Source organism: Sphaeramia orbicularis, chromosome 10 (genome assembly GCF_902148855.1).
Source record: "Sphaeramia orbicularis chromosome 10, fSphaOr1.1, whole genome shotgun sequence".
Classification (NCBI taxonomy): Eukaryota; Metazoa; Chordata; class Actinopteri; order Kurtiformes; family Apogonidae; genus Sphaeramia; species Sphaeramia orbicularis.
In genome coordinates, this window is record NC_043966.1 from 14575386 (window position 1) to 14645477 (window position 70092).

At 37.3% G+C, this 70092-nt stretch overlaps 1 protein-coding gene across 2 annotated transcripts; it reads right to left on the reverse strand.

Annotated features, from left to right (window-relative positions):
* Nucleotides 1-31349: 31349 nt before the first annotated feature.
* Nucleotides 31350-48086, reverse strand: fgf24 (fibroblast growth factor 24). 2 transcript variants are annotated; one of them, XM_030146050.1, is made up of 5 exons: nucleotides 45562-48086; nucleotides 45340-45376; nucleotides 40962-41130; nucleotides 35950-36056; nucleotides 31350-32876 (listed from the first exon to the last, which is right to left on the reverse strand). In XM_030146050.1, exons 1-5 carry the CDS (start codon nucleotides 45591-45593, stop codon nucleotides 32598-32600), a joined length of 624 nt encoding a protein of 207 aa, XP_030001910.1. In that variant the 5' UTR covers nucleotides 45594-48086; the 3' UTR covers nucleotides 31350-32597. The 2 variants fall into 2 exon arrangements, with proteins under 2 accessions (XP_030001910.1, XP_030001909.1); XM_030146049.1 differs by having other exon boundaries at nucleotides 40953-41130; nucleotides 45562-48084.
* Nucleotides 48087-70092: the final 22006 nt, after the last annotated feature.

The window sequence follows — 70092 nt, forward strand, 5'->3', positions numbered from 1 at the left end:
AAAAAAAAAAATTATTAGACCATCAAAAGTCATCAGAAACAATGGTTATGCAATCAAGTACTAACTCCTGTGTGTATCATGTGACTAAAACAGACAGAAAAGAAAACATGGAATGCCTAAAAGTACTGTTTTTTTTTCAGTACAGTGCTATAGATATTGATGTAAGAATTGAAGTGATTTTGGTTATTATCAAGAAAATCATGGAAAATGGATAGATATCAGCTGTGAAATTAAACTCTTATGAGCTATTTTTGTTGTTATTATTATATTTGTCCAAACAAATGTACCTTTAGTTGTACCAGGCATTAAAATAGACAAGAAATTGAAGAAAACAAGGGTAGTTTAATCATTTCTTCCATGATATAGGGGTGACACAGTGCTGCAGTGGGTCGCACTGTCGGCTCACAGCAAGAAGGTCTGGAGTTCGATTCCAACACCAGGAACCTTTCTGAGTGGAGTTTGTATGTTCTCTCTGGGTACTCCTTCCTCCTCCCACCATCTAAAGACATGCACTAGTAAGTTAAATGCTTTATCTAAATTGCCCATGGGTGTGAATGTGTGAGTGATTGGCTGTTCATCTCTATATATGTCCAGACCGTTATTGAGAATCTCACCCAACTTCTAAATAATAATATTGATCATTTCTTTCCTGCTACTTTTTCTTGTAGTTGGAGAACAACAATTTCCTCTGGAATTAATAAAGTATTTTGAGTCTGAACCTGAATGTAATGGAGCACATGTATGAAGCTGTATAAAATGTATATATTGAAGTAAAATACCAGTTCCTAAAATGTGTCTTTAACCCTGTAAAGCCTGAACCATTAAATCCTTGACAGAAAAGTCCAGTTCTTTGAAACTGGAGCCTTTATTGGTCCTTCTGAACAACCTTTTTTTTTTTTTTTTAATATCATTTTCCATGTATGAGTTTCAATTTTGTATCATATTTGATACACCGGGTCTCGATGCTGAAATATCATTATTTTTGAACAAATAAAAACATAATATAACACAAATATGTCTAAAAAGTTGGTAATTCCTTTTCAAAATTGGCAAAGTTCTTCCTCCTTCCTCATTAACCCTTTCATGTGTTAATTGTAAGAACCTCTGTCAAGATTTTTTTCTTCAGTGTTTTTATTCCTCCTTAGGCATGAAATAAACAATGCGATCCAGTTTTTTTTTCTGTGGAGTTGCAAAAATATCCATGCATTTAATTTTTGAAGTAAAGAGACGTGTTTAAAACCCAATATCAGAGAGGGATATGAAAACAATGAAATAAAAACATGTTTAAGGCTGCTAATCTGATGTCTTCTCACATTTTAACATATTCTAATGCTATTAATTCCTCACTTCATCGAGATACTGTGCAAAAAAAAACATTCTTGTCTAACAAATAACAATTGATTTACACTCAAACATGTTAGTTCAGATCAAGTTAATCAAGAACAGCAAAGTTACAGTAATGGTATGAATGTCAGGATAAGAGATGATGCGTAAGTGTCCACTGTGTTGGCTGATATGGAACTAAAACAACTAAACCTATTAATATACAAGAGAACAGCTGGAGAATAACTGTCCACTGGAGTGACTTATGCATGAAAGGGTTAATGAGAATCTTGTAGTGCCACTGGAAAGGCCTCTGGTGAACGAATTCCTCCCCCTGGTGGATGATCTGTGTATTGCATGTATCTAATTGTATACATCAGGTTTAAAAAAAAAAAAAAAAAATCACACTGAACATGTAGAGGGCTTCAAAACTCATGTATCAAATACATTTGGTGTTACCGGGTTAAGTATAGTGCTTGTAAAAACCCAGGTACAGACCGTTACAAAAGAAAAAAAAATACTCCACAAAACTAAGGGCAGACACTTTTCACCTCTGCCACAACTGTTTCCTTTCCAATGTGACCATGTTTCCTAAAATCTATCTCATTCCAACAGTGTAAAACAGGCCTCCAAGCAGGTTTTCCATGTCAGCTCACTGTGGGATCTGTCAGAGTACAATCTATATATGAAAACAATTAACACAGACACACCTAATACTTTTACACAATGAATGTGTCATCTAAATACATGATACACCTTGGTGTGATTATGTCATTCAAACCTAATTCCACGCTGTTACACATACCAATCCAGCAGCAGAACACTGAAGACCAGCTCTACAATATGCCATTAATTTTGGATCAGAGCATTCTGCTTATCAAAATATTTTGCTCCGACTTTCATCAAAATACTTCAGTAACCTTGGATTCTGTCAAAACATTTTGGGTGCACGGAGTTTACCTGCCGGTGTCTTATTCCATCAGATAGATTTCTGAAATATTCCAACGTCACAGATCAGTGGGTGTTTCGTTAAACAAAGGCGGGTTTGATTCTCAGCAGAGCTCGGGTTCTCCACCTCCTCAGCATTGCATAAAGCATGAGCTCGGACTTGGCCTGCTCTGTCTGTAACGGCGCTCCATGAGAACATGACTGAGCAATGTTGAAGCCACGACCCCACATCACCCATCAGAACTACTACCACACCTCATTCTCTACATTTATTTCTCTTTTCATCATTTTTCCTCATTAACTGTGCATTAGAGTTGAATTAAAAGCTGAAATTATGTAAGATCTTCATCATTAGCAGATTCAGTCATATTTTCAACAGCACTATTAACCCATAAAGACCCAGTGCTACTTTTGTGGCAGTAACAAAAATGCATTTTTCTCTCTATTTAACCTTTCTTAAGTGTTTTATCACCATTTATTATAATATTATCCTCTGTATTTTGTATTATTTAAGTAAAAATTAGGTATTTTCCCATATTTAATTTAGTGGTCATGTAGATGTTCATAAAAGCTCAGATTAAAGTTAATTGTCATAATATCAGAAAAAGAGAAAAATGAAAAAGAAAAAAAAAAACTGACTTTTTCAACATTTATCATTAATGGAACATAAACCAAGTATCTTCATCCACTGTCATGGATCCAACTCCATGGGTTTTACTGGTGAATCAATGTGGTCCCACACCACCCATCAGAACTACTACCACTCCTCATTCTCTACATTAATTTCTCTTCATCCTTTTTCCTCTTTAACTGTGCATTGGAGTTGGATTTAAAGCTGAAATGACATACTAAGATCTTCATCATTAGCAGATTCAGTCATATTTTCAACAGCGCTATTAACCCATAATGACCCAGTGCTACTTTTGTGGCAGTAATAAAAATGCATTTTTCTCTAAATTTAACCTTTCTTAAGTGATTTATCACCATTTATTAAAATATTATCCTCTTTATTTTGCTTTTTTCCCCCAGAAAAATCAGGTAATTTCCTGTATTTAATTCACTGATCATGTAGATGTTCATTACATCTCACATTAAAGTTGAGGGTTATTATATCAGAAACAGAGAAAACTGAAGAAAAAGTGACTTTTGCGGTACAATATATCATTAACTGAATATAAAACAAGTGTTTCCATCCACTGTCATTGATCCAACTCCATGGGTTTTACTGGTGAATCACTGTTGTAGAAGATGACCGTGTTTCCATGGTAACACAGAGCCTCTGAATGTCCAAATGGGTCATATCTGATGGCCATGAAAAGATGACAGAGTACATTTTACACCAATTATTTACATGGATTGATAGGATTAGTGGTGCAGAAGTTATTAAACAGTTTAGATCAGTAGATGGTTTTTATCACCAGTGGCTGTGTGGGTCTTTAGGAGTGAAACTATCAAACAATAAATACAGAATTTAGTCCCACTGTTATCACCTGCGAAAAAAGAGCAGGATGAAGTTTCATTTATAATCTCATGCCCCCTTACTCCATCCTTCACCTACTCACTAACCGTAACCTATGTCAGATTCCCTTAGTAACTCAAAAATCCTCACATATCAGACTGAATTCTGACTCTGCAGAAAACACAAAATTGCTGTACGTATCAAGTTAAAAAGATAAACAGACAGGACAGACAGGTAAAAGAATTAACTCTTTTTCGATCTGTCTGACAAATAAGAAAAATTAATCTTTATAAGTTCTAGTAGACAGTATGAACCTAATCGGACAACCAAAAAAAGTACAAAAAAAAAAGAAAACTATGGAAAATAGTTGGATATCAGCTCTTAAATTAAACTCTTAGGAGCTTTTTCTGTTGATATCATTATATCTGTCCAAACAAATGTACCTTTAGTTGTACCAGGCATTAAAATGAACAAGAAATTGAAGAAAACAAAGGTGGTCTAATAATTTTTTCCACGACTGTATTTTTTCTAAGGGCTGTGTTGAAACCTATGCTCTTAGTTTTAACGGTACAGTACGGTCGGAGCTGAGGAGTGAAGTACTCAGATGTAATAGTAGTTGAAGTGCTATTGTTTTAGCGTCTGTCTGGCTATCAACTCTCTCCCATACCTGCTAAGACTTGCAGTCCTGTTGGTCCTGTACGTACAGTTTGTACCAAAACAGCGGCCTTGATACTGAGGTTTTATCCTCTTTGTTCAGTGTTATTCTTACTTTTCCCTTTACATCCTCTCTTATCCTCCATGTCCTTTAGTTAATCACACATCAAAAGGTTACTTAGCTCCATCACAGCAAATCAAATCATATAAAAATATCACTGCTGTCACTAGTAGTTAAGAGTGACAATGCTCTCATCCAAGCTTTTTGCATATTTTTAGTGGAGCGTAGCCAAGCAAAGTAGTTTTAGTGATATGAGTTAATATTGTTTTCAATCATCCACACGCTAAAGTTTCTTAATTGTCACCCACATGTGGAGGAAGGACAGACAGATTAGTTGGGAAATTCAACAACGTACATAAAAAAAACAAACAAACAACATCTGAACATGTGAAGTGTCAGCCGCTGTCACCTGCTGATGCTCAAGAGTGAAGATAATATTCTATATGAGCAAATATGTTCTGCATTATACGGAAGCGGCTTAGGGCCACTGGGGAAAAAAATAATTAAGGTACAATATATTTTTTGGTTATTATTCTGAGAAAAAAGTTTAGAATTCTGACTTTTTTCCCAGAATAATAATAAAAATATTGGACTTTTTTTTTTTTCAATGGCCCTAATCCTCTTCCATAGGATTAAAACCTACCTTTAGTAAAATAAATAAATAAATAAATAAATAAAGTTATATCAGCAAAAGGTTTTAAAGCCTCCAAAGCAAATGTGCAGTAAAATGATCCCAGTCAGTTTTTGACTAGAATGTATGATATTTTTGAAATAAATCTGTAAATTGAAAAACAATGTGGCGCTGTTTAAATTGCAAGACCATAATGTTGAAATAACAGCCTATTTTCATACTTTTTTTAAAAATAAAAAAGTAACAAAAAAGTTCATTTGACATGTTAAACATGTAAATATCACCGAAATCTAATGTTGAATATACATGTTTAAAATGTTAAAGCTACATGTGACTCCGTAAATATGTTTATGGTTTGATGTGTTTTTTTTACGATATTGTTCTGGTAACCACAGTTGCCAGTTTTTTTTTCCCATAAAAACAACCAGATTTTTTTTTATTTTTACAGTGCATATACGCAATCAGTGAATTAAACATAGGAAAACTTTACACTAAATTTACACTGAAAAAACTTAAACTAAAGAGGATAATATTGCAATAAATGGTGATAAATCACTTAAGAAAGGTTAAAAATAGAGCTAAATTAATTTGGGAACTGCCACAAAAGTAGCACTGGGTCTTTATGGGTTAAGGATGGGTTGTTTATGCTTCTTCATACTCCTTTTCAACCATGCAAAATGCAGACTTGTACGTACTTGAAGATAGATTCTGTTCATTTAAATGTTATTTTGTTCTTGTCTGTTTTGCTTTGTTTTGTTTTGTTTCTTTGCATGTTTGAAATCGATAGATAGATAGATAGATAGATAGATAGATAGATAGATAGATAGATAGATAGATAGATAGATAGATAGATAGATAGATAGATAGATAGATAGATAGATAGATAGATAGATAGATAAAAAGGAAATGTTACATACTCTTCCCTCAAAGTGTCTTCAAATTCTCCCCAAGCCCCAGCATTAGTGGCTTCAGATCCCCTCAGATGGAAGTCTCGTCCCTGCAGACATCCCCTCCCACTGCCACACTTAGTGACAGACCGATCATTGTCTCTCCGTCACTACAGCAGCCGAGGATTCTTTGGGGATTGAATAAACGCAGGTGAGTTAGTGCTTTGACAGGGACGTGAACTATTCCTATATTGTATAAACATTACATCACCCTTCCTATAAGCGCTAACTGGCAATTGTCCACAAGACTGCCCCCTCCTGTAGTCGATAAACTGAATGAAACATCACTGGCAACACACAGACATTACTATCACACACAGTCAAAGTTCTGTTTTTTTTTTTTCTTGGCACATTCCACTTATTTTGTTTCTCCCCAACTCATCCATGAAATCTGATAAAATAACCAGACTTAAGCACTTAAAACGTAACTGAATATATTCCTCCTTTTGGTGAACGCACACAATATGTCCCTTCTTCACACAGAGCGCTGCTAAGTGTAAACTATACATTTACAGGAGGAGCTGTGGGAAAAGACGAGACGCAGACAAAGACCACATTCAAAACAAAGGGTCACAACGCTCTGCATTGCAACACAAAGATATGTTTCTATAACATTTTCCTTCCACAGACGGAAATAGTTGTCACAGGCGCACATCTGCAATGCTTTTGTGACACAGTCAAGTGATACTTTGAAAACAATGTCATGGCTGTGCTTATATTTACACCAAGGAATCTGTGAGAAAGTATTTAACAAGCATTCTCATGATAAGAGCTTTTATTCACTATCTATCTATCTATCTATCTATCTATCTATCTATCTATCTATCTATCTATCTATCTATCTATCTATCTATCTATCTATCTATCTATCTATCTATCTATCTATCTAATGCATTACAATCTTTAAAGGGGTCATATTTAGCTAAACCCACTTTTATTAGTCTTTGGTTCATTTATTTGTGTATTTGGACCCTAATTGTTCATACAGTTTGAATTTGAACCCTCCAGGTGCTGCAAAGCTATCTTTATATTCATTTTGGCAAAAATCGAGTGGATTTCTACAAACCGTTTTAATTCCTGCTTAATTTGTTACATTTTATAACTAGTTACATCACGACATTTGCACATACAAGGTCAAGACTTCCGATCAACATTTCTCCGAGTACGACATTATTGTTTATCAGCAGCAGCGGTTGTAGTAAAAACTGAAAATATGTCCAAACTTCGAACCGATTACCTAAAATGTTCAGTTGTTGGTTGAACGGGACAGAGCAGCACAGCCAACAACCTGGAGGGGGTGGGGCATGAAGTGGCTCATTTGCATTTAAAGGGCCAGCGCTCAAAACGACCTTTCTGGTGTCATTACTCAGAAATAGGGTTGAAGATGGACCTGTGGAGTTGAATTAATGAAGAATTCAGACCCAAGCAGAGCATTTACAGTTTATGTAGACCACAGGGAAATGTTTTAAAATGCATAATTCCTTTTAAAAAAGCAAAATATCACTCCTTTATTGGCAGCTAGGGGTTTACAGATTATAGACTACAACCAACTAAATGTCACTCCTCTCCCTCACCCTCTCCAAATGTAAGATAATGTACAGTGTCTATTAGTTCATAACTAAAACGCAAAATAACCTCCCTAGTGCCAGCCTACAGGAACATAGCAGTGCAACATGATGGAAGCTCTCAATTCACCTCTCAACTCATAATTTGTAGTTACAGATGATAATGAACCTCTGAAAAAATACATTTTAAATTCTGTATTCCTTTTCTGTATTTAAATCTCCTGCCACATTAAAACCACAACTCACCTCTGTTTTCTGTACAGTTTGTGTTGTCAGTAGTTGCACTAAAGATCTGTTTGGGTCACATCTGTATTATGATATCATCGAGTTTTCATCTTCAAACTAACACTCATAGACCCTTATTTTGACAGTTTGTCAAAATGACCCTGTGTCTTATAATCTTCATGTGCTGTGTCAGCTGATAGTTTACATTATAGCTCTGTTAGCTTAGCTCCGTTAGCTTAGCTCTGTTTTTAGACAGAAAACAGTCACAGTAAAACCACAAATCACCTCTGTTTTCTGTACAGTTTGTGTTGTCAATAGCTGCACTAAAGATCTGTTTGGAAGCGTCCAAACAAGGTCAGTCTGAACTGTGGATCAACAAACAACAACTTAGCAAAGAAAATAAGATCATGTAATACATTTATTCCTTCATAAGCCTCATAATCAAACTCACCCATGTAGAAGAAATGCTGCCATTTAAGCATCAAACTCCATTCTTTTCACTCAGAGTTGTGTCCAGTGGAGAAAACAACATCAGTGCTTCTTAAAAGTTGTTTCTTTATGGTTCTCATCCCATCTGGTCACTTTCTAATACTTTGGTGGAAGGCCTAGTGGTGTTAGTTTTCCTCACCATGGAAGACTCTGAGTGACTCATTAATGCCTCGTGTGGTCACATAAATCCATCAGACCCTCAATGTGAACACATTCAGAGCATATCTCTACAGTAGAATACAATGGCATCTTTGGCAGAATTTCAGAGCTCTTTATTCTGAACACTAATGACAAATGTAGGTCATTTTTAAATATTTTTTAACCCATGAGGTCCCAGTGCTACTTTTGTGTCAGTTCCCAAATGAATTTTTCTCTATTTAATCTTTGTGAAGTGATTTTCACCATTTATTATGGTGAAATCCTTTGCATGTTGCATTTTTCACTGTAAAAATGTATTTTCCTACATATAATTTCCTATATTACGTTCATGAAAACTCAGTCAATTCAAAGGTTATTAGATCAAAACAGCGAAAACTGAAGAAAAAGTGACTTCTTCAGCAAACATATCATTGACTGAGCATAAAACAAGCACCCCCAAACATAGTCATTTGTTAAACTCCATGGGTTTTACTGGTGAATCAGTGTTGTAGAATGATGTGTATGATGGTGTTTCCACATTTACTATGGAGTCTCTGAACATCCAAATGGGTCATATCTAATAACCATGAAAAGATGACAAACTGGATTTTACACCAATTATTTACATGTATTTATCAGATTAGTGCATCAACAGTTATTTAACATTTTCTATCAGTAAATTATTTTGGTTGCCAGGTCTTTATGGGTTAAAATAATGACTTCTACACATGACCAGCACCCAAAGCTACTGTGAAAATTCAAGCCTTTCCCTGCATCTCTCTCTTCTCTGTCCTAAATAAAGTCAATGCAAGGTTGTTTTATAACTCTATGAAAAACTGAAACCTAAAGGGAGCTGCAGTTGCTTCAGTGATGAGCCAACATAAGCAGAGTTCTACCTGACAGTTGGTCATTACAGCTCTCAGTCATCTGTTTTTATATCCCGACTGATTGACTAAAATCCTTTATAAAGACTATATTTCGTCAAATCTAAAAACAGAGCCAAGAGCGTATTCACGGGTCTAATTTGATCTCAGGCCAGTTGAATTACATTACATTGAAAGGTAATTATGGGATGTTTGCACAGTGATACTGAAACAAAAACACTGCCCACTGAAGCTTTAATGTGTAATAACACTTAATGATACCTAATTAATACACCTTAGGATCATTTGACTATATAGCCTACATATATAAGTTATTTTCACACAGCTACCTTCATGGAGCTCAGCCTCGTCACCGGGGAAAACATTTGCATTTTCTCCAGCATTATTAGAGTTTTAATCTTGACTTAGGTTCCCTCCAGCGGTCCTTTAAATAGGCTGTGGTTGACAAGTGAGGAGCTAAACAGCAAAGTGGTGGATTATCAATGAAAAATGTTGCTCCCTTAAAAGTTCAAACTATACGATATAATTTGTTTTTTTTGTTAAGATTAGTCATATATGTGCAGTAATGATGTGCATGATTCCATTTAAGTGATGTTTGATGTCATTGCCATTTGTCTTTCTTCTCTCTGCCTACATTCATTTTTTCTGCACATCTTGGTCAGATCATCCTGTACTGATCTGATGGATCAACAGGAGCTGCTGTAATCTGATCAGAGGTAATCTCCAGATGATCTGTAAGGTCATACATCACAGCCATATGAAAACAATTTCAGTTTTGAACTCCTTCGACTTCTTGGACGACAGCGAACTCTGTGCAAACAAATACCCTCTGAAGAGCAATTCGTCACTATCTGTGCAACCTATACATGACAAAGCAGCAAATTACCTTTGAATTGCTTGTTGTGGGTGAAATCCCAGCTTCAGGGAAGAGATTTTCACCTTCTCCCTCAAAGCAATGAATCATAAAAATGTGACAAATATGGTTTGACATTGCTTTTTGGGGCTGATTAATGAGTGTAGCTATAGTCACGGTGGAAAGTCCCACACAGACAGGTTGGAAGATTTCTGTTTAGCGCTGGAGCAGTGAAGAAAAGCCTCTTCATGTGTGTCCTGGCGTTAAGCTCACTTTGGCTGGCTGATATGCAGACAGGCTGCTCCCCTCACATGAACCTGAAAATTCACTTTAAAGCTTGATGATGTCTTTCTGACAACCTCAGCTATGTGCGTACAACACAGTGCATTTAGGACATTTGGCAATTTTTCTACTGACCATTTTTTAGTAGTAGATGTCACACTTAGATCATAAAAAAGAGCATTATCAGTAGAAGAGGATATGCACTGCAACAGCACAAGTAAAGGATTATTTCAGTGTTTTTCAACCTTGGGGTCGGGACCCCACATGGGGTCGCCTGAAAATTCTAGTAATTGATTAAAAAAAAAAAAAAAACATCTTACATATAAAATATATAGAGAGTTGACAGAGACAATCACAATACATATAAGACACGACAAACTGTGAAGCTGAAACAGAAGCACTGTGGTTCTGTTTATCTTTCAGATGTTCATTGTGGTCAGTTTCAGATGCTGCAGCTCTTTCATAATTCATAGTTTGAGTTCTTGTTTGTTCAGTATTAATTGTCAGCCTTGTAAATCCAAGCTGGACTGACTCTACATATCCTGACCAAGGAAAATAAAGTTCTCACTTTGTGCAGTAATCTACACCTGGCTTTACTGCCTCCACCCATAACAATATCCATTATATTGACTAAATGTGTCTAAAATTAACATTTATTAGCAACATAGTATAGCAAACTAGTACATGATCAAAAACAAATTAATTTTAACAAAAAAATGTCTGGGGTCACCAGAAATTTGTGACGTTAAAATGGGGTCACAAGCCAAAAAAGGTTGGAAATCACTGGATTATTTGAATTTAGTGCATGGAATATGAAATGTATTAAAGTTGCATTTTATATCACAATGCTAGAATCAAAATTGACAAATACAAGATACAAGGCAAGTGATTTTTTTAAAGGGGCTGTATGTTGTATTTCTAAAATACCTAAGATATATATATATATATATATATATATATATATATATATATATATATATATATATATATATATATATATATATATATATATATCAAGAGAATGCCAAGAGTGTTGTCATCAGAGCTAAGGGTGGCTACTTTGAAGAAACTAGAATATAAGATATGTTTTCAGTTATTTCACACTTTTTTGTTAAGTACATAATCCCACATGTGTTCATTCATAGTTCTGATGCCTTCAGTGAGAATCTACAATGTAAATAGTCATGAAAATAAAGAAAATGCAAAGAATGAGAAGGTGTGTCCAAACTTTTGGCCTGTACTGTATATATAAAAGAAAATACCTGTAAATTATGATTAAAGTGTTCAGAGTAAAGACTCCTGAAGTTATGCCAAAAATTGTACTTGACTGAGATATGATGTAACTATATTTCCACCACTGAGGATTAATATGACCACTAGAGGGAGTAGTGAGTCACTCTATTGGTCTTCCATGACGAGGAAAACTGACACCACAGGGCCTTTGACCAAAACATCATAGAGTGACCAAAGGAAAGATGAACTTAATAAAACCTGTGGAAACATTTTGTTCGTGCATTTGCGATAAACAACAACCATTGAATATTCATACATCTCCACTGGTGGACGTGTACAAATTTCTCATTTCATCCTGACAAATGAAGGCGTGAATGCTTTGCACCAAGAATCTGGATTAATTTATAACTGAACAACCATGCAAATTAGCAAATTTGTAAACCTACAAGTCTGATGGTTTGACTTTTTTTTTGCAGGAAAAACACAGATGTATTAATAACACTGATTACAACAGCATTGAATTTAGTGTACATGTTGTCTTATTCGGACACGTTATGGAAGTCTGCTACACCTCTGATTACCTACTATGACTAATGAAAACATCTGTGGTTTATAAAAAGGAATATTTTTCAGTTGCATAAGCTTCAATTAAAGAGCATAAGAGGAAGGACGAATAATCTCAGTGGCAATAAATGTAAGTATAGTAGTTGTAATAGTAGTAATTTCAACACATGCGAGACTGGAATTTAGAAAAGTGCTGTTTCTAAGTGTAGATGTCCAGTACTCATACACTTGGACAATCTGAGGAGTGCCTTTTTTTTCTTTTTCTGGGAAGATAAGGACATAAACTCAACAAGTTTGGAGACAATTGAAACATTTTCTACCACTTCCTCTAGAACAAGAACATGGAAGAAGATGGACAGAACAATGAGCTAAACTGAAGTGATAGGCTGAACCTCATTCTTTGTCAAACTGTTTTTCCTTGTGTAATTTGTGATAGAAGGTAATATTTGAGTACTTCTATGTCATGCTTTTTAAAACTATCCCACTACATGTCAGAGTTAAAAGCCAAAAGAGTCAGAAAGTGACCAGATGGGATGAGAAACAACTTTTAGAGTCAAAGAAAGTGACAAAGTGATAAAAGCTAGAAGGACTGTTGTTGTTTTCATCACTGGACACAGCTCGAAATGAAAAGAACGGAGTTTGATGCTGAAATGGCAGCGTTTCTTCTACACGGGTGAGTTTAATTATGAAGCTTATCTTACATTTTAAAAGGGAAGTGGACTCTGTGTGTTTCTGTGTGTGTGTGTGTGTGTGTGTATGTGTGTGTGTTTCTCAGGCATCACACAAAATCTGGAAAGAGCTGACTGCTGCAGTTTTGCATACTTATGTATTTTTGGTCAAGGAACAGACTAGCAAAAACAGTAAGTTGATAGGACCAATATTTTGGGTGATATTAGCAATTTTGGAAAACAATAGCCTTACAATCGCCTTGCTATGGCCAGAATCCTGTTGCCTACACTTAGAACAATGGGGTAATATTACACTTTGGCAGTGACTGCTGGACAAATGTGGTACAGCATACGTGAATACAGAACAGATATCCATGCTGGGGGACCGGGATGTGACCCCTTAGGGTCGGGATGTGGATTTTAAAAACATCCACCCTTTTCGCACCCCACCCTCGATATTGACAATGATGAAGTCCAGTAGGTGGAAGATCTTTTCCCAAAAGTCAGCTCTCCTCAGTATAAAAACTACCACATCTAGAACCCGTGGTTCCCCGTGGGTCAAAGCGTTAGTGAAGGTATAAAGTTATTTCCTCCACCAAGGAACAGCAGAGGTTATGTTTTCATCGGGGTTTGTCTGTCTGTCTGTTAGCAAGATAACTCAAAAAGTTATGGACGGATTTTGATAAAATTTTCAGGAAATATTAGTAATGGCACAAGGAAGAAATGATTACATTTTGGTGGTTACGGGGGGGGGGGGGGGGGGGGGGGGCTGATCCACTTTGGCAGAGGTCTGTGCTTTTCTAGTTATGGGATGTTATTATTACCTCTGCTAAGTGTAACGGTGGAGGTTATGTTTTCATCAGGGTCTGTCTGTCTGTCTGTCTGTTTGTCTGTCTGTTTGTCTGTCTGTCTGTTAGCAAGATAACTCAAAAAGTTATGGATGGATTTTGATGACGTTTTCAGGAAATGATACTGGCACAATGAACAAATGATTACATTTTGGTGGTGTTAGGGGCGGGGTCTGATATGCCTTGGCGGAGGTCTGCGCTCTCCGAGTGCTTTTCTAGTCTTTGCTAAGTTGTTGTTTGTTGAGCCTCGGTTCAGACTAAACTATGACAGTTCTGATCTTGTTTGGACGATTCCAAAAAGGTCTTTAGTGCATCTACTGACAACACAAACTGTACAGGAAACAGAGGTGGTTAGTGGTTTTACTGTGGCTGTTTTCAGTCTAAAAACAGAGCTAAGCTAACAGAGCTATGATGTAAACTATCAGCTGATGCAGCACATGAAGAATATAAAACACTGTTATTTTGACCGATTGTCCGAAAAAATGTCTATGAGTTTTAGTTTAAAAATGAAAACTTAATGATACCATAATATAGATGTGTGTAAACAATGAGCTTTATACTTTATTCAGTGGACGATCCAGTCTGTGGATACGTAGCACTGATTTGTTGGAGGTTTTGGTCGTCATATGTGAGTTGTGGTACAAGACTTCCCTCAACTGTTGAGAGTTTGGAATATTGTTAAAAATCAAGAAAAGGACCTGAATATGTCTTCTGCTACAGTCAATATAAGTGAATCAGGACTGATAAAAGTAGTTCCCACTAAGCCTATAACTGCAGATACAACTATTATTATTGAAAAGCAGGAAGTAGAGAAGTAGTAGTAGAAGGATGAAAGGGATAAACAGCATCGTAGGTGGATATTAGGGTGAAATTAGCGGTGGTTTCAGAGGTTAAACTGGCAGTTGCTTCAAAGCTGAGCCACACAAGGAAAAATAATTGTAATGTTTTTCGATGTTATACAGCTGAAGAGTTACAACGGCTAAGTATGAAATCATCATCTTCAACTATAAAAACTCTTTGGTATTTCTGGTGTCGGCGCCTGTGATAGTAACCATGACTTCATACAGAGCTGTTTGGAAACAAGCTCTCCATATTCACTAAAGTCTCATAGGTTTATTTTATTTGTCACCTGTAGCAACATGTTCGTCTGTGTTTTATTTAGACGTGCATTCCAACTGGACTACATTTAGAGAAAGGTTTATCATACCTGTCATACTTTCAGAGCCATTTTCCTCCCTTATGAAGCCTAATATGCTCAGTCAGACCACACAAACCACGCAGCTTATTATACAACATCCAACACAAGTGATTGGTCACTGATGCGTTCCAGCCGTGCCGGCAATTCCCACAATGGACCGGATAGCTGTGCTTTATCAAAAATATATCTGGTTGCTACGGTAACTGGTGGCAACAAAGAGAAAAAGAAGAGAATGTACAACTCTATTGAGAAAAAAACCCCATAAATAATGCAGTAAATCCAGCGTATTTGCAATTCTAAAGTTTGCGTGACAGCATTTCTATGCAAATACAGTCATTTAAAACCCAGGGAAGTCATAGCTCACATTACTTTGACTGTTATGCATTTTTTAAGGTTGGCGGAAACACATATTTTCATCAGAACTGATACATCATCATTCCTGTAAAGGCACAAACAATGTCAGCATTCAGCGTTTTTTTTTTTTTTTTTTTTTTATAATAAATTAAACAGCATTTTGAGGAGCAAAAATTACACTCTGCAGCAAAGCAGTGGGAAGACGTGTGAATTTTAAGAGTCAGCCATTAGTCCGTCAACAGCTACAGCATCCTGGGAGGTGCGTTGATTTCAGAGTCTGTGAAAGGAAGCATAAAACATCTGCTGAAGAAAATATCTCCAGTGTTTTGTACATTTTTAAAGTTTTTATGACTTTTAAAATAACAGAGTTGTATTTATTTCAAAACCCCTGTCTGTCAATAAGAAAACTACGCATTCTTTTCATACTTTTCTTTCGTTGTGGTTTTCATCCCACAGCTGCAAACAGCAGTAATAACTCTTGTCTCAGACTGTGTGATTTCAGTATTGCATTGCATTGTGATTTCAGCATTGTTTGGGAATTTCCCTAAAGAAGCCTAATATCGCAGATTATTATTTAGCCACATAACAGCATAAAGGCTTTGACTTTACAAAATGAAGAGACAATTTTTCAGATGATTCAGCTGTTACAATAATAAACATTGACATTCCTTTCTTTATCTTGTGCTCTAGAGTTTCACATACCCTGCAGAAATGAAAAAGGTGTGTTTTTTTTTTCCGTGTGTGGTACATACAATTTATTACACAAAAATATTTGTTACATCACTGAGATCAGACATTACTTTTCCTCATTATTGGTTGCCTAACGTGTGATTATACACTGCAGAAATGTTTATTTTTTCATGTTTTTTGGTATTTTAACCCAGAAAGTCAGCACTGGGTTAGAACAACATTTATCAAAATTCACATATTTGGTGCAATTCTAAACATTCACTGAACTTTTGCCAACTAACACCAGCTGTTAACTTGTAAAGCTTTTAGTTTTAATTTTCTGAGCAGTGTAGCGTGTAATAAATTACACTAATGCATGTGATTGAAATTAATCCCTGTTGTCCCTAATCATTCAGTAGAAAAGATTTCACTAATCCTAATTTAAAATGGGTTTAAGAAAGCGGCTTTTTAACGGGATTAAGTGCAGTTAATTAAAGCATGTTCCTGCTTCATTTCATTCCCTCTGCTGGAGAATTGGCCGGTTAATAAAATCTATCACTTGTAATTCTGCAGAGCTAGTCCAGCTCACAGACACTGGAAAAGAAAGTGCTGATGAGATGTTGCATGTGCATTGAGGATGATAGATAAGACCGGGATGCATTTACACAGTAGGGAAACTGTGCAAAAATAAGTTGTGTTTGTCTCCAAACTTGTGCTGCTGTCTCTCACCTCCCTACAAAAAAGGAGACTAAAATAGAAGTATAAGAATGAGGTATGGGATGGACATAACAACTGACATTTACAAAATGGAGATAATAACTGTATTGGTTCAGCGTAGATTAGAAGTTTTTGCTTCATATTGGGAAAATGGGTTCAATTTCTGATAATCCAGAGGCCTGATTTTATTTTATGTAAATGAACATTCATCGCTACACTGTCACCCCCAAATGTTCATTGTTCTAGATGTGTGGGTTTTTTTTGTTTTTTTTTTGTTTTTTTGTTGTTTGTTTGTTTTCTTCATGCTCTATCTATTATTTTATTTCAACCTTTCTGACCATTGACGGTTGAGGAAAGTATACATTAGAGATACAGACTTGTGAAAATGAGCCTTCAATACAAATACAAATGAAAGTGCAATGTACATGTGAAAAAGTATAACTACCTAAGAAATGCATGTCAATGGAAAATTATAAACAGCAATAAATCAATAATCATAAAAAAAAAAGAATGAGGTATAAAACATGACTTTGCATCTGTTGAATGCTGAAACATGTTGAAGAACCATTAATTTCATTTGTGTAACTGACATTTCGCTACAATAAACAGCAAATAATATTATTAAGAGCACTGAGTTCAAAATTGGAGTAGTTATAAATTGCATCTGATGTTGTGCTTTAAACAAAAGCACAACGTCATTTATATCATATTGTAGGTGAAATAAAGACAAAATATTAAGCAGTGTTGTGCAGAGGGTGCATTCTAACCTGTTTTTAATCATATGAAACAACAATTCAACCCTGAGATAAAGAGTAGCCCCATCAACAAAATGTATTTTGGAGTAATAATTATCACAACTGAATAATAGAAGTCTTATAAATACAAACAAAATGAGAGTCAATCTTGGCATGACCTGCTAAACTCATATTTCTTCCAAATGGGAGTAGTGGTTATCCTGTAAGACGGTGAGGCTGCATGATGGTGTTCACCTTTATTTGTTAATTAATATGTGATAGAGCACATCATCAGATGTTATAGCTTGGCCACAGTTCATAAAATATACACTGCTGCCTATAAAGTTGGAATAACTTTGTTTTCAGACACATTCCCCTTTTCATCCTTTCATAAGGTGAAATGATTACATACTTAGTCCTAGTTACACTCTATCTGTTAAGAATAAATATAAGATAAGATAAGATAAGATAAGATATGCCTTTATTTGTCCCACAAGGGGATAAATCACACTAGTAGCTTTTCCATTGACCTTCAAATTGCGCAAATATAACGCATAAAAATTTACCTAATGGCAAAACAACAATTTCGCCAAAAGTCTCATTTTTTATTACAAGTTTTTGTGCTGGCAAGAGGTGGTTTTTCGTGTGTAGTGCCAATGGTATATCACGCAAAACTCCAATGGAAAGACCTTTTTTCACAACTAGACTCAAGTGAATTAAAAAAAACGTATGTTGACATACGTTACAACAAGCAAAAAAGAAGAAGAAACATGTCGCGGTATGCGTGGACACACCAGGAAACCCAATCATTTTTTAATTTAGTATGAGATAGAGGGGTAATATATAATAATAATGAATATATCTGTAAATCAACACCATATTTACGTTCGTCACCATGTTTATGGAATGACAGCTCGCGATAATAAATAAACAAATCATTGCATTTGTGATTTAATGGAAAAACAACATTACGCACCTCTATTTTTTCGACATTTAGTAAATATCGGCAAAGTTTTGCGCAGATGTCGAATGGAAAAGCGACTACTATCACAATCATCTCATGAGAAGAGGCAAAAATATTTCTTTCCAACCTTAGGGGAAACAGTGTAGTAATGATTAGTCTGTAAATCCAACACAATGAGCTTTAAGAAACTAGATGGACTATTGGGACTCTTTCGCATGATAAAAGTGAGCACAGCTGTAAAAATGATGCAGCTTTTGATTAAAATGAAAGGCTTCACATTGATCTGACACTTTCTTCTACTGCTACATTCAAAAAATGTTGCATTAGTGTGCATACGTAAATCACACAACACAAAAATCCATCTGTTGGTGGAGTTACATCTGAGTGCTATTGGCAGTGTGTGTTTCTGTGATCGGTGGTGTTGATACTTTTCAGTCTGAGGTAACTCTAGCTGCTCATATCTCTGTTTCATCCTCACTGAGTCTCCAGGGAGTGTACTGGAAAACAAAGGCTGCAGGGTTTGTGGGGTACACTTAGGACTGGTTCAGTTTACTGTAAACACACTGGCAGGGGCATGGCAGGGGTCACGTATGAGTACTTATGTGTGGGTGTGGAGGCTTTTGTCATGGTGCTTTCACAGAGATAAGTTGCACTTGTGAACGGTGAATAAAAAAGATGGAGTTGGCTTTTTTTTTGCCACATGCATGTAGTAACAAAGACCTCAAAAACGCATACCTCCTTTCTTCAGTATTTGGAATTTTTAGCACTAAACTCCTTAGGATGTGTATAAAACCAACACCTTCCCTATCATATTCATTATTTAATATTTAACTTTCGCAGATCCAGAGGACGTAGGTTAATTGTTGGCGAGCTAACAGGGCATCAGCTCCGAGAAGATTTATTTAGTGTTTGCCATTTGTCACCTTGACCCTCAGTCGTTCTACAAACACTATGAGGTAAAGACCCTGATGAGACCGTGTGTGTGTTCTTGTACCTTTTCCGACACACAGGTCAAGCGGTCAACTAGGTGCTGAGGGAACAATTTTTCACAGGCTTTGATTTGCCTGTGAGTAAGTTGGCAAGTATGCTTTCAAAGTCCAGTAGTCTGCGGTCCCAGCAGACCACCACAAAGGAGCTAATCCCCTCTATCACAGCCAGCGCAAACACATTAGCCACACAACATCAACACTGCACTCAAGAGCCCCATTGACAAATCCTCCCCGCTTTCTCAATGAAATTCGGACGGTGAGCCGCAATGTTCTTTTCCCAGTAAAATGAAGAGATCACATGTTGAAATTTAAGATGGTTTGAAGTTAAATAAAGCTGCTGCATGAAAATGACAGTTACTAAATAAGTTACTTTATACAGTCGTGGAAATTTTTTTTAAAACCAATTCTGTTTTTTGCAGTTTCTTGCTCATTTTAATGCCTGGTACAACTAAAGGTACATTTGTTTGGACAAATATATTGATAACAACAAAAATAGCTCATAAGAGTTTAATTTAAGAGCTGATATCTATCCATTTTCCATGACAGTGGGTGTGGTTTTACATTCAGTTAATGATATATTTTGGTGAAAAAGTCACCTTCCACCTGTTTTGATGAAATAACCTTTAAATCTACTCTGAGCTTTTATCCACATCTATATGATCAGAAAATTAAATATCAGAAAATACCTGAATTTCACAAAAAAAAAAAAAAAAAAAAAAAAAAAAGCTAAATGCAGAGGAAAATTGTGATAAATCACTGAGAAAATTTTATTTGGAAGTCTCCACAAAACTAGTTCTAGATATTTAAGGGTTAATACAGTCGTGGAAAACTTGATTAAACCACCCTTGTTTTCTTCAATTTCTTGCTCATTTTAATGCCTGGTACAACTAAAGGTACCGTTGCTTGGACAAACATAATGATAACAGCAAAAATAGCTCATAAGAGTTTAATTTCAGAGCTGATATCTATCTATCTATTTTCCATGGTTTTCTTGATAATAACCAAAATTACTTCAGTTCTTACATCAGTAGCTATGGCATGGTACTGCCAAAACAGTGCTTTTAGGCATTCCATGTTTTCTTTCTATTTTATACAGTTGTGGAAAAAAAATTTTGGACCACCCTTGTTTTTTTCAATTTCTTATTCTTTTTAATGCCTGTTACAATTAAAGGTACATTTGTTTGGACAAATATATTGATAACAACAAAAATAACTCATAAGAGTTTAATTTAAGAGCTGATATCTAGACATTTTCCATGACAGTGGGTGTGGTTTTACATTCAGTTAATGGTATATTTTGGTGAAAAAGTCACCTTCCACCTGTTTTGATGAAACAACCTTTAAATCTACTCTGAGCTTTTATCCACATCTATATGATCAGAAAATTAAATATCAGAAAATACCTGAATTTCACAAAAAAAAAAAAGAACGAAATGCAGAGGATAATTGTGATAAATCACTGAGAAAAATTTATTTGGAAGTCTCCACAAAACTAGTTCTAGATATTTAAGGGTTAATACAGTCGTGGAAAACTTTATTAGACCACCCTTGTTTTCTTCAATTTCTTGCTCATTTTAATGCCTGGTACAACTAAAGGTACATTTGTTTGGACAAATATATTGATAACAACAAAAATAGCTCATAAGAATTTAATTTAAGAGCTGATATCTATCCATTTTCCATGACAGTGGGTGTGGTTTTACATTCAGTTAATGGCATATTTTGGTGAAAAAGTCACCTTCCACCTGTTTTGATGAAATAGCCTTTGAATCTATGCCGTCCTTTTATCCGCATCTACATGATCAGAAAAATAAATATCAGAAAATATCTGAATTTCGCAAAAAAAAAAAAAAAAAAAAAAAAAAAAAAAACGACATGCAGAGGATAATTGTGATAAATCACTGAGAAAAATTTATTTGGAAGTCTCCACAAAACTAGTTCTAGATATTTAAGGGTCAATACAGTCGTGGAAAACTTTATTAGACCACCCTTGTTTTCTTCAATTTCTTGCTCATTTTAATGCCTGGTACAACTAAAGGTACATTTGTTTGGACAAATATAATGATAACAACAAAAATAGCTCATAATAGTTTAATTTCAGAGCTGATATCTATCCATTTTTCATATTTTCTATGACATTGTACTGACAAAAACAGTGCTTTTAGGCATTCCATGTTTTTTTTTTTCTCTGTTTTAGTCACATGACACACACAAGAGTTCATTCTTGTTTGCATAACTATTGTTTTTGATGACTTTTGATGGTCTAATAATTTTTTCCGCGACTGTATGTTATGAATCCTGTTGGTTTGTGTTTGAACCAAGCTTCTTTCTCATTTTCAGGGTAACTAAAATCGGTCTTTTTTCATTTCTCAATGCTATTTAGTTGCTAGATTTCCTAACTGGCTGCACATTTACAGATTTATTCAGCCTCAGGTTTGAAGGTAGACAATAACTGACACATTAGAGCATGAACTTGACCGGTTAAGAAGGAGGAGGAGGAGGAGGAGGAGGAGGAGGAGGGGAGGCTGACAAAAAGTGTCTTAAAGGTTAAAATCATGGAGTGTGAATATGTTATTGTGCTACTGAAGTAAATAATTTAAGGGCAGATTGAGCAGGTGTTGATACCAAGGCCCAATTGGAACTGACACTTGTATTCTGTTGTATTAAAGTTGCACCTGAATGCAGTTCGAGTTACTTTTGAGATGTAATTACTACAGAACTTATTTACCCTGATAAAAAAAATAATGTAATTGTCTTAATCAAAGTCATTTTTCATCAATTTATAATCACTATTAAAAGAAATGTCTTAACCCTTAGGGCTCTGAACCTATTTTGGCTATGAATACTTCTAATTTTGTCTTTACATATCACATAAAAAATGTTAACCATACCCATTTTTAGTGTATTTTTCCTACACAACTTCACCTTTATGATCTTAAAACAATTTTTTTGTTTAATTTAACCTACTTTATTAACATATTGGTCCCAAAAACAGACAAAAATCATTTTAACCCATAAAGACCCAAACCTCCACCAGCAACTAAAATTATCAACTGATCTAAACTGTTTAATACCTGTTGATCCATTAATCCTATCAATACATGTAAATAATTGGTGTAAAATGCAGTTTGTCGTCTTTTCATGGTCATCAGATATGACCCATTTGGACGTTCAGAGGCTCCGTAGTTACCATGGAAACACCATCATTTTCTACAACATTGATTCACCAGTGAAACCCATGGAGTTGGATCGATGACAGTGGATGGAGACACTTTTTTTATGTTCAGTTAATGATAGATTTGCTGGAAAAGTCGATATTTCTTGAGGGTTTTTTTTTTTTTTTTTTTTCTGTTTTTGATAAAAGAACCTCCAACTTTATAGAGGTTTTATGAACATTTACATGATCAGCTGGAAAATACCTGATTTTCATTGAAAAACTGCAAAATACATGGGATAATATAATAATGAATGCTGATAAATCACTTAAGAGAAGTTAAATATAGAGAAAAAAAATAGTATGGAGCTGCCACAGAAGAAGCACTGGGTCTTTATGAGTTAAAAAAATCATCAAAATCATCTAATCTGAATCTAAAATAAAAACCACAAACATGCTCAATGAACTGTTATGGAACTTGAAAAAGTACAACATAGTTTAAATGCAAACATATAAAAGTAGAACTGATTATTTTCATACCATCAGTTTAAAACGACCATATCTCTGCTTCTACGTGATCTATCAACGCCAAACAAAAACTAGGAGAGGGTTTCAAATCTACACTTTTGACATGATCATAGACCCTGGAGGGTTAAACTAGGTCCCAGAGCCATGAACTTACACTACTATACCCAAACTTTATTAAACATATTCAGGATACTTTAAACTAAACGGTGAAGTCATTCTTATCTGATGACATGAACGCCTGCTCTGACCTGGTCACACATGGCAGACTCAGCTCACATAGAGCGATGTGCACTGATATGTGATATGATTGGCAGACGAGAGATGAAGACGCGGATGAGAGAATCAGTCAAAATTGTGTAGACACAGAGACAAAGACGTGTAAGTCATCCTACCTGTGACGGTGTTTCACTCAGATTTGTCTTGACTGTTGGTCTCGACTGCTTCGTCCAGAAATCTGCCATAAGAAAAGATTCCTGCACAGACAAAAGATGCAAAGAAACAAGAGTGAATGTTTTGTTTTATATACTTCCTTTTTTTTTTTTTTTTTTTCGTTTTTTTAAACCAAAAATAACATATTCAGAATAAAGCAATTTGTTACGAGAGCATTTTTAACTGTAACTCTACTTTTAATTCAAGTGTTTTCTGTCACTATAACACTAAATATATCTGTGTTGAAGTTATGTGATCCAGCCTGTCTGTCTGTGTGTATGTCTGTTAGTGTGTGTGACTGTTATTGTGTGTGTGTTTGTCTAAGTGTGTTTGTCTGCATGATCACGTTAAAACTCCTCCACCGATTTTCATGAAACTTGGTGTGAGGACAAACGTCAACTGACACCAGCTGATGAATCAGAACCTTTGTTACCACGATACCAGTCCGATACACTAATTACTGGGACAGACACAAAGGAGGAAAACACAGGTCATAATTTGTGGTTTGCTTGTGGTTTAATAATATTGTTGAACAAGAACAACAGTGGACTCTTGGCCTTGGCAGAGTTCTGCGTTCTCTGGGTGACCTTCTAATTTTGTATGATTACATAACGCTGTTTCATGTAACAAGTTACTCCTCGCACAAACCTAAGATTCCAGACAGATTCAGACAACAAGATCCTCCCTTTTCCTCATTTGTTTGTTGCTGAACATTTCCCCAGAGCGACCAATCGGACGTCAGTGTCAGGGGTATTTCACTCCGCCTCTCTCTGCAACACCGTTGGCACCACACCTGGCAATCAGGCCACTGAAAAGTAGAACGCTAACGTAGCTGCACGCGGTGTGAACACACAATTAGAGGGGAGCTCTCGAGAGGACGTCATCCCGGGCACAATGGGGAGTGGGCAGCGGGCCCTCGGGCCCCTGTGGGGGTTGCGGGATCCGACTAAGAGCCCCGTGGACTCCCAGCTGTTCTATGCAACATGCTGAACAGTAGGGGGTCGCCCTGTGTTTGTTTAAAACTAACAGGAGTCCCATTAAAGCCCTGACTCCCCTCATTTAGGACTGCCATGGGGACACAAAGGACAGCCCTGGGAAGCGGCACGTTGCAAGGGACACCAATTATTGAGGAAAGGACACAGGCCAGCTTGTTCGTGCTCAGGGACATGTCAACTCGTTGGACGACCCCCTCCGTCAAACCCATTGACCAGAGCGCACAGAGAGGCATCTTAATTGGTGTTGGGCAAACAGATTTTGTCACAAAGTTGCAAAGGAAGCTAAGTAGCTGAATGTTCACATTGTCCAACCCCTGACCTGAGCTTTAGGGGGCCGTTCCGAGACATCATTATGCTCCATTACTTTGAGTAATCGTCTCAGACTCGTCCTATACCGCAGCGGGGAATCCAGGACAGCAATTAAAAGCAATATTCTGGCAATAGTGACAGCGTAAATAAAAAGTGAGCCCTTTTCTCTGTGTACAATGATATGATAGTGGCGAGGGGTAATATTTGGCACAGGAAGTAGCCAGGAGGGTCTTTGAGCCGCATCAAGCCGAGGGGTCATCTTAGTCTGTTTCTTAGCTCCAACCTGTCCCCCCCTCTTCCTCTTCAGCTCCATCCCTTCCCTGGACCCCCGAGCCCCCGCACTTCCCTCCCTCTCTGGCTCTTTCATTCTGTTTTAAAAGGGATTCTGTTAGAGGGAATCACTTGACATCATTAGTTTTGGAGAGCGGCCACCATGGCAGGGTTGCTTGTCTTGGCTCATGAAAACATATGTCAGATTAGCAGTAGAGGACCTGTGCTTCGACCTCAGGTGAAAGGTCTGCATGGGTTTTTTTCTTCTTTTTTGTTTTGTTTTGCTTTTGTTTCCTGCTGTTCCTCCTCTTCACTGTCCTGCTGCAGGCTAAACAATTATCCCAAATAATTTTTAGCATCTGTTAATTTATCAGTTTTGACAAATCTGATAATATATATATATATATTTTTTTTTTTTTTTTTTTTGTCAACAGGCCTGTGCTTTGTGTTGAGCCTTTTTGTGCAGACTCAGGGCTTTTCATGGCTGTTTTCAGAGAACATTTCAACTGCAGCTCAATGACACCTTCCTCCTGTGAACATCACCTGTCCGACTTGAGCATAATATAAACCATGTGGACTAAAATGACAGTAAATATAATAGAATGAACACTAAATATAACAAATACCTTTAATGTGTTATATGTTAAGAAATAGAAACTGTTGTAGAAGTTGTATAAACAGCCTTGTCTCGTTAAACGTGCTATTCCTACACCATCCCATGAGATCACGTTGGTATAAAACACAAATAAATTAATTAAGACTGTTCAAGTCAAGCTTTCAGAGGGATGGTTAGATAATATTAATGGGTTTTATTTCCACATCATATCATCAGCACCATCGTATATCACTTTGCATTAATTTTTTGCCCATTAGTCTGTCAATAAAGACTTGAATCAGAGCTGAAGTTTCATTTTAAATATTATTTGCAGGTGCTGAAGGTGAAAAAAGGCAACATATGAAAATATGAAAATGAAATATAAAAATATATACTAAAAATACACTTTTTTAAATGTCTGAATTTATGTGCTTTGGTATTTTGCTTCTACATTTACCATTAAAATGTTAGAATAAGCCTACGTGTTGAGGGACGTTATAAATACTTTTACAAGTTACTCAAATCATTTGACTTTAATTAAACATAAACATACATAATAAATAAACATAATAAAAGCCTTGAACTATATTGACTTTGGCTCTTAAACAAACAGTACATGTACCATTTACAAAACACTTCTCTGGCTTCACCACAAGGATCATAATATTAATATATATATATATAATATATTATATCAAATGAAACTCCCAAATTCATTTGTAAATAAGTAGTTTAATATTATTGCTTTGTTTCTATTTTTTTGTTGGTGAATTTGGCATAAGGGGTGTAAAAATACTATTCAAATGACGTGCTATTGCAAAATCAAGTGTCTGATTAGTCACAGTTGTACATAAAATAAACCTCTTCTAATCCTCTATCGCTTTTCTCATTTTTCATGTGTGATATTTTGCAAACAAGACCATGAAAAGTTCTATAGTGAAAGATTCATGACATCCAGGTGGCTCTGATCATTACCACCCTGAGATTAAAGAGGGCGATAAAGTACGAGATGAACGGGAAGATAATGAGAAAGGAGAGGGAACTAAATGATTTACGCATATGAAAGTTTCTACTTAAGTCCTTTTCTGCTATTGTGCAACCACGGACCTGCAGCTCCAGTCGCCATTTAATAAACTAAACACACGTGCTGATTTATTTGACGTAAAAAGAGCTAAAAATTTGACACGAATGCAATTCAAGAAAGGTGTTTATGATTTAACACAGTCAAAAAAGGTATAATTCATCCATAATTGTATCATTCTGCTAATACGTGTTGTTGTATTGGATCATTTTGTGTCCTAATATTTTCCTTCCTGGAAAAAAAGGCGTCACAACTTAAAAATTTGGCCCTGATAGAATCAAGCAGCTTCTGCCCATTGGTGGGAAAGTGCTGATTAATTGTGTCGTAGGCCTGTGAGAAAGTACGCCCAGCGCTAAGCACTAATTATGGGCCCTGCCTGCCTGGGAGAAAAGGGGGCAAAACTCTCAACAAAGGCTCATCTCATATCTCAAGACAATGAGGAGCCTAAAGAATAGGAGAGAGAAGAAGTTAATGAGCTGTGTCACCTGGCATCTGTTGATGCTGGGACGAGGCCGGACCGCTCATGGTGTGTGTTCGTACTTATGTGTGTGATTGAGCACATTTGAGGAAAAAAAAAAAAAGACTACGTTTATTATGCGTTATATGACGGACTCAACGGCTCACATTTCAACTGTATGACCCTCTCCCCTCCCTGACATTATTACAGCACAGAAAATAGAAGTAATGATAAAAAAAAAAAAAAAAAAAAGCTGCGTTTCTGCATTTCACCTGTTAATTGAATCTTCTCTATGACCTCATCTCTACTATGATACTATAGTGATGAATTCTCCCTCATATCTGTTTCCTGGTTGGTATATTTTTACAGTTCTCATCACTTGCTAGAATTTTAAGATACTAATTTTGAGCAACTGCTACTATATGAGTCATTCATGTACATAATCTTAATGAATATGACTGCATAATGAAACCACATTTACGCACATTTCTGACCTTTGGATTTACATTTACATAATTATATCATCATTTTATTCTGCATCAACACTGGCACTGTGTGAGGAATAATTATTGTACAGCTGAATTAGACTCTAAGTTGCTGAAATGAGTATATTTTCACCTGTAACCCTTTTGATTTTGCCGTGTATTAACATATTGCACATATGTAACTACCTGAAGGTTTATAAAATGTCAATGTAATGTACAAATGCAAATACCATTTAAATTTTAAGTTGTAAGAATGTTTAATTTTAACTCTCTATTTATATAAATATTTATTATCTTTATATTTTCACTCTCACTTGTGTTTTTTTTTTTTTTTCTACCTGTCTTTCTCTTGCACTGGTGTGTTGAATGTTGCTGCTGTCTACTGTGAAATTTCCTAATAATGGGATCAATAAAATCTTATCTTATCTTATCTTATCTTATCTTATCTTATCTTACATATGTTAAATCTGTAATGCTCAGGATAAATAAAATGCACCTTAATGTTTTTATATAATTTATTGAACAATTTATAGAAATATGTCTAAACCAAACTGTTATTGCGTCTGGTTTATGGTTTAATCTGAAAACTGTCCATCTGAAGTATGTGTTACTGGCAATTTACAATAATTCTTTCTTTTATTTATTTATTTTTTAAAATATATATCACAGCAGCGCTTTAAAACACCTCAGAGACGACAGAATGGAAAATGTAAAAGACAGATGCAATTTACAATCACAGAAGACAATATTCATCATTTAATTTTAGGATTTATGATATGTAATTTTAATCTTAAACTGTTTATATGCTGTATGTTTATATATATAGTATTTAAGTCATACCACCTACACTGCATTTATTATATGACCTCTTAAAACACAAAAAATTATAATGTGAATGATTTATTTGTTTAATCTTTTGTTTATAGTGTTTTTCTCTCGGTTCATTTAATTTTTTCCCCCTTGTCTTCTTTGTATCTTCACCATTCATGGAGCTTTTTTGTTTATTTTGTCGCTTTGTCTTTATGCAAACTGACTATTGAGCTAAATCTGGCACATGTGCAGTGACTTGTGTCATTGTGTATTGTCCCCCTATAAATAAACAAATTATAAAGCAGGGGGTTGTCGCGCTGCGGCTCTGACCTTTATTTGTGACCCTTATTCATAACACGTTGACCACATGTTGAACACAGGAGAGGTCTGGCTTTCCAGAAACTGTACGTACAGTAAGCACATTGGTAATCCTGTAAAAACACTGCTCAGCCATGTGTTCAAAAATACTGTGAGAATCACCCTGTGGATTTCGCAGTCATAAAAGGCGACCAGTCAACTGTGGTTTAGCGTTTAGTAAGAGTGAGACGGGCGGCAGCGGCAGCAACAGCAACAGCAGCATTTCTGTTTTGACAGTAAATGACGTGATGTGAAACTACTCTTAATGGCACAAGGTATATTATAGCTTAAATTCTGTTTTGTTTGGCTTGGGAGTTTTGTTTTTCACTGACCTTGAGAGACAATTTCAGTAATATTCACACAGACAAAAGTTGTTTTATGTCTCAAACAGTGCAAATTTCTGTTGACAGGGCTAATTGTTAAGTGTGTGGTTGCTGATCCCATGGCCAAAGAACCACTTTTGGTTGTTCCACTAAAATTTGTATAACTTATACAGAACCACAAGGTTTTTTTTTTTCTGCATTGACACCACTCTAAGGCCATACTGTATCCATTGTGCACAGTTTCAGTGTGCTGGGATTCACTTTCTAATAATAGAATATAAACTACTTGGCAAGCAGGACTGCATTTAAAGATTCCACCTCCTCTGAAAAGGGGCTGGGCTTTTCAAAAAGGACTCTTATGTTTCATTTTGAAGTTATTGGTCCAGTTCCAAGACCATCTAAACTCCAATGATCAAAGGTCGAGTCAGAGAAAAGCCTAGCAGGAGGCTTATGCAAAAATGTCGTCTCCTTATTGCGAATAGGCCGACATGTTGGAAACCATTGGTGCTCGTTTTAATGTCAATATACCCAGACTCAGTTTGGCTGTGCTTGGTCAAGTTTGAAGTATGCGAATGAAAAAAAAAAAAAAAAAAAAAAAAAGAAAGAAAGAAAAGGTTTGCATTGCATTGATTAAATTTTCGATGATTTTAACAACGCTGAAATAAAAAGTTAAAGCTGAAAGAGTTGGTTTGTTTGAAAGGTTGACTTGTTTCTGTCTGACATTTTAATAAATAACACTGTCTGTGGTGGCTTCTTGTTTCAGTAGTCTCATTATTCTTAAACAAACCAGAGACTAAGCAGTCGACAGAGACAAAGACAAGATGAAGGGACATAAAACATTCTGTGAAATCCTGCAGTCATCCCGGCTTCTTCTTTCCCTCTTCACAGACAAGTGAGATCTTCAGCGCTGATTCATTATGTTAATGGTGCATCACTGGGTCACACATCAAGCAGTTTGTTTCCACCTTTAAAAGCAGTCCAGACGTCCAAATCCCATGACGGAACGGGTGGGGGGGGGGACTTGTTGGATCTGTTGGAGGTAACTACCGGAGTGCAGTAAAAGAGGGGGGGGGGGGCTGATAGCATCGCGAGGAATTTAAACAAAAGTATTTTTTTCTCCCTCAAAGCCGCCATCTTTCAGTCTGACGGTTGCTGTAAACATCATTCCTGCACACAGCATTATAAGACATGCTACTCCACATTCCTTCAGCGCTTTTAAAAGATGGAAAAATGGCTAAAATACTGTATGTTTATTGGTCTGGTTAACAGAGCACTTACATCAAAGTAATTTGTGTTTTTAAGCACTTGAATCTTTAAAAAAAGCTATGAATCAGATCATGAAAAATGACCCAGTTTTAGCATTGTCACCTTTGTGCCACTTATAGTAATGATGCAATAATCTTTCCTTTGGTAAAAACACCTTGTTTTTGATTGAAAAGGTACACAGAAAATCTCAGTAGATGAAATTATGTAATGTTATCAGTGTTTAAAAATGCAAAATGTGAACTCTCACTGCCCTGCACTTCGGTACAAAAAGGCTTCAGGGAGATGTTGCAATAAGACTTTCTCAATTTTAAAACCACTGACCCTAAAAGCAGTCCTCACACTTTGGGTTTGTATATAAAAATGCATACCTTGGCAGTATGCGGAGAAGGGAATGTACTCTATGTCTAACCAATCGCTACCTGCAGCATTACTCTTTTAGGCAGTATGAGATTCAATGTGGACATCATAAAATTCCAGTCTAAACCAAATCATCGGTGCAATAACGACATAAAATAGATCTTCCTTTTTTTTAAAATATAATCCTCATTTTATTAACAGAGGCCAAATAAAACTCATCACATTTTATTTACAAAGGGAGGCAATAAATATCTTAATAATAGTCATAAAATTATTTTTGCTTACATTTGTTTAAAAAAAATCATAAATGTGTCATGTTGTTAGTAGCAACTCATACAAAAACCTGCAAGCAGACAGGTGAATACATACTACTGGTGAGAAGAGACTGGAGTTTGTCGTCAGAGAGAGAGAGAGAGAGAGAGAGTGAGAGAGCGAATGGCAGAAGCTCAGACTTTTTCCCTTTAGGATTCAGACACATATCTTGATTAAAGGCCGCTGAAAAGTTCCCTGAATCCTGGACATGTTGGTCATCTGGGTTTTTGGAGGTGAGGGAGAAGAAAGGGTTGACAAATGTGGATTTTTAGGAAGTGATCAGAGGTGGATAAGCCACAGCGTTCCTGTCTGTGAATGACTGATCAGGCGAATAAGTACAAGGATAAGCTTTCCCAATAGCATCTTCAAAACATGAGTGAAGAAAGTGAAGATGTAAAGATGAGTTTAGGGGGAAAAAATGTATAGAGAAGAGCTTAGTGATGACAGATAAACAAAAAAAAAAAAGAACAAGGAGGTAGAAGAAGTCTTCATCACCAACCCCAATATATTATGTAGCTCAAACTTTCTTTAGTGGTGCAACAAGAAGATTGAAAACGTGTCCGGTAGTGATTCATTTACCGAAGGGAGGCGAAAAGGGATTAACATCTGTCTCCCAAATATGATGAAGTTGGAAGACAGTGTGGAATTATGAATCACATCAAACTCAGCTGTTATGTTTTTGTTTTGTTTTTTGGAGTGTTTAAACAAGACTAAAGCCACGGCTGCTGCCCGACTAGTCAAAGCATGTCGTGTTTTAGCTGAATCACAAGCTGCATAGAAATGTCAAGGAAATCACAGTACTCGCAGGGTTCAGCGCATTCCATCCACGTAGTGAAGCTGAGGTTGAGAGACGTGTGGAAAAAAAAAAAGAGAAAGAGAAAAGAGAGAGAGAGAGAGAAAGAGAGAGAGAGACCTGTAAAATATTGCACTCAAAGCTACACAGTTATCCCGGCAGGGCAGTGTCACCTGCGACTGCCACCTCTCTCTGTTTCATCTCCATGGTGTCTGATTCCAGTGGAAAGTATGGGATCCGCGTTGTCAGGGGCAACACAAACAAAAACCGACAGGTATTCCAATAAATCTCTAGTTGGCTGATTTTTATAACATTGCGTCAGCTCCTGCTTCAGTCCCCATTGTCAAAAAAACAGAAAGTAAGCCTTCAGCGTGCAGTTCAAATGGAGCTGAGGACGACGGTGACAGAGGTCCTTTAGTTTATCCAGTATAAATAACATAACACACACGTTAGCACAATGACATCAACCCAGAAGAATCCAAGAGTTAGGAAATATTCAGTCATCCTGAAATACAAAAATAAAACATCTTTGACTTTTGTTCTTTAAGTCTGTCGTTCTTATACAGAGGTGAAGTCTTTAAGGTGATTCTTTTAAGACAAGAGGCTTGAGATTCTTAGTTACAGTTTATTTATTTATTTTCCCTCAAAAGGAAAAATTAGTGCTGTCCCATTGGTCCCATCAGTTCCTCTTGGCGTTGGGTTTTAATCGCCGAGCCCTTCGTGTCCTCTTAGTTACTGGGGTGAAACGGAACTCCTCAAGTGGGTCCGCCCTGCCCTTCGGGTGGCGCTTCATGAAGTGGACTTCCTGTTGCCGTTGCGTGGTCCGCGAGCCTTTCTTGGGCCGACCCTTCCGATTGAAGCCCAGGTACCATCCTTTGTACTTGGCCGACACTAGAGCTGTGTAGTTGTTCTCCAGGAATTCCTCGACAAAGACGCACTCTTGCTTCCTTCCGTCGGGCTGAAACCAGGCCAGATATGGAACATTAATTCATTTATTTTACTATAACTCAGGGTTCGTGCACATTTTTCAAGGTCAAATTCAAGCACTTTCAAGGGTCATTTTTTTAATTAATCGCTGGAGGCACGGAAAAAATTATTAGACCACCCCTTGTTTTCTTCTTTTTTCTTGTTCATTTTAATGCCTGGTACAACTAAAGGTACATTTGTTTGGACAAATATAATGATAACAACAAAAATATCTCATGAGAATTTAATTTCAGAGCTGATATCTATCCATTTTCCATGGTTTCTTGATAATAACCAAAATCACTTCAGTTCTTCCATCAATATCTATGGCATCATACTGACAAAAACAGTGCTTTTAGGCATTCCATGTTTTCTTTTCTGTCTGTTTTAATCACATGATATGCACAGGAGTTAGTACTTGATTGCATAACTGTTGTTTTTGATGACTTTTGATGGTCTAATAATTTTTTCTGCGATTGTACATATCTAAAGGAATACATATACTTATGATTATTTTCTTTTTAAAATTTTTTTATCGCAATAATGTACATTGTATTATGCTATAAACATCTAAAATTATGTTTCATAATACCAAAAAGTTTAGAAATTAAAGGAGAATACAAAGTTTTATTCAAAAAAGGGAAGCCACTTGGCGTTCTTCAGGCACATTCACACTGAGCCAAAGATTAAGATAAAAATGTACATGGAGTCGACCTGAGAGCACTGGCTAATTTTTTTTTTTGACATGAAGTTTTATTTTTCAAGATGTATCACCTCTCTGTAAGTAACTTTGGCTCGGGATCTAACCTGGAGTTAATATTAAAAAAATCAGTCAATCAATCACACCACAGAGTTATAACTGCAAGCACTTTCAAGCACTTAAATTAAAATTCAAGCACTTTCCAGACCTTGAAAACAACACTGAAATTCAAGCATTTTCAAGGATTTCAAGCACCTGTACAAACCCCGTATAACTGCACAGACTTTGCATCAGTGAATTTCAGCAGTTTAGAAGTTGCCATGTAAATATTCTTTCTTGGAGTCATGTCTGTGTCCATTTGTTCCCTTCTTCCTGCCATTTCACCGCCTTTTTAACCTTTTAAAAGAAACCCAGATCAGCAGTGAACCGGATCGGAGTTAAGGTTTGGGGACGCCAGTGTCATAAAGTCCCATAAAATCTGGCCCACAGATCTAAACCTTTACCCAGATGGAGCTGACATGATGGAAAAGGCATGTGGTGACTTTCAGAGTTGTAACACTGAGCTCGGCCTTGTTGATGCTACTCAAAAACAGCCTGAGAAAATCCCTCATTTCTCAGCTGATGTAACATAGGCTGTGTTTTAAATGTTTTCACCGACTAGACCATGTTTCCTCAGTATGAAGAACATTAACTCTACAGTCAGCTAGGGCCAAAAGATTTGGGAAAGGAAGTTTTGTTTTCTCAAAAATTCCTCCCTATTTTTTTTCCCATGTGTTTCTGAGGTACATTAAAGAACAAGTAATGGATTCAAACACTAGTCGCTTTTCCACTGAACATCTGCACAAAACTTTACAGATATTTACTAAATGCTGAAAAAACAGAGGTCTGTAATGTCGGTTTTTCCATTAAATCACAAATGCGATGATTTCATTTATTATTACAAGATAACCATGGGAACTCATTCCATAAACATGGTGACAAACGTAAATATGGTGTTAATTTACAGATATATTCATTATTATTATATATTATCCCTCTATCTCATACTAAATTAAAAAATGTTTGGGTTTCCTTGTGTGTCTACACATACTGCGACATGTTTCTTCTTCTTCACTTGTTGTAGTGTCCGTCAACATCTGTTTTTTTTTAATTCACCTGATTCTAGTTGCGAAAAAAGGTCTTTCCATTGAAGTTTTGTGTGATATACCATTTGCGCTACGCCCGAAAAACCACCTCTTGCCTGCGCAAAAACTTTTAATCAAAAAATGAGACTTTTGGCGAAATTGTTGTTTTTCCATTAGATAAATTTTTATGCGCAAGTTATATTTGCGCAATTTGAGGGTCAATGGAAAAGCAACTATTATTACTGAGAAATTAATCACATTTTAACAATAGACTGCATTTGTGTCACTCCTAGTAGTTGTATTTTTAGCTTTATATCTATAAAATCTATTAAAAAAATGTACCAATTCCTGCAAGACATTTCAAAGACATAGTTGCGCAAATGTTAAATACTCTGATCCAGTGGATTCATTTATTATGGTCACAGCTTTACTCTCATGCAGAGGTCATGTAAAGGTGCTTTAGTGGGACATACTATTTGCATTTTGAGGCAAATGTTAACACCAGGGAGTTTTATCGAATATGCCCTAATCAACGCAAAGGCTGCTGACTATCAATAATCCAAAGTGGTGCTCATTTTATCCTATTTTTTTAAATTATTATTATCAATCCTTCAGTGGTTTAAAGCAGGAAGTCAAGCATCATTTAATAAAAATGAAGCCAGAGCAACTACGACTCAGAACGCATGTTTGTAACAGATGACCACGATGAGAGAGTAAAAACTTGCGGTGACTTACTGCAGCCCCGCTGATGCTGACAGCATGACTTATTAACGCAACAAAACTCACACGTGTGCCTGCGAAGTGTACGTTTTCAAAATATTAACTTCTTTTCCACGCCGAAGCAATCGTCTGCAGAGTCACATGCAGTCATCTCACTCCTGTGGCCACCTGGTGTGACTAAGTGATATAATTGCAATGGCATTCCTCCTAAGTGACCATTAGTCTCTCAATGCATTGTGGTGATTGCAGTCTGTAATTGACTGATCGAGTGTCAAAGGAGTTGGCCGATTACGTAATGGAAGAATGGCTGGGAGTTATCAAAGGGGTTTTGTTAGGGTGTACAAAAACAGCAGGAGAAAGCAGATCTGAGGTTGTGTTCAATTCAAACCGGATTAACATCTCCTTTAAATATAATGATTTTGATATTATTTGGTTTTTTTTTTTTTAAATGGCATTTTTTTTTCATTTATTTCTTCATTTCCCTATATTTTTCTCTCATACGACAACCAAAACGTACTTACCCTTCCTACTATTTTGCCCTTCTCGTTCATGCAAATGTAATGTTCGCTCTCTTTTCCTTTTATTCGAATGTGGCTTCCGAAGGTTTCTGTCTCAACAACAAGAAGAGCTGGAAAAAGAAAGAAAAAGACGCTTCATTAGGGTCGGTGTTGACAAGTAATTGGCTGCATGTAATTTTAAGACATAAAATAACTGTAATTGTAAGTAGATACAGTAAGTTAGAGAATACAGTGACTAATGAAATGCTTAGAAAATGGTCACATCTGGGTATAGTTTTTGGTAAAAAGCTCAAATGTAGAATGAACAAACATGGGTGGTCTTGTCATCAGACTTAAATATGGAAGTGTGACAATATTTTGCTTCTAAAATCAGGAAACGCCTCTAACAGTACTGTATCTTGTTGGCCTAAATGTAATTTTTTTGCCCTTTTATTGAAATTTTTGAAAGAAAAGTCATCAAATGTAGTAAATTATGTGATGGAATACCAAAAAAATCTACACAATCCCACTTTTAATAAAATGACAAGTAATCTGCAGCCTCTTAAATTTCCTTCATAATCCAGATTAAGCACAAACATGTATTTAAGGATTCACATACATCATTTTTTTCCTAAAAATGCAATAGCAAACTAAGCTTCTTCAAAGGTGAATGAAGTGTAATTCTGCCTCCCCTGTACCATAAAGTGATCAAAACAACAATGCCGGCGTCACTTTAACCTGACACAGCGGTAATCTACTCTAAAGACGCATCCTGGCGGCTCTTTTATTTTTCTGTCCCCCGCCGCCTCCCCTCCCATCCGAATGTTAACCCCTGCAAGGTCACCTTTGTCTCTGCTCGCCTGTCAACCAGCAAAGAGATCTGCCAAACATTTGTGGAGCGGTTATGTGCCCCTCAGGATTAGGTTTCAAGTTCCCTTTAGTCTGTGCTCACTCAATCAAAAAGTTAAGATGATCCATTTGTTTAACACACAGGGCCATTCAGTAGCGCTCAAGGGAGCAGAGGAAGAATAGGCGAGGGGACGGGATGGGCTCGAGGGCAGGAGTCCCTCCCCTCCGTCACCCTCCCACCCCCACCCCCACCCTCACCCCTCTCCTCCCCAAATGAAAATCCAGCCTTTGGAGAAAAGTGGAGAAGTAGGAAACCTGTCTTAAAGATAGGAAAGGCTGAAACACACACACAAGGCTGTTTTTTTTTTTTTTTTTGAGAAAGACTTAACCCTTTACAAGGCAAGTGACCATTTTTGGTCATTTCCACAAACATTAAATATGGGGCCAATCCTGTGCCTTAGTGAGGTCAAGAATCATGTTGGTGTTTATAACAATATACAGTGATTCAGAGAGTTTTTATAGACATTTTGAAGCTGTAAATAGTGAATATGAGTGATTTATGTCCGTTTATGACCTTATAACAGTCGTTTTATTGCATGTGTTTACTTTTTAGCAAGTGTCTGCTCAGGTGTTTATTTTTGGTGTAAAATACTGTCATGAAATGGACAGAGTTTACTTTTGATGTGTAATTACCTCTGTCAAGGAGGTTATGTTTTTGTCGGCATTGGTTTGTCTGTCTGTTTGTCTGTCTGTCCGTGTGCAAGATAACTCAAAAAGTTATGGACGGATATGGATGAAAAATTCAGGAAATGTTGATACTGGCACAAGGAACAAATAATTACATTTTGGTGGTGATGGGGGAGCACTGATCTGCCTTGGCGGAGGTCTGCGCTCTCCGAGTGCTTCTAGTTTAGTAATGAAATGGACAGAGTTTACTTTTCATATGTGTATTACTGATATGAAATGAACAGTTTAGTTTTTATGTGTAATTTAGCAATGAAATGGACGAAGTTTACTTTTGATACCATAATTTCCGGACTATTGAGCGCACCTGAATATAAGCCACATGCTGCCGTCTCCATTGTCTCACCATTGATTCACTGATGCCAAGCTTACGTGCAGCAGCTCTATTTCCTTCTTCGACAGCCAGATTGATCACCTCTAACTTGAAAGCTGCCTCATATGCATTTCTTCGTGTTTTCCATGATGAGTGCATGACGCGCAAAATGACTGATCTGAAGAATTTAGTGTGAGTGTGTTTGATTTACAGTGAATTAGCCGCATCATTGTTTAAGCCGCAGGGTTCAAAGTATGTGAAAAAGGTAACAACTTATAGTCCGGAAATTACGGTATGTATAGTATTTTGTGTTTTGTGCAGACTTAGTCAGAATTTATTTTGACATGTATGAGATTTGTTAAGCTTACTTATGGGAATATATGGCCAGTAAAAAGACAGGGTAAGGGGGTGGGAGTATGTAAGTTGAACTTCAGCCCACTCCTTTTCGAATGTTTTCTTTTTTATATTGTTTTCTCTTGTTGTCAATCAATCAATCAATGTTTTATGGCAAGAGGAGGGGAGATTGATGTCATGCCAGCTGACGAGGAGGTAGATGACAATGCCTAATAACACACTAAGGTTGAAATTTTGAATTTCAGAGTATTTCAATAAGTGCCCTATAAAGGGTTAAAGGCACAGAACAGATTTTTTAAGATAAATCTGTATCTGTTTGAGCAGAAAAAACACAGAAAAGATGAGGTATTTCAGCTCTGGAAGCCAAATCAGCAGTCATTTGACAACACTTTGGCCGTCTGACTGCTAACCGGTTTTGTATGTCAACCCAAAACTCAACCTCAGGTATGAAGCCTTGACCCGAAGCGTCAGATAAGACAATATTTCCCTCCCTGAGCTGCTGGTTGTCTGCGAGCCTTTCCAAACCCTATCTTCACTCTCTGAGTAACCCATTGATGGTATGATCTTTAAAAATGAAGAGTCTGGCAGCTGCAGGCTCTGGCAAACTTAATTAGATCCTTGAGTCATAGTTCCACTGCAACACAAACACTAAGTGGAATCTCTCTGTCATCAATACCACTAACAAATGGCATTTAGTTTACAAAGGAGGGAATGTGGTACAGTGCAAGCACTTCAAAACCATAATCCACATAATCCACAACCTTAAAAAGATCTGTAAATACACGAACGCTACACTTAAATAATCTTTTGGAAATCTTCCTAATAAACAGGGTTTCCCTCGCCTTCACGTGCTAATTGCAAAACAACAACAAAATGCCAGTAAATGGTGAAAATTGTAATTCGGTTTTAGCTACAAAGTCTATGTTGGTTCAGTAAATTAATTTTGGGCATCTAGAATATTTCTTGATCCTCTGTCACAGACCGTACAACTAAGTAGTAAATAAAAGGGCACACTACGCCTACACTGCAATACAACTATGAGTCATAAACCATGTTCAGCTGAGGTTCTTGTTTTTAAGAAATGTTTTCCATCTTGATGAACAATGTGGGGCCACAGACATATATTGACCTTAGGTAAAAGGTTGGAAACTCCTTCTTCAAGTCTTGATTGCAGCATTTATCAGTTTAAAAGCCTTTTAAGTGACCCTCCATCTGATCTTAGTGGACAACACGGCATCAGTTATGACAGTTTGTTCTGGAAAAGAATTGTTCTAGTCTCTTAAAAGTAATGAATATGCTACACTAATACCTACGAAGAATGATAACTCCCCCTACTTTAGCCGTGTAGATATGGAGAAGCTGAACTTTGCTGTCTGACACCGCAGCGATATATTTCTCCTCTGATGGTTTGTGGCCTTTTGCTGTGAAGCAGCGGTGACTAAGAGCAGATTAGAGTAGCGCGAGTATCTTCATAAGCTTTATTAGAGAGTGCAAAGGAGTTCACAGGTGCCAGGTACTGCAGCTGGATGGGTAGGAGGGGGAGGAGGAGAAGAAGAAGGAGGCGGAGGAGGGTAGAATTGGCAAGGCCTCATGGGAAAAATTGGATCTGCTTCCACTCAAGCTCTAACAAGCAGTGAGGAAACTACGCCTCGGCGCATCTGCGACTGAACGCGCTCACTCAGAGGCCTTCAAAACCAGCAATTTTAGAGCTGTGAGTCAGCTGTTATGAACGAAAAATGTGCAGCAGAGCACGACACCAGTGTCTTTATGTTTGTCAAGATGCTTCATAAAGGTGGCGATCATTAGAATAAGTCACATTTGTTTGATTTTCATTGTCGATCAGGTTATGGGATGTTATCTTAAAGGGGGGCAGCAGTGTGAAAAACACTGAATTTTGAAGCTAAAGTTCACTCTAATTTACTAGATTTAATGTCTAACCATGATAGTGTCAATTACAAACCTTTTCCTTGAAAACTCCTGAAACTGGATGATATACATTTAGTTCCAGAACAAGCTCTCTAGCAAAAATTCTCTGATTTGCACCTCTAGAAAAATGTTTTCTTTCTAAGATGACAGGACTTCAATACTTTTCACACAGTTTTGGTCAACATTGTGTAATCTGCCAAAGTGGGTTAACCTTTATTTAACCAGGCAAGTTAGTTGAGAACTGATTCTCTTTTTCAGTAACGACCTGGACAAATAGAGATAAACTCTCACACTCTCACATTCACACCTATGGGCAATTTAGATTAACCAATTAACCTACTAGTGCATGCCTTTTAAAGTGGGAGGAAGCCGGAGTACCCAAAGAGAACCCACGCAAATATGGGGAGAACATGCAAACTCCACATAGAAAGGTCCTGGTGTTGGAATCAAACTCAGGACCTTCTTGCTGTACTGCCCAGAGTGACCCATGAGTGGCCTAAAATATGCCATAGTAATAATAGGTATAAACTTGTTTTGGATAATCAAAAGCTGCAGAATACATGCTATGCAACATCAGCAGTTTCATAATATTTTCACCCACTCCATCAAATGGTGGTTTCAATATGTCACTGTCCACTCTTGCAAGACCCAAACATTAAGCATGGAAAACCACATCCAAACAATGTGCACTGAACAGACTGAGTGGCTATATGTGTGGAAAAAATGACTGAAAGCACTCTAAAAGTGTTTTAATTTCTCAGCCTGTTTTAACTAAAGACCTCATGTCCTTGGTGTATTATAACTTAAGTGTCAGGTGAGATGCACAGGAATTCTCCCATACCATACTTGCCCCCATCATCTCCATTGGCGTTGATTTTCTTCCCCAAGATCTGGACATGCTTTCCTGTGGTTCTGCTGTACAGCTGGTAGATCCGAACCTGTTTCCGGCTCAGGTCGTCTGGGTTCCTCGTGTGGTTCTCAATGTAAAACCTGAAATCAGCAGAGCTCTGCTGAGATTCCTGCGCGTCGATGGGAGACAGGAGGAAACAGAAAGAGGTAGAAGATGAAGAAACATATGGAGGAAACAGAGGTGGATCGTCATGGCACAGGTGTTGATAATAATGGGCCCTGTGTCAAAAATTATTACGCCTCAGGGGCTAAAAGCTGATACAACAGCCGGCAAATAGTGGCTGTGGCATTTTTAGTGTTTCTCTCCTTACTTTTAACTAGCATATTTTATACTCAGTGCATTTACAAGCTGCTAACAATGCAACGAGACGTGTTAATGAAGTCACGGTTTGAATGAAAATCTCAGAACAAGTGCAAAGCCTCTGTCTGTTGCTTTGTATTGACACTTCAGTATGCTATGTGCCCTGGGCGATATTGAGAAACCTGTACTCCATTTCCACAAGCAAGCCACTAGCAATTATACACCTGAAGCATCCAGACCTGTTGCACTATCATCAAACAAATATCTGCCTGCAGGCGAAGTGAGGTCCATAAATTATAAAACGCAGCAGGCGGAAGGCAAGACTGAGATGGCAAGAGGCACCTCCATCCACGGAAAAGACTCTTACGGCAAGAATTTTTAATCAAATTTCACAAACCCGCCCCTCAGAATTCACTAGCCGGCTGTTTACGAGTCACCTTCGACCTGGCGTAAAAACAGAGGAAATCGCTGACTTTGTAAGACAGAAACTATGTCACCCAACATGTGGAAGAAGAAAAGGAAACATATACTTTAGAAGCCCTGGAATCTCAGTTCGCGCCAAGATCCCATTTCCCCAGCTGTATGGTGTGGTAATTGCACAGTAATGGCTTTTTATGCGGCTGTTCTCAGGTGGCTAATTATATACACATTACATACCCTGAGACCTTGTTATTTTAACTTCTGCAAATTAATGACATGTAGCAAAAAGGATGGGAAATTATGGCCGCAATAGAACAAATCTTCAACCCTGAGAGGCAGCAAATGACTTCTGCCAGTCTTGAGTGTAACTCCCACTGAGACTCCTATACATGGCTCTTTTGAACCAGGTGTTTCATGAGTTAGGTCTAATTTTCAGGGGGCCAGTCCTCCTACAGCTCCACAGTGTAAATCCTCACAAAACCCCGAGCCAGTGGTGAGCCTCTTGGTAGCAACTTTTAGGCTTCATATGCAGTATTAGGCCGCATTACTCTGTTAAATCTGGACAAGTCTTTGAAATGGGGTTGGTCTTTGTTGACCTGTTATGACGTATTCGGTTGAGATATGTGGACCTTAGAGGATCCAGCCCCTGCACTGGGACACAGCTTCTGTATCTTTGACATTTAGAAAACACGCCCATAATGTTACTTTTGGCATCAGGCGGTTAAGGAAATGAGACAGCGTACTTAAGGCTGGATATCAAATGTTTTCGTCATCTGATACAACATGTCTGTAGTTTCATGGCTTTACTATTTGTGTAAATACACCAAAAAATTGATTTATAAGATGAATTTTCCATTTTCCCAACTGCATTTTAATAGGGTAACAACTATCTAAGTCCAATAATTCAATTATGGCATTAATTTCCTCCTAACATTATGTTTTGCCTCTGTTTAAGCACTAAAACAACCTCTATATAACAAAATGCACTGGAATGACAAGCACGTAGCAGATAATCTCTGCAATTTTAAGACAATATTGCAAAATAATGGAAGAAAACCTGCATTTTTAAAGCCCAAAAAGCTCTAAAATCCAACTGAATTGTGTTCAATATTTTAACAGGGGAAAATACATATATATATATATATATATATATATATATATATATATATATATACACATTACTGATTTTAAAGCTGAGATGTAAACAGCACTAATATCTAAAATATCTATGAAGAGATTGTTATGGCCATTTTCATCAACAGAAAATGCAAAAACAAGATGGTGAAGTATTGCTCAAGCTATATAAAAACAAGGCAGTATAAGAATAAAAGAGCCTTAATTACCACTATGTTTATGCTCAGATAAAGTTTGTATGTATGAAGCACCAAAGTGTTATAATTATGCATCCTTTAAGAAACTCAAACTTCAGTATCACCTATTGTCAACCCTGTCAAAGTGATCCTCAAGCTACAAAAGCACGAAAACGCACACACACACACACACACACACACACACATGCACACACATACACACACACATATACACACAACAAAACATAGCCTAACTGCTGAGGGATTTATCCCAAATCTCCCCATCTCTAAACAAACATAAAGGTGTGTTTGGTAGACAGTTGCATTTAGCGTCAAGGGAAAGGCAAGCCTAAGCACATGGCTGAGGTGAACACCAGCGACAACAGTTTTTATCAAGCTGTCTCCTTTCTTCAAAGATGGGATGAAAACGGATATGGTTGAAACTTCAAAAGTCTGGCACTCGTCTTCACTGAGGAAGCTTAGTTGTCGCATGCATCTGAGATACACCTTGCAATCTTCTTGACACACAAAGACAAGGTCAAACACACAAATAGGGAAAACACACCAGCAGTGCATGCAGAGATAACTCCCAGCTGGGGTTGTTTCTGTCGTTTTTTCCTCATCAAATCCACTGCGTGACATGGAGGAGGCATTAACTTTAAGTGTCAGGACTGGGATGCAGAGTAGACCATCAACTATTCCTGCGTTTTGCATCATATTTGACCTAAATCTTAATCCTGAGGACCTTATAAATCACACAGCATCCCCATTGTTTGATTTATCAATAATCTGTCTTTTCCTTAACCACAACAAATGATTACAATCACAAAAAAACAGGAAACATCATTCATCGGTTGTGTTTTTTTCTGGTAAATGTAATACTTTAAAGTGTCTGCATCGTACTGTCTTACATGTGACACCACAGCTTTGTTTTTCCAGCTCTTCAAAGCACAAACACTTGCATAACATCACTGCATTTTTTCTCATGGTTTCAACTTATTTATTCAATTTTCTCTCATAAATTTTCTTTTAAAGTTATTGACCTGAAAATTTGCTCTGGGGTATTTTGCTGTTGCGAGCTAATGAGGATGAACTAATGAGATGATCTGACCAGTAACAAGTGTAATTTGTGTAATTTCCTAACTTTAACCACCTGCAGAGATCTACTAGTGCCAAAAGGTCAAATGTTAAGTTGTTCGCCTGATAAGATTCACTGACAAAAATAACAGATGTAATTATTTAAAAAAAAAAAAAAAAAGACTTAATGTTGGCAAGTGTTGTATCCTGATGTGGAATAAAAGGCATCTGAGGAATGAGAATGAGATGAAATGAATGACATGAAACCTGCTCGTTTATCCAGTTTCGGCATTTAAATTTTAATACTAATAATGGGAAATTAATTCAAAACAAGAGATCATGCATATTACGATCAAACACGTCATGCCAATAAACTGATCAGATCAGGTTTATGGGAATGAAGGCGCGTGTCCTGTGCGTCTTATGTGAAATCACGGCGCGCGGGCTCTCAATTAGGTGAGTGGATGTCTGCAAATCATTACAGTTCAAAGAGAGACGTAACTAATAAAAAAAAAAAAAAAAAAAAAAAAAAGGCAAGAAGCGCCAAAGGAGCCCATCTGCTCAAAAGAACAACTTTTAACCCCCGGGATCCAAATATTTACTGCACTATTCTGTTATAAAATCCGAAAACAGCTACTTGAAGTAAAGATTTCTTAGATGAATAAACTTTATGGCCTATTAGATGATTGGTCCGATTACAATACAGATGATTTTTTTTTTTTTTTTTTCATGCCGATCATATTTCTTTGCGACTGCAGGCAATTTTACTCTGTCTACATTAGTAATTTTATGGGAACCATGACGCAATGATAACATTTTTATCTCATGTCGCAACAATGCTGCCATAATATCAATAAAGAAAGCATTTTTACATCCTAAACTACACTTAATTGTCGCTTTGGTGGCTTTACTACAACTTATCCGTTCAATAATTTTTTCATATTTTACACCAAATTGTAATATTTTATGCTTTTCTTTACTATTAATCAGAGCCAGTGTCTTTTATGTATATTTTTCCTTAAACTATATGAATACTATTAATTTCCATTCATTGTTATTATTACTATCATGCATTATTTGAGCACTTTATTCCGGTATGAGGCCCACCTTGAAGATAATGTATCATCATCAGTTACATTTAAGAGCTGCGCAAACACACAGTAACATGCACACACACACAAAAAAAGAGTTGAACGTAGGAGTAAACATACCTGTAGCTGGAAATAGAGAACCAGAAAATGTAAACACCTAAGTGGAGAGAGACAGGGAGAGAAAAGGGAGGAGGGGAGTGAATCACACAGGCAATTACATGAAGGATAAACGCAGCCTACCTGGATGACAGCAATGCGTAAAAATGAAGCGTTTGGCGACTTCTATTGGTAAGAATGTATGATTTTGTTTGCAAAAGACAAGCGAAGAAGTTGAACACTTACAGGTATAGGAACCTCGAAGGCAGCAGAGACATCTTGACTCGCAGAAATACACCTGAAATACACCTGCTTCCACAGATTTAGAGCCCCAGGAAAGGTTGGCGAAATCGCCCCCCTCTCTGTTGATCTCGCTCCCCTGCGCGTCCTTTTACGCACACAACTCCGTGGGTAAGTAGGAGATTGAATCCCAGTGTAAGGATAGATCACCGGAGAGCAGCAGAGTCACGGAGTGCAACATCAGGCGCTTCCTTGTTAAGGGGGAATTATCCAGATTATTTTTGATCTCAGCTCCTTTTTTTTCACTCAGTCTCCTCCGCTCCCCGAAATCCAGAATCGTCTCCGTAAATTGGTGCCAAACGGGAAAAAAAAAATCAGTACTCGGCTTTTCCAAGAAAAAAAAAAAAAAAGAAAAAGAAAAACCCTCGTTTAAAAAATATCCTTCGAGTTTTGCGCACCTATTAACCAAGTCGTCCCCCAGTTTTAAACCCTTCTGCTCCACAGATCACAGCCTCTTCAGCTCCGTCCGTACCTGCGGGGGATTTCTACACCTTGCATGGATCATTTTATTCTACCAAGTGCTGCTGGTAAAAAGGGGAAAACGATGGATGATAAACGCCCTTCCACTAAAACAAGCCGGGTAACAATCTTATCCAAGCATTTTTTTTTTTTAACAAAAAGTTAGATTTTCAATAACAACAACAACAACAACAACAAAAAAGTGGTGTGGAAATCGCAGCAGCGGCAGCGGATCCCTGGAGAGGTTTGGGGGTTGATGATGGCGCAGCAGTGCCTGTCAGTGGTGTTTGTGCGTCTGCGGCTTGAGATTTGGGCACAGAGAGGGTTTTTTGTTGTTGGTGGGTGGAAACATGTCAGCGGTTTGCACCTGATAGGGTAATCTTGGAGAGACCATCAGTTTGCAGAGGGTTTTTTCCTCTCGGTGGGCAAAGGGCTGCGCAGAGGAGAAATAGAACAAGGAGAATGTGTGCGTTTTTGCGTGTTTTTGCGTCTTCTGAAATACTTAACTCCTCAAGAAAGTTTGGGAAAGGATGGGGTTATGTTGTTCGGATATGGACAGAGCCAAAAGATTGAAGTTCACAGGAAAACCAACGGTGGATGTACTTTTTTTTTTTTTTTTTAATTCATTTTGAGTTGATAAGTCTTTTTTCTTTTTTTTTTTTTTTGCGTTTTTACGAATCATTTTACACTTTTCAGAGTTCATCATGGAGTGCAATTACCACCACTTTTACTACTATTATTATTGTAATTATTATTAATATTATTGTTGTTGTTGTAGAATTATGCAGAATAAAAGGAGTTGCTGTGTTGCAACAGCTACTACCAGCTCCAACAGAAACTGCCTCTGTGTCTTTTATTTATTCTTTTTCTCGTTTGTGGATTCGCCTTGACTTTCCCAGACGGTATTCAAATGCATGTTGTTCCAACCTCGTTTTTTCTTTCTTTTTTTTTTTTTTTTCAATAATGTGCTATAACTTATCCCGCATTTAAATGAAAGGGAGGTGTGAATGTGTTTACGAGCGCTTCAGAGCTGGCAACAGTAAAACCAGCACACATCCCTGCTGCCATTAAAAAAAAAAAAAAAAAAAAGAGAAAGAAAAAAAAAACCTTTGTGGTTCGCCTTTATTGTCCCATTAAAACTGGATACTCGGCATTCCTGTTCCTATTGATATTCTAAATAATTCTAAATAATTACATAGAAAACTTCCCATGTTGGGGATTTCAAAGGGCCTCCTGCAGTGGGTTTAGTAGCAGATGAAGTGTGTTTAACTAAGAACTCCAGCTGCTTGTCAACAAAAGGCAATCACACAGCAAAAAACACAAAAAAAATTAATAACAGCAGGGAGATATTTACTCACGGCTTTTATTTTAGAGACTAATCTTGTCTTTAGTGACATAGGGATTAATCAAAACTTTAGATCATTCTCTCTCTCTCTTTTTTTTTGCAAATACTACTGTGGATAAACCGGGTTGATGTGGGTTTACTCTGTGATTCATGGTTGACAAGAAGCCTTGATCCTCTCAACCACAGTGCAGTTTAATAATCCCTGTACACAACTGTTGTATAATGTCATTTAAAGCATGACTAATTTAACCTTGTCTGCCTTAGAGGAGGGAAATCACAGCAAAATGAGCAAATAGTAATTACCCTAAAAGATAATTTGATGATCCCTTTGACAAATACAAGGCTCTGGTCTGTTTGATCACTTTAGCTCTGATAAACTATAAAGATTTTAAGACGAGTCCAACACGAGGACACCTGACAACTGATTTAAAGAAGGCAGGATGATAAACAGCAATTACCACACTGACTGTGATGGAGCCAGCATTGTAAAGTCACTCATCGCCTCTTAAGCACATGTTTGTGACAATGTTCTCGGAGCATGACTGTAAATCCACAACTGAGAAGAAAAAGAGGGAAGCAGCGGCGTTGGATGTGGCCACCTGTGAGTCACAAGGAGGAGGAAACTAATCTATGCTCGTGGCAAAACGGCTCATGTTTTTTGGTGACTTTTAACATTTCATTTGCTTATAAAGAGGGGGAACTAAACAGCATACATTAAAGCTTTGGTTTGGAGTTTGCCATGTGCTATAGAGGTTGCTTCTGCAGCAGACCAACAGGAATCAGAGAGTTATTCTGAAGGCAAAAAAAAAGACTTGTGTTACATCTTTTGTTGTTAGACCAGCAAATGGTTGTTACGCTGTTATCACTTCATTTATGGCATGCAACACACAAAGGTTTTTTATTTATTTATTTGGTGCAGAAACATCTTAAATTTAAGTGTTATAGGTTTATAGAGTCTGACACAAAGGTGAGATGTCTGTTAACAAACCCACACATCTGTATTTCACTTAAATTGTCAAAGTGAATTCACTCACATTACAAATACATTATTGCGCATGAAGTTGAAATAAAGCATTTTCACATGAAATGATTGTGACAATGTGATTTATTCTTGGTTGATAAAGCGTAACGGACTCTGTACAGAATCATTGCACCAGGTCAAAGGTAATTACTGAATTAAAACAGGAATGTGATGATGATTCCAACCCTATGGGCACCAGTGTATTTTTTTAGATATCAGTCTTCCCATGCAGATTTTTGTTGCATAAAGGATATGCTTTTAGAAACCGCACAAATCCAATTGTTCACCTACTTCGATGCAGGTTTCGTCCTTCAAACAGAATTGATTTGTTGGGTCTTAAGATCTGGTGCCGCTACAAACTGCTGCCCACTTTTAGAAAAATTTCTAAAATTGCTTGACAAAACCCGATGCAGGCTGCCATAAGAAGGCTGAGCTTTATGAATGGGCAGAGCTGTTTCACAGTCCAGTTTCTGAGGTTTGGAGAAGGAGGGGGGGCAGCCACTCAAGATAAGGTTACCCACAGAGATTAGCTGACAAGACTGAGGGAGCGAGAAAAACAAGCAAGTTAAAGGTCTTAGTTTACCTGGGTTGCCGTGCTTGGCAGCCAATAAAACTGCTTTGGAAGCACAGATTCAAGCGATTCTCTGCAGCGACTTCTACACCAAATGTGTTTTCATTGTGATGAAAACCTTTCAGAGAGCTGAAAAGTGTGGAATAATATTATTTAGACACCTCCCAGACCCCTTTTGAGCCTTTGAATTTGAGGCTTGTCGGGTCCGTGCAGCTATGCGTGTCTGTCTGCGGTGACAAGACTGTGGGAATGTCACTGAGGATATCTCATTGAAGCTATAGAAGGAAGCATCTGAGGGCGGGCGAGCGCTCAGTGGTTCAAAGGGCCCTAGCAGCCATTTAAGGCTTGACAAAAGAACTTGGCAGATCAGTAAGTGAAGCCCAATGTACTACATTAGTGTCAGGACCCCCTCCGCGTCCCTCCCACTTTGCACTTTCATCTCTGACACGGACATATTGACTTAAAGGAAAGGAGGGCTGCCAGGGTTATAAGGGAGGGGTGTGCAGTTGTGTTGGGAAAGGGGGGGCATGCGTCCTATTCAATCCCCAAGGTGAGGCGATTGAAGCAGAGGGGTGACCACTGACTCATATAAGCCACCCAGAAGCCTTTAAACTAGAAGTCACAGGCCGGCAAGCGTGTGAAGACCTAAACAGGACGGCCTTCTTCCTCTCATCTCGCTGAAATCAGCCTCACCCCATTAGTATATGCTGACCCCACACCCAGCTCTACAAACACACATCCCTTTTCACACTGTTGCCTTTGCCCTTCGGCGGGCTACTGAAGTCCAATGGCTAACGCCGGCTCGGGTCGTAACGGGGTCGCGACACCTTGACGTTGTGGAGGGTGACGGAGAGAGGAGCCAGAGGAGTGTGGAGCTACTACAGAGGCCTTTCAAGTATCACCTGAAGGACAGGGCGGAGGAAAAAAGCGGGAAGTGTTGTTGTAATTTGTCCTCCATCACACATTGTTTGCATGGAGTCATTATGGCCCGTTTACGTTTTTGCTTTCAAGGGGAGAGGACAGTGGATCGGAGTGGGTTCTCTTTAGAGGAGACTCTTTAGAGGTGAAACTTTGAGATTAAAGTGTCACTTTTCAACAAATCATCTCCCAGACTCACAGTATGTACAGAACATATTTATGCTTCCATAACACAGTAACTTGAAATACACTAGTGGTGGTCTACATCAGAAACCACAGATATGATTAAGGAGAATGCATTTGGATTGATTAGGTACTTCTTTTGCCACAGGTCATTGAGGTGGAAGGATATTCAAAGTCCAGGGCTGGAGTTTGTATCCAGACTCCTGGAAATGTTTAAGATTTGGCGACAAAGGCTCTTGGGTTGCAAAAAGAATTGTGGTTTGGTTTAAACCCATAAAGACCCAGTGCTACTTTTGTGACTTTTTACAAATTATTTATCTATTTTTTTGTAGATTTAACCTTTCTTGAGTGATTTATCACCATTTATTATAATATTATCCTCTGTATTTTTACGCTCTTTTCAGTGAAAATCATGTATTTTCCTATATTTATTTCACTGACCATGTAGATCAGGGGTCACCAACCCTGGTCCTCGAGAGCTACTATCCAGCATGTTTTAGATGTTTCCCTCTTCCAGCACACCTGACAGAACATTATCAGGCTTCTGCAGAGATTGATGATAGGCTTAACATTTGACTCAGGTGTGTTGGAAGAAGGATACATCTAAAACATGCAGGATAGTAGCTCTCAAGGACCAGGGTTGGTGACCCCTGATGTAGATGTTCATTAAAGCTCAGTGTAAGTTCAAAGGTTATTAAATCAGAAACAGAGAAAAGTGAAGAAAAAGTGACTTTTTCAGCAAAGGTATCAATAACTGAATGTAAAAACAAGTGTCTCCATCCACTGTCACTAATCCAAGTCCATGGATTTTACTGGTGAATCAATGATGCAGAAGATGACAGTGTTTCCACGTTCACTATGGAGACTCTGAACGTCCAAATGGGTCATATCTGATGCCGCTGACAAGCTGAGAAACTGCATTTTACCTGAAATATTTTCATATGTTGATAAGACTAGTGGATCAACAGGTATTAAACATTTTAGATCAGTAGATAATTGTGGGTCTTTATGGGTTAAATACACTTTATAACTTATTTTTGGACTCTTGTATCTTCTCCTAACTCTGTCTAAATCTAACCATAAGAATCATGAAATAGTTAATACTAGAATTGCTAGAAGTCACTACATACCTAAAACTACCAAAGGGGTCAAATTTACCTGTGCACCACTTTAGTCCTCAAGAAATGTTTAGTGTTAAACATGAACTTAAATTATGAAATGTCATAAGCAGCTAAAACACCCAACACACCTTCATATCTAAATAACAGAACAGGTTTAATCACTCCCAAAATGACATTAGTATGACATTTTTTCACACAAAATACCATTGATAGTGTGAAAAAATACTACACAAGTGTTGTATTTATTTAGGTGGTGACAGTGTGTTTGGTTTGGTTCAGTTTAGGCACAAAAGAACTTTGTAAGAAATAGGAAAAGATCATAATTAGAGCTAAAATAAAAATCATACCTGACAAAAGTTCAAAAAATAAAATCAGCAAACATGGGTTTGAGATGAGATGTGCACAGGGTTTGTTATTCTGCCCACAACTGCCACAGGACTGACTTTTCTTCATACACAACAGGTATGTGTACATAGTGTTTGTTTAAAGGCCCTTCAAAAGTCACCCAGTATTAGCATTTTACTCTTGAGGCTGGGTTGGGACCCCATAAAGTTGATATACACGTATCTAGATATGTTAATATGAAACATATCGTTGGTTCAAAGGCATTGACGTTTGCAGCAACATTTTATTCTTTCCATTTACATCAGTCGCCTGTTTAACATTAATGTAGATGTGCTCGGTCTCAGTCCAGCAGAGAGTCCAGACGTCCAAAACATAAACAAAAATATGAGATCTCTTGTTGCTAGCTGCTAACACATGCAATAACTTTATGTGACTACATGCGTTCACTAAACCATCCCTGCTCGGATGAATTCTTTGGACATTGCTCAGTACAAAACAAGTGCCAAAATGTGTCACAGTGCTACAATTGAATAACAATCAGCCGACAGACCCCATGTGTTCGAAGTTTTTGGCCGATGTTTGACAGATAAATGTCAACTCCCTTGGACAAGCAGAGGCAATCAAACAGCCTCTCAGACTGTTATTGAACAATATGAGAGCCTTAATGACATAATAAGCCTTCAGAGCTGGGTGGACTGATGGTAAAAGTTTTGGGAAGTAAAATGATGTAAGTGTTATTTGTCAGCTCTTTCATTTTTTTCCTCCTTGAATTAAACAACCCAATTGTTTGCTGGAAGGCCATAATTACCTAATTAAGGGAATGGTTGTTTGTAACGTGGCATAAAATTGCAGTAAGACTAACAAAGTGGCCAGAAAGTTTAACTCCCTTCACACAAAGCCTGTGATTTTTCACCTAAATGCGCTGTTGCATTTTAAGTGTATCTTCACTCAATGATGGATGTCAGTTTAAAGACTCATTAATGACACAAGGAGCCAGAGTAAATTAAAAATCAGCCTGAAAACAGCTTTGAAAAGCTGATGCTTTGGAGTGAAAAGGATGTAGAAGCCCACCAAGTGTGTGACCTGGACCCACCCACATGATTTGATGAGGACTTTGATTTTTGAGTCATTACCTTCATGTTAGGGGTGAGAAGTACTAAGTGAGTGTTCAAAGCCTAAAACCTGTCAGGCTAATGTTTATCAGATTACCATGCCGTTGGAAAAGCACTTCCTCAGGTGTAACTGGTCGTCGTTTCCTTAGTCTGACCACAGATTTGATTAGTGTGAGCTTGTGTAGCTCTGGTATGGTATTGGTAATAGTTTTTTACAAGTTGAGTCATAAAAAAGGAATTTCTTATCCAGTAATTGCATCAATTTTCTATTGAAAATGCATACAACGATTCCATAAAATGTCAACAGGCCTATAATTCAAATGAATAAGATGAAATGATAAGATGAATTTTTGTTTTCTAATAAAAACCCTTACTGGGACTCCATGAGAGAAGAGATATTTTGTGTTAATTTTGGGATTATAAGTAAAATACATAAGGAAATAAAAGCAGTTAGAGTGATTTTAGGTGTAAAACACCTGCTTTCAGATTACACATAAAAAGGCAAAAAGTCTTAACAGAATTATATGGAAGCATAGCGGAAAAGTCTGCTTTACTCTTTGAGGGGTAATTATAATTTTCTTTCTTTTTTTTTTTTTAACTTGTCTTGTCCAGCATCATAACAGCAGAATGATAGTCTGGCTGCCTTTTGGTGCTGAATATATGAAGCTCCCCTTGATATTCTACTGTCTTTATTATGAGTTTTGTTGAACCACATTTCAATGCTGGACCTGATGGGGGGGGGGGGGGGGGGGGGGAGTGACGGGTGGAGTACAAGAAAGAAGAAGGTGGCAAAGACCCTCACAAGAAAATATCAAAAATATATTAATTAATTAATAATTATAATCATTTTCATTTTTAAACTTGACAATGTAATTTAATTCACAGGGAAATTATGTGACATTTTATTCAGCTAACCTGTATTTACTTTCCAGTCGGCACAGGGAAGTAATCGATATTTTGGCGGAAAGCAGGACTTTTATCTCAACCACAACTCAGGTTTCAGCCTTGTAGGTTGTTAGAAATAATCCAAGTTGACAGTAATGCAGTTTTCTCTTTAAAACGCCTTATGCTGCGTGTTGTGTTCAGAGCTTCACAATAAGTTTCACCGTCTTGCAGCTGCTACTTGCAAGTCCTCTTTTCTCAGCCAGTCAGTCATAAGAAGTCCCAGTGCATTTGGAGTGGAGTCCCTCCTTGAGCTGTCTCAGCGCTGGTAAGCTAGCCTGAACCTGCAGTTCCACTCATCCTAATCGCTGAGCCCAATCCATTCCCCTGTCTAGCACCTCTTCAGAGGCCGCTCGCCCCTTTGTTCTGACAATACACAAACGACCATTCAAATGGAGGGACTCTGTAATCAGTGAAATACTAGCCTCTGGGCTTTGTAGAATAGAAAAAAAGGAGGGAAGGAGAGAGAGAGAGAGCAACACAGAAAGAGAAGAGAGGGAGAAAATCCATCCATGACCAATCAACTCTAACTACCTGTCTGGCTTTTTAGCTGCAGATGTTATTTGGAAAAGAGGGGAAAAAATGTGCCCGTTCCAGATGTAAGATGTACAAAGGGAAGGCAGGCTGGTACCTCCACCCACCGAGAAAAAGGCTGGATGCTTCCACACCCATCCAGCTCTCACATAGCTGATGTTGTTTTTTGCTCTTGCCTACACCATTCCCCTTCAAGAAATATGTGATGCATTGCATCACCTTAAACTATATTTAGAGAGAAAAAAAAAAAAGATAGAATAAATTATGATATAAGCAGTCTCAAGGAGAGGACTTTAATGAAGTGAACAGAGAAGAAAATAAATCACACAATATAAACTTTATTTCAGATGTAATGTTATAATGTACTATGATTTGAAGTAAACTTTTCTAAGTAAATATTTAGATGGTAAATGGTGGAATCATATTTTCAGCTGATATCCTTTAAGATTTTCCTAATAAGAAGATGCAAACTAAATATTCCATGTATTGCTTGACATTTATTTAACTCATAAAGACTCAAAAACATCCACCACCGACCAGAAGCTTGATGTAAACTGTTTATTATTACACTTATTCTGTCAATACATGTAAATAATTGGTGTAAAATGCAGTTTTTCATCTTTTCATGTTCATCAGATATGACCCATTTGGACGATCAGAGGCTCCGTAGTGAACATGGAAACACCGTCATCTTCTATAGCATTGATTCACCAGTAAAACCCATGGAGTTGGATCAATGAAAGTGGATGGACACACTGGGTTTATGTTCAGTTAATGATAGATTTTTATTGAAAAGTCATTTTTTTCTTAAGTTTTTTTCTTTTTTTGATATTGTAAGCCTCAACTGTAATCTGAGCTTTATTTATTTATTTTTTTTATTTTACCTTTATTTAACCGGGAAAACCTCATTGAGATTAAGAATCTCTTTTTCCTCTCTCTTTAATGAACATCTACATGATCAGTAAATTAAACATAGGAAAATACCTGGTTTTCACTGAGAAAACACAAAATACAGAGGATTATATTATAATAAATGGTGATAAATCACTTAATAGAGGGTAAATATAGAGAAAATTTCATTCGGGAAACGCCATAAAAGTAGCACTGGGTCTTTATGAATTAATGACTTCTCTCAGCCGCTTGAGCACATTTATGCAAAATGGTGGTTTCTTTTACTCTGAACCAGACATTTTGTGACTTTGTTGTGTTTGTGTATTCGGTTCATTTAGTTTCGGGTCATCCTGCACAACAACAACAAACCAGGGCTTGTATGCAAAAGTTACATGAATGTTTATTGGAAACCAGTTAGGTAATCGGATAACCTTTACTCACAAGGCGGAATATCTTCCATTTGACTCCAGTCTGTGAATAAATGATGTACTGACTAACACATTCATCCACACCCCTTTCCTTTCATAAGTATTCAGTGATTGCAGAAACTTTCATCTAAAGCCATGCAGAGAATATAGAGGAAGCTGGAAAACAAGTGAACAAGGTGCGCAACGGCCCCGCAAAGCTCCGGGGCTAAAGTCATTACAGATATCAGCTTTTTGAAGGTTGGGGACTGACAAATTGCCTTGTTTAACCACGATGGTTTGAGTGAGGCATGCCTGTCAAAAAGGTAGTAAACCTGCTGCCTTAGGCTCATGTCGGAGTGATCCCAGAGAGATATGTGTGAAACAGATAAATGTGCACTTACTGGAGTAAATCTGTGACATAGAGATTAAATAAATTAATAAAAAAATAAGTATGAGTTTGATTATTGCCTCACCTTACTCATACAAATATACACTGAACAAAAATATAAATGCACCACTTTTGTTTTTGCTCCCATTTTTCATGAGCTGAACTCAAAGATCCAAAACTTTTTCTGTGTACACACAAGGTTTATTTCTCTCAAATATTGTTCACAAATCTGTCTAAATTTGTGTTAGTGAACACTTCTTCTTTGGTGAGATAATCCATCCACCTCACAGGTGTGGCATATCAAGATGCTGATTAGACAGCATGATTTTTGCACAGGTGTGCCTTAGGCTGGCCACAATAAAAGGCCACTCCAAAATGTGCAGTTTTATCACACAGCACAATACCACAGATGTCACAAGTTTTGAGGGAATATGAAATCGCCATGCTGACTTCAGGAATCTCCACCAGAGCTTTTGCCTGTGAATTGAATGTTCATTTCTCTACCATAAGCCATCTCCAAAGCTGTTTCAGAGAATTCATGAAGAAGACTGTGCGAGGAAAATGGTGGTCACACCAAATACTGACTGGTTTTCTGACCCCCCTGGACCACCCAATACAGTAAAACTGCACATTTTGGAGTGGCCTTTTATTGTGGCCAGCCTAAGTCACACCTGTGCAATAATCCTGCTGTCTAATCAGCATCTTGATATGCCACACCTGTGAGGTGGATGGATTATCTCAGCAAAGGACAAAGGAGAAGTGCTCACTAACACAGATTTAGACAAATTTATGAACAATATTTGAGAGAAATAGGTCTTTTGTGTACGTAGAAAAAGTTTTAGATCTTTGAGTTCAGCTCATGAAAAATGGGAGCAAAAACAAAAGTGGTGCGTTTATATTTTTGTTCAGTGTATTTAAAACAATAGTGGAGAATTCTACACATTAGCAATTAAATCTTGTCTATGTTTGAACAAATTGAACTAATTAATACTGAGAAATAAACCTCACTTTTCACCCATTTTCATGATAGATACAGCAGCCGGAGTCTAAGGCTACAGTCAGACAGCAGGTCTTAATGCACAATTCGGATTTTGTGGAGAAATCTGATTTTTTATGTGCTTGTTCATATTACCCATTAAATGTGACTTCTATCAGTTTTGAGTATGAACTGAATGCGACCCTAAAGTGACCCGCATGTTCAAAAGAGGTCCTGATGTGATACGTGACCACGCAGACACGCACTGTGTTTATGGAAGTAAATATGTTTTCCCACTGCTCCTCCTCCTGGGATGCAGGCTTATGATGTCTGTCGCATTTCAATGACGTAAAAGTCGGATAAATGCAACCTAGCCGTTCAGACTGAAGTCACATAGCAAAATATCAGATACGTATCTGATTTAGAACCACATATGAAAGTGGGCTGGGTTGGATTTGAAAAAAATCGGATTTGTTCTGTACAAACGGTCTTTAACTGTTCGGATACAGGTCACATATGGGCAAAAAAATCGGATATGGACCACATTTGCCTGCAGTCTGAACGTGGCCTAAGCCCTGTAACTCAGTTGACCTTTACCCTTAAACCCAACCACCTGCATAGAGGTGGGATGTACAGTACTATGCAAAAGTCTTATTCCACCTTTATCTTTGTTGTATGTGCCGGGTTGAAGTGACTATACATATTTGTTTTTCAATCTGTTTTCTTCAGATGCAGCAAGAAAATGCAGGAAATATATCCATAGCCTGAAAAGACGCATAAAAAACTGAACTAAATGGGTTCTAAAGGTTAAAGTCACTATTTAGTTTGACCTCTGACCCCATGACAAGAAGCAGCACAAACAACTAGAACCATCTGACATGTGTTGAATGAAACCTGGTATAAAAGATCACAAAATCAATGCAATAAATGTCATAATGTCTGAACAAAAGGGTTAAAGACCTGTTAAGTGCCAAGGAAGGTCACACTAAATACAACCACTTTGGTTTATAGAAGTGTTTTTTGTTTTTACTGTTGTACATACTTCACATATAACCACAGTTGATCTTAATACAGGGACTGAGAAGTGCATGTGTGTGGTCATTACAACTTGTAAAGTATATTTTAACACAAACATCTCTACTTTCTGATAGTGATACTGATCTGTGGTCTCTGGTTTTGCCCTTATTTTATTTTATTTTGATTTAATGATCTGCAAGCTAGCCTATATTATATCAAAATGTTTAAATGCTAAAAATGTGATTAAAAACAAGAAAAACAGCAAAAAGTACTTAGCAGCAAAAAGCAGTGAAAGGACTGGACTACTTAAAAAAATTATGTGAACTCAAAATGGATTATAATAAGACATCAGTTAATTTGTACAGAAACAGAGCACAGAAATGCCCTTTAAAGGGCTACTTTTGACTTTGATATTTAAAGTGCATTTCAGAGCTTGAACTTTTTCATTTTTACTCCGGTAAATAAGTTGAATCACTGTGTTTTATAATAACAATAATAATAATAATAATAATAATAATAATAATAATAATAATAATAATAATGGATTAGATTTCTGTAGTGCTTTTCAAGGCACCCAAAGTGCTTCACATTAATGATCCATTATTCGTTCGCTCTCACATTTACACTCTGGTGGTGGTAAACTACATTTGTAGCCCTGGGGCAGACTGATGGAAGCGTGGCTGTCAATTTGCACCAAATGGCCCCTCCAACCACCATCGAACATTCATACACCAGTGTGAGGGACACTGGAGGCAAGATGGGTGAGGTGTCTTGCCCAAGGAACCAACGGCTTATGACTAGAGTGGGATACGAACCGCTTCTGCTCCTGAGTAGCCCATAAGACACATCACAGCAACATCATTGTGACGCTTCTGACAAAGGCTACAGGAAGTAGCTGAAACTAGTAAAGCAGGTAAACAAACAACTACCCCTGTCTTGATAGATGAAGAAAATAGTGAAATGAAATGAATCTACAATAATTGTATGTGGAAGACAGTATGAAACTCTACCAGAGTATTCAGGATGCCAAAAATGGCAGCCATTGGTTTTCAATGGGAATCTGTTCCTTGGAGCTAAAGCCACAGAGGTTTTCGGTGTCTGTGTTACTTCTGCATAATACAGCCCAATGTAAATGTGGACTAGAACCACCATGTACGGTCTACTAATGTCCCAGCCAGCATGTCCATGTGGGCCCCAGAAGGGTTACAATTGGGCTGCATAAAAGGGTCCCATGTGGGTTTGTCCGCAGTTTCCCTGGTGGCCCCACATGTGTTTGCCCAGATCAGAATCAGAATCAAAATAAGAATCAGAATCTCTTTATTGTCAATGTACAAAGTACAACGAAACTGAGGTAAAGCTCTCCGGTTCAGTGCAAGAATTTACAGACGGACAAAAAATATCAGTAAAACAACAACAAATATCAGTAAAAGGCACAGTTATTTACGTTAAAAAATAAAAAAGTATTGCAAACTAAGATATTTGTAAAACATAGAATTTAAGTCGTGCAAATAACATGAGAAGCAGTGCAAATGACATGAAAGATAAATATCATGGGATAAAATAGTGTGAAGAATAAATAATATGAGATATTCAGGTCTCTAATTCTGATTCTGATATGGGCAAACACGTGGGGCCACCATGGAAACTGTGGCCAAACCCAAACGGGACCCTTATATGCAGAGGGTTAGCTGAGGCTAGAGGCTAAGCAGCAGCATGCTTTAGGTAGGATAGGTTGGGACAAAACGAGTAATAAGTGAGCTGTTCATAATTCAAAGCAGGCTGGAGCAAACAACTAATACACCACCAACGTCCTAAAGGCATGAGAAATAAGATATAATGTATGTGTGGACTGAGGAGTTTTATGGCAACATACATCTAAACATTAGCTAAATTAGCTGAATGAATTCAAATAAAAAACAGACAAAAATGTTTTCTATTTATGGATGGGAATTTTCAATAGGAAATTTCAAGGGTTTCAATTGTTTCTTAAGTAACGTTTTACTTTAAACTTTATAGCAATATGGAGTCAAGTGTTTCTGAGCGTCAGTTATTAAAGTCTTGCATCAAATCGTAGAATTTTTACAGAGACATGATAGAAAGCACATGTAAGACTATAGACAAACGCCTGCACAATAACTGTGAAACATAAGTTTATTAGATCGATCAGCCATAACATTGTGACCACTGAAAGGTGAGGTGGTATTAATGCTGTTTTTTTCACTACAATGGCACCTGTCAGTATGGATGGGATAGATTTAGCAGCAAGTGAACATATAGATTTCAAAGTTGATGTGTTAGAAAGAGAAAAAATGGCAAGAACAGGGATCTGAGCAACTTTGACAAGGAAGAAATTGTGATGATCAAATCAATTGGGTCAGAGCATCTCCAGATCTTGTTGTTCATTCCCAATGTAAAGTGTTTAGAACCTACCAAAAGTGGTCTAAAGAAGAAGATAATTTTACCTTTTGTACAACACATGATCAATAATGCCCAATTTATATTATCTCTGTAAAGAAATTTTATCTCTGCAATTACCCATCCTAAAACACACACAGTACCTACAATTAGCATTAGCATTAGCACATCAGGAGCAGTGAGCTGCCATTGGGAGCGCTCTAGGACAAACTCCAGATCTTCATCATCACTATGGTTAAAGGCACTGACAAGAGAATTAAACTTATATGTACATGTTTTTAACCCTGGGGGAATTCATCAAACTGCTTTTCCAAACTTAAGGTCAGGACCCAACATGAGCTGTGGAGCTATTTTTATTGGGTCACCATCTCTCAAAGTTAACTCCATAACAATAATATGATGTGTGAATTGAATCCTAATGATGTAAGAAGATTAATATAATGTAAAATAAGTCAAAATCGATACAAATTGTTGTAAAATGTAAATCTGGAAATTTAGTCCCCAAGGACACACGGCATGTATTTTCAATAAATGTGTCAAGATCTTGATCTAAAAATTGTAGTCACCACTGGTCTAGAGTCACTTTAATTAATTTCTTAGCAATAACAAGGAAAGTCAATGTAGATTCCTGCATCTGTAAATGCATCTCATGTCATGTGTCATCTTTCAAGAAAATTATGCTCTTCGTGGAAAGAATCATGACTGATGAGCTTGGCTGTCCTTTATCTAAATCCAACTATATAATGCACGTTCTGTGTCCGTCCAATCGATGTTGCAGCACAGGAGGGCGTTTGTACAGGTTTTCCTCAGCCTTCACAGGTCCAATCGCCGCCAAACTCACCAAATGAATAGAAACATTACCTGACTATCTACTAAGCACAATTTTATGTCCGTATTCAAATGTTGTGAGGTATGCTGGGCGATTTTAGCCTCTCATGCTATCGTACAATGGCACCGCAGGTACAATGCCGCTAGTTCTCTTTAATATTAAAAATTTAAGGTATTTAATATTCGATGCATATTTATCTTGTGTCTTCTTGGTAGTTCTCGGTTCAACTGGATGAGTTTAGCTCTTTTGAAAACATTTCCTCTCTCATCCAAGAGACTTCTTCAGTTCTTAAGACATCTCTGAAGAAGTCTCTTGGATGAGAAAAGAAACGACTTCAAAAGAGCTAAGCTTGTCCAGTTGAACAGAGAAGAACTACCAAGAAGAATGATGACCTGGGAAAATGAGAACTGACACGGACATTTATTTAGTGCAAATCTCTTGGTTATGACTTGCAATAAATCATACCTATGACTTATTTTAATTTTAGCCTCTGGTCGATTCTTGAATATTTTCCATCTGGCAGCGCTGTTGGCAAGTTCAACATCCTCACACTTTCAGATGGATGAATACTTGTAAAGTAAGTCCCTCAAATGAGCTTCCTTTTGCAATATCTGAGGCCCTGAAATGCCCCAGATCTGAGTCGACTACCTCTGAGAAGCCTCTCCTCTACGGTAGGGGAAAAAAGCTCTGCGTTTGTGGGCAGAGGAATGCAGCTCACATCTTTGCCATAGCAGTCGTAGAGGTAATGTACTCGCGTGTTGGCGCTTGTCGGGGTAAGCGCAACTCCCTCTTCTGTATTAATAACCGCATGTCCTATTGCTGTACCGACTGGGCTGTGTTTTACAGGGCTGGGGTTTGCTTACGGGAAGATAAATGATGAACTCCTCCACCTCTTCCTCTAATTTAGACAATTACTTCCCCCGATGTCTGTTTTGCTGAAGTGTTCCCGATCCTTGGATGAACAACCCACCCCCACCCCGTCATCCCAAACACATATTCCCAATGCCAAGAGCAGACTCATAATGAGCCCAAAAAATATAAATATGAGGCACAAAAAAATGTACCAAGGACTTCATTCATGACTGACAACAGTGACATTTGGAGAGTGACTGGAACAGTTAAAAATAGTCCTGTTTGGTATTCATGTAATTCATGACAATGCCACAGAGTTCACAAATGCTGACAGGAAAAGAGTCGATTGCTTCTCCATTTTTTTTTTTTTTTAAGGAAAAAATGTTTATATAAGCGCATCACGCGTGACAATTGACTTATACATAGAAGGAACTGTTATTAAGATACAGTCAACTGTCAAAATCGTGCCGTGAAAGAGAAAATCGCTGGTGATGACAATGATGGCTTCCTTTCCGTCTAATATAAACATACCAGCATGATCACTTTTTTCCCTCAGGGCAAAGTCATTGTTCCATTTTGAAAGCTCTCTGTGAATGCTTGAAATGTTCCCTTGATATTTTTTCCCTCTGCTCGTTTATTTGCTTGTATCCAGGTGATGTGCCAACCTGTCACATCAAGCACAGACGGCCTTATTTCCTCAGAGCAAAGGTCAGAATAATCGTCATGGGAGGGATGGGTGTGTACAAGTGGGGAGGTGGGGGTGGGCGGCTTATAGACCACACTCGCTACTTGTACTTTGATGTATTGAATGCAAAATATGCAAGAAAAACACCCTCGACCATTGCTGTTAAGGATATTTGAACCCTTTGCTAAATATTTAAGGACATCCTTGAATTTAGTTATATGAAGTGTACAAATTAGTGTATACTCCAGCTAAACTAAGAATTATTGTGGTTTTGGTACGTTTATTAACAGAAGAAGCAGGTGGTCTTTTCACAGATTCACAAATTGTATATAAAGATGGATGCTGCAGCATGTGTTACCTCCTACTATGTAAAAATATTAAAAATCTAGTGGAAATGGAGCATGCATTGTTACCTGGGTAATGAAATTTGGACCTCTAACCAAACATAAAGTGACTTTTCACTATTTATTATCTATCTATCTATCTATCTATCTATCTATCTATCTATCTATCTATCTATCTATCTATCTATCTATCTATCTATCTATCTATCTATCTATCTATCTATCTATCTATCTATCTATCTATCTATCTATCTATCTATCTATCTATCTATCGTTAATTGTTCATAAAAGCTTAGAGTAAATTCAGAGGTTCCAATGTCAGATATGAGTAAACTGCTTTTGGATGCCAGTGACTGTTTATGACTTTGAGGGTTGAGGATACTGACTATGTTTGAGTGTGGCCTAGAAAGCCTTAAAAGCCTAAAAAGTCTAAAAGCCTACCATAGGGAAAGATGATTTAGGGAAGTAATCAGTTGGTTGCAATATGTAACTTCACCACTGGATATCACCAAACATAATCTGAAGCTTTAACAAAGCGTATTGACAAAGAAACATCCTAAATGCATAAAATATTCACGTTGTTATACTAACACTGTTAAAGATATTTATAGCATCTGGCAGTGAGGATGCACATGGTATCACAGACTATATGTAGGAATAAATGGTGCAATGCTATTTCCTGCCACTTTGGTGAGGACTAATCTCTCAGTTGTAGGAGCTGCTGTGTTGCTTCTGTGACACAATTTGGAACAGTCTTATTGACTGACAGCAGATCGGTCATTAGATTATTCATTATTATTCATTACTCATTTTTATTATTAAACAACTTACAGATTGAAACTATGATGGCTTGAACTTGAAGTCAGACAGAATAACTGTTCATACAAGGACTGTAATCAACTTTAGAAAATATTTATTGAATTATGCACATTGAAGATGGGAGGAGATTAAGAAGTCTTGGCTTCACCTTTAGGGACTCTCACTATGGCCATCTTTATATGACTGCAACCAACTGAATATGGAGCCCCTCCCCCCTTCTTCTCCAAGCCTGTAATAAGGCCACCACTTTAAAATAAAAATGCAAAATGTCCTCTCTTAGGCTAGTGTTTATTTTGTCAGTTCTGGGCTACTGTAGAAACACAGTGGGCTCCATGGAGAGGGACCCACTCCCTTTGTAGATGATCTAAACAAAGGAAAACATAAAAATGCACAACTATAAGTGACTAAATACTGTTTAAAGAGTAATTATCAATACTATATTACATTTTCATTGTTTATAGATCAATCAATTCAGAAAAAAGTCCAGAAATGTAAGTTTGTTTTCCTGCCACTTGGGGCCGCCAAAGCACAAACTGGTTCAATGCAGCTTCAAAAAGAATATGTCCTTTACTTTTTAACCACATCTGCAAGTTATGCCTTTACAGACAAACACTGAGCTGCTCTTTCTTCTCACCAGTCACAGCACTGACCACAGGTCTGAACCAGGATTGTTATTTAGTATTAACATACAGCAACAACACCTGTTGTTGTTAAGTGACTTTTTTCTAAACTAGACTCACAGATGTGTTGAAAATCACACATCCCTGTGGGTCATAAGAAAAAAAAGAGGGCGGAAATGCACATGCCTGCAGAGACATGACCTTACATTTCTTTCCACCAGAGATAGGGTATGAAAATGTTGGCCTTGATGGGATGTCTCGTAGGTAAACCCCAGATAGACAATTTAGTTGATTATAAGCAATTTTATTATAGTGACTCACAAAACTTCTGATGTGGTAAAAAACAAGATGCGATTAAATGTTGTAATTTGCTTTAATACAGGCTTCAGTACTTGAAAAAGCATAATTACAGTACAGTTATTAGTCATCTACCTCTGCATTTAGCTGGAAAATGCAGGCTGTTGTGTACAGAGTTATATAGTCACTCTGACAGTAGTGTTAGCGTTCCCTGAAGGCACTTTAAAGAACAGTGTACGATGAGGTTGCATAATCTGTGCCTCGGATTCATGGAAAAGAGTGCTTGGTGTTTGACACTTCCAAGACGTCTGGAGAGAAGCATGTGGAGTGACACTCTTGGCAGCAGCGAGGGTGACTGTATCAAATGGAAATTTGTAGCTTAATTGATACTAGTTACTACAAGCCATAACAAATGAGGTGATGAAGTGATAAAAACACATCTGAATTTTAATGTGAGAGTTTGATTCCTCAAGCCTATGACAAGAAAGGTTTCTGTGACCTCTGACCTACCGAAATCAGTGATTTTTTTACACAAACGGTCACATTCATTGAAAATATTCCATTAAAGTAAAAGTACTAACTAAATAATCCCTATGAATCTTTCTTTCTTCTTTTTTTATATGATCCATTTTTACTGCTGCACCAATGTGTATGCTTTATTTTACTGTTTTTGATGTTTACATTTAAGCCCATTTTTAGTACTTCATTAACTGTTGATAGTTTAAGCTAAATCATTGCTTCATGTTGTGATGTAAAATCATGTGTTTGTACCATCTGTGTCCTGTGAGAAATATGGATCTTTCCATTTTTAATGAGCTCTGAAAAACAGGCCTGTTTATAGCATTGTGACAATGCATTTCCAGGTAACTCAGAGGGGTTATTTCACTTAAAGCTGTATGATGAAAATCAGGCAGAGGAAATGCCAGGGTCAGAAAATACTAGTGCTGTCAAACAATTCAAATTTTTATTCAGATTAGTAACACAGTTGCTGTGGATTAATTTCAATTTATCACGATTAAATATCATCCATTTTTAATCTACATAACTCGCGTTTCATTTTAAATGAGCCAACAGACTCAAGAAAGAAGGGAATATATATGCACTTAATGTGTTTGTCGCAAGCTGAGCGACGCGTTAGCCAAAGGGCTAGCAGAATCCCTGACTAGCATATGCTTCCCGTTAATGTGCTATTTTATGATGGCAATACTTTGTGAAAAGAAAACTCCTTCCTGCAGAGTGTGTACAATACTTTATGTCGGTCGACTGTTTTGTCTTGTTTTTTTTTGTCCTCATATTTCCATCCAGATGGCCAACGTACTGTTTAGTGTCTTCCATCTTTATGGTTTGGTTCTGATGCCTGTCACTACCGGATCAACTGCCCATTTGTTCATGTGCGACACTAACTCTACTTGGACAAACTGACCCAAATGCGTTGCCAGAGACGTTCAGAGTCATTCTGCCCTGCAGATGGGTTAAATGCATGAAAATTTTGAATCAGATTAATCATGATGATGGATTAATTCGCGTAAACGTGTTAATTTTGACAGCCCTAGAAAATACACATCTTCTGCAGCTTTCTCCTCTCAGTCCAAATTAAAAGACTTAACACTGAAGCAGATGAACTTGATGTCTTTTTTTGCCAATATGGGAAAATGATACCACACAATAAAGCAATAGAATTATATTCAGTTTGTATCTGATGGATTCTGATTAACACTTGGTAACTACAGCCGTCAGTCACTTTATTAACCCCAGTATCAGTGCCAGTGATTCGCTAAAAACTCAGCATTATAGGGCTGATTTTTTACAAGGAAAATCAAGGAAACGGGCAAGTAGATGCAAAGTCTCATAGCCTCTCAGACCATTTCAATTGCATTATGCTGGAAGGTAATTATGGATATTTTTGCCCAGTGATGCTAAAAACAATCAAGCACTGCAGTTTTAAAAGCAGGAAAATATTAAGTCAACCTATAAAGGATCCATTAATGCTTCATGTGAAAATGCATGATTTTCACTGCACAGGAAGAAAATGACATCTAAAAGGAACTACAGCTGTCAGAAAAATGTCTAAAAAGTACAATAAAGGAGTAGAAGTGTGAAAATGCATGAATGGAAATACTCCTGTATAATACAAGTACCTTATAGGACAGTACTACACCACCGACTATTACACTTTGAGGTACATGTTCTTGGAATGTGGTGCTCATGTTATGTTCACACTGTTGTTAATAATGTTTTTCTGGTTTTATAGAGTTAGTCACTTGTATAACTTGACTCTCTGGTTTGTATTACATGAGTACATGCTCATTTTTGGGTCTGTGCTGCGTCTACAACTGACTGTTTCACCGCCTTAACCTTTTACATGTTATAAACTGTTCTCCATCTCCGCCCCATGCAAGACTTTTGTAAAAATACTTAAACGGTCATGTCTGGCTTGCACTTGTGTGTCTTGAAATGATCACAACATCCTGATTTATAATTAAAGAAAAAACTCACCAACTCAGATTATGTTTTGTTTGTTCTCACCTGCCCTCCATAGTGAAACAATTCGCTATGGATCAAAAGATTATTTTATCCTTCTCCCCCCGCCTCCACAAACACACAATGGCTTCAGGCTCTTAATAAGGCAGATGGTTGTACAAGCTGGTTCTAAACACAACACACGTCCTGTCCTGTACTTCTCTTCATAGGGGGGCACAAACACAATCGCAAACAGAGCACACCTGTCCTCCTGAGAGCACAACACACAATGAGATGCAGGCGTGTTTGACTGAGAACAGACCACTATGACTGTCCCGTCCCATATCGTGTGACTACTGGATTAGAGAAAAGGGCAATATTTCCCTAATGGCTTTAATGTTGTGTCTCCCTGGCACAGATACACTAGTGATATTGTAGTCTGGGATCTCACGTGTACTACTGGAACAAGGTACTAAAAACTACCCCAGTTAAGACATCCATTAAGACGAATTCAAGAGGGTGATCTCAGCACAACACAAATGTGACAGTGAATGCATCCTGTAATCGAAGCTAAAGTCGGTCCAACAAAATATTGCATGTATACTACTTTTTGTGTAGGTGCTTGGTCTTTATCCAAATAAAAATTCCAGACTTTTTCAAAACTGCAATTTTTTCCCCCAAGAAAGTACTTTATGTACTTTAATATTTTTGCATGCCTCCTTTTTTGGTGGAGATTGTACGTATTGTGTGTACAGAGTTCCTACAGGTTTGTAAAAGTTTAATTTAAGACTTTTTAACCCTATAAACGCCAAATGTATCATATTTGACACGAGTTTTGGAGCCCTCGACATGATCATTGTGATACTTTTTTTTTTTTTTTGCTGAAGTAAGGTACTAAAACTACCACAGTTAAGACATCCATTAACCCTTTATCGGGCAAGTGACTATTTTTGGTAATTTCTGCACATATTACAAGATAGTGACAGTAACCGTAACAGTGAGGACAGTGAGGCAACAATCTCAGGTCCAATGTGGTCTACAGGGTCTGTAAGGTCCACATCTGCATGAACAGTGAGTGTACCTGCTTTGTTGGGTACCATGAAGTAATGGTACTAATGTAAGAAATCGAAATTGTCTTTTTTCTATTAAGTACATTTTTATGCGCAAGTTACATTTGCGCAATTTGGGAGTCAATGGAAAAGCGAGTATTGACAGCAACAATTACAATGAGGACAGTGAGGCAACAATCTCAGGTCCAATGTGATCTACAGGGTCTCCAAGGTCCACCTATGCATAAAGTAATGGTACTAATATAAGTAATGATGTTCAAAGGGATCATGTGGATGTTGACAGGTGTCTGGATCAGCACTTATGTTGTTATAATGTTCGGAAAGTGATGTTCTAATGTTCTAAAATACATATTCTTTTCACCTTACATGTGTTTTTCCTGTATTTTTTATATATACTTCTTGGATTTTTTTTTTTTTTTTTGCCACTTATGGGTAAGGCACCACACATGGTAGCTTCATTAACCTTGATTTTCTACATAATACAAAGTTTTGAAAAATTTCACAAAAGTAATAAAGTCTTATGTCCTCCAATAACACACTAAAGCTGACATTTTGAATTTCAGAGTAATTCTATGAGTGCCATATAAAGGGTTATGAAGAATTCAAGAGGGCGATCTCAGCACAATATAGCAGAAAATCCGAGACTTAAGATGAGAAATTAAAAATCAGCTCAGTTTGGACGATACATTAAAAACAGTGACATTTTCCCATTTTACTGTTGCTCTGAGTTGCCAGTAGTTCGACATGTTAGTACTTGATTAAGATAAACTAAACCAAAAATAGAGAGATGCTCCAGGTTGAAACACACAGTATGTAATTAATCTCTCTTGACGTTTCGTAATCAAAACAACGATAAAATATGGAGTAGAAGACGAGGCTGTGAAGTAAAGTGGGATCATAGGACTTGATGTTTTCACTGTCAATGAAACGTATCAAAACATACAGTAGTGGCTGGGGGGCCATAGGGGGCACAAGAGGGTCGACACAGTTAAAATAACTTGTAGAAAAAGAGCTGTTTGAATGTAGTAATTTTTAAAAAATGTCGCTGGAATTGAAAAAAAGGTACATGTACGTTTAAGGTACTGTGATACAATATTTGTCCTGTTTTGTAGTACATGTCGATTATAATGCTAAAGTAAAATTTTCTTCTTGGTAGCTGTTCTCGGTTCAACTGGACTAGTTTAGCTCTTTTGAAAACGTTTTCAAAAGAGCTAAACTCGTCCAGCTGAACCGAAAAGAACTACCAAAAAGAACGATGACCTGGTCAAATGAGAATCTACACAGACAGCTTAAGTAAAACACAGGATGGCTTTAATTAAACATTCAAATTAAAGGCTTATGACAAGATTATACGCTGAATGAAACATTAAAACTTTGACCTTGTTCATACGTCTTCTTTCAGCCGCTGCTTACATGACTCAGACAGAAATATGAAAAATTACTTCAAGTTTTATTTCAATTAGTTTATTCATTCTAATAATATAGCTCCTAATAATGTCAGTAAAATGAATATAACACTAGTTACACTGAATAAAAATCTTAGTTTGAACGTTGTTGCAAACTTTTGATAGAAACACAAACGTCCAAAAATGATTAACATTACACCTAGTTATTTAGACAGTAGTTAAGATGTCACACAGTTTCAAGTCATATGCACATAGTGAACAAAACTACACTATTTATATATATAGAAACTAATACCGTAATACTCTTAATGGTAGTTTGTCAAGTAAAAATGCAGGTTTTCATGCATCTATCCAGTGAGAATAAACCTTTTAAGTGTCACCATCGCCAATAGGTGCAAAGAGCCACTTGGAAGCCTTCTGTTTGATGTACACATTCGGGTGGCAAATTAA

Bases quoted from the DNA above. Each gene is read 5' to 3' on its own strand.
- fgf24 (XM_030146049.1), bottom strand. From the start codon at position 45,593: ATGTCTCTGCTGCCTTCGAGGTTCCTATACCT. The intron at 45,377-45,561 runs GTAAGTGTTCAA...CTCTCCACTTAG, and splicing joins CCTTCGAGGTTCCTATACCT to GTGTTTACATTTTCTGGTTC. The intron at 41,131-45,339 runs GTATGTTTACTC...ATCGACGCGCAG, and splicing joins TTCTCTATTTCCAGCTACAG to GAATCTCAGCAGAGCTCTGC.